The sequence below is a fragment of the Myiozetetes cayanensis genome, unplaced genomic scaffold (genome assembly GCF_022539395.1).
Source record: "Myiozetetes cayanensis isolate MyiCay16 unplaced genomic scaffold, myiCay2020 scf14, whole genome shotgun sequence".
Taxonomy (NCBI): Eukaryota; Metazoa; Chordata; class Aves; order Passeriformes; family Tyrannidae; genus Myiozetetes; species Myiozetetes cayanensis.
In genome coordinates, this window is record NW_026087048.1 from 2,248,075 (window position 1) to 2,317,695 (window position 69,621).

Genomic DNA, 69,621 nt, shown 5'->3' on the forward strand with positions numbered 1-69,621 from the left:
ATGACAGGACCCCCACGGAGTTTGAACCATCAAGCTGCATCTGATGCCTTCACGTGCTGGTCTGCTACAACCTTTAATGGCAGGAGATTAACGGAAAGAACCTGAGAAATTTCAAGCACCAAGTGTTCCAAGCATTTCCCTCCAACACAGACACTTCCTTGCAGATGAACTCTTCAGAAGGAGTCACTCTGGCAGCAAAAAGAACAGTTTGGATCCAGAGGGGCTGCCTGGACATTCATTCTGTTGTGACCTTCTAGGAGCCATTAAAGCCCTTTCTCCTGCAGGTGTAACAGTGATCAAGGGGGAAGGTTTATCCTCCACTAATGCTGCTGTTGGGTCTCTGGGGCTTGTTTTATTTACTTGAAAGCTACTCACAATTCTATTTGCTTACAGATAAAGCAGGAGGAATGTTTACCCACTACAGGTGCTGTGGAGCTCCAAAAATGCTGTGAATCCCTTAAATAAGGATGCTACAGGGCTACAAAACATTATCACTGCAATAAGCCACACCAACTGTCACAACTTGCCTCTTATTAAATAGCTATTGCAAGCTATAAATAAAAAATCATCTGGAAACACACAGTTATAAAATCCTAAAATAAGTGGAAAATTAGAGTTTGATGCTACTGCAGTGGATAACAAAGTTGCTTTTCCAACACATGATGGATGGGAGGATGCTCAGACCCCATAAATGTGTCTGCAAGTGCTATCCTGGAAGAGAAGAATAAACAGCGTGAGAAAGATGCAAAATTCACATTCCTCAAAGTGGTGAAAGTGCCAACTGTGTGATTAAACTGCATTTGCTCTGATGAGCAGGAACTCTCCAGGAGAGTTTTTAATGCCAAAGAAAACAAACAAAGGAAAAGTTTGTGTGAAAATTTGTTGGGTTTATGATCCCACCTATCTTAAAAAAATTCACTATGTTAGAAGAGGGAGGTTTCTGACTGCATTTCATTAGGCCTAATTTATCCATAATAAGTAGAAATGATTTTTTTTTTTTAAAGGTGCTTTTCACAAGAGAATGTCTTGCCTCAGGGACAAAATAATGAAAAAAAAAAATAGTGGTTTCCTAAGTAGACTAATAGAATTAATTTCCTCATGGGGAGTCTCAATATAGGGATCACTAGGAAAGACAGGACTGCTACCTCTACACAGGTGTAATTTTTCTATGTAAAATAACTCCTTATGGGTTTATTACTGTGTTGTTCAGCTCTTCTCAGGACAGATCCAAACCAGACACTCTCAATGGTTTATTACTGTAGCCTTACTGTGGTAACACCCAGGAGACACAGATCGAGAGGTGTCGAAAATACGTGTGAAAAATTGGCCCCCAGAGTGACAATTCTCAATTCAAAGCACCATCAAAACCAAGACAAAACATTGACAGAGGGAAAGCTGTGAGTACCTCTGGTGTCCTGTCGTGAAATTAAAAAAAAAAGAGCAAGTAATTCCCAGAAAATGGAGGCTACAAATTCTGTCTACTGTCAAATATCAGTTCTGAGAACTCCTACTCACAAGAGAGAACAGAACGTACAGTCTTAGTCCTTTGCTTTTAAGCATAGCCAGGACAGAGCTGAGTAAATGGAAAGGCTGGAATTAATCTGATAACTATTACCAAAAACTGGTACAAATTGAGACAACCCCCACATTTTAATGTTCCCGAAGTGAAAGAAAGGTAGGAAAAGCTTTTCAAAGCTGTTATTCCCAGAGGTCTGAGCTCAAACTGCCTTCTCGTTTGGTGCTTTACTCCCAGGAACACCCCAAGCTACCGAACCCCCTCAGCCAGGAACAAGCAGCGCTTGTGGCCCGGTCTGGGGGATTTGGGGCTGTGGAGGGGGCTCTGCTGCCCTGGGCTCCCACAGCCCCTCTGGGACTGACCTCGAAGAACCAGACAAGTACCTCAGAAATAAAGGCAAATGCCAACCTCAAATATTGCCCCGACTTCAACAACTTTGGGTTTTAATACTTTAAAGTGCCCGGGGTTTGTTTTTCTTTGGTGTTTTTGTTTGTTTGGTTGTTGTTGTTTTGGGTTGTTTTTTGTGTTTGGTTTTTTTTTCATCTGCTGCGACAAAACTCCGACACACATATTTCTTAACAACTAGCAGCTATTTTCCCAGTAAAACTACCCACTTCTAGAACCGGTTCTGTTCGGCGATGCCGCAGCGGTGCCTCCTCAGACACCGCCCCGGGGGCTCCCGCGGCCTCCGGCGGCCCCGGCACCTCCCGCCCCGCCGGCAGCGGGGGCTGAGCCAGGCGGAGGAGGCTCGGACCGCCTGGGGCAGCGGCGGCGGGAGCGGATCAGCCGGGGGCAGGAGCTGAGGATCGGGCGAGGGCTGAGGGCCCGGGGGCAGGAGCCGCAGGAGCCGCAGGAGCTGAGGGCCCGGGGCAGGAGCTGAGGGCCCCGGGCAGGAGCTGAGGGCCCCGGGCAGGAGCTGAGGGCCCGCGGGCAGGAGCTGAGGGCCCGCGGGCAGGAGCTGAGGGCCCGGGGCAGGAGCTGAGGGCCCGAGGGCAGGAGCTGAGGCCCGGGGCAGGAGCTGAGGCCCGCGGGCAGGAGCTGAGGGCCCGCGGGCAGGAGCTGAGGGCCCGGGGGCAGGAGCTGAGGGCCCGGGGGCAGGAGCTGAGGGCCCGGGGGCAGGAGCTGAGGGCCCGGGGGCAGGAGCGGATCAGCCGCGGGCGAGGACTGAGGAACCGCGGGCAGGAGCTGAGGGCTGCCGGACTAACGGCCCACCCGCGCGAGCGCTGCGTGCCCGCGGGCGCTGCGGCAGCGGCGGGCCCGGGGCGGGGCTCCCCCGGCGGGGCGGGGCGGGGCCGGCGCTCCCCGCGCGCCGGTTCCGGTCTGGCGGCGGGCGCGGAGCGGAGGGCCCTCGGCAGCCGCGGAGCCCGGGCGCGTCATGGCCGCGGCCGCGTGGATGCCCACGGTAGGCGGGGGACGGGCCGGGCCGGGCCCTGCCCGGGGCGCGCCCCTGACCTTGGCCGGTGCCCCAGGCGGAGCCGCAAGGTCGCGGTGCCGCCGGGCCCTGGCGGCGCTCCCGGGGCCGAAGGGCCGGTGCCGGCGGGCGGCCCCGCGGCGGGGGGTTCCGTGCGTGTGTCCGCGCTGCCCGGGCGGCGGGAGGCGCCGCGGGGCCGTTGCCGGGCGGGCCGGGGGCGCCGCGGCGGCTCCGCGGCCTGCGGGGAGGTCGCGCCGTAGAGGTCACGGGCGCGGGGCGCTCCCGCGGCGGGGCTCGGGCAGCGCGGGCTGCGAACCGCGGGGAGCCCCCGGCCCGCGCACTGCGGGCACAGCGGGGACAGCGGCGCGGGGAGCGGACCGGGGGCTCTGCGCCCCCACGGCTCCGCTCGGGGCTCGCCGGCTCCGGGCCGCTCTGAGCGCGGCCCCCGGCGCGGGGATGCTGCTTTGTGCCTCGAGCCAGTGGGGTTTCTGTTGAGCCTTTAAATGACGGCCTGAGAGGGGCAAAGTCATTGAGGCCGCCCCGCTTAACCTGCCTGCTCAAATGAGGAGGAACTGTCAGGAGCTGATCGCGACACGTGACACGATCGATTTCCTTCGGCCCGACCCTTTGTTACTCTTATCAATGTTGAACTTCAGTATAACGTACCAGGCCCGTGATTTCTGAAAGGACACGCTGTTCCCTCCCAGGGCTATTTTGGAATGTGAATCCCGGCTCTAGGTGCGGGAACTGTACCATGAGGACCCTTACGCTGTGGAGTGAACTTCACGTTTTCATTTAGTGGCTCCAGCTGCTTCCTCAGCCATGTGGCAGGCACTGCTTGCCCGTGGCAGTGACCTTGGGCATCTCATGTGGGGCTACAAGTAAAAATAGATCTAGCTTAAGTTACTTGTCCCACAGCATTCCTTACAATTTACTCGAGAATTGTGTTGTTTGTAGTTGTTTCTGTTGGTGCCAGTGTAGTTTGAGCCTTTCACTGTACGCTGTGTCAGTAAAGGTGAGAAATAACAAATACAAACGGGACAGGAGAGAATTGTCAGATTCCTTTGTAGCTGATAGCTGCAGACAGCCTGCACATGTGATGTGGCAGAGCTGAAGGAGCATCTGTTTACAAATAGAAGCCTTCTGGCTCTTAAGCCACAGAGCCATCAGTAGTCCTAGAAAGGATGGTGAGACCGGGAGGCCGTGATTTTTCTGCAGGTTGGGAATTTTGTCCATGATGTTCAGCTAGACAAGAGCTCGAGCTTAGATACCATCCCAGTCTTGAAGCTTAATGCCAGGTCAGAATATTCAGATGTTAGAAAGTGCCATTCTTTGACTACGCTTTCCAGACTTGTTGCTATGGTGAATTTTGTCTTTAACGTGCCTTTCAGTGATGCTTTTTAAAACCCATCAGGCCTGCAGAAGGCAACAGTACAAAACACGCAGCTGCAGGAGGTGGAAGAACAAAATTCACCGCGTTTTGAATGGAGGAAGTGACACTGGTGCAAAGTAGTTTTGGAAACGTCACTCAAACGCATGAAGATGCTTCCACCCAACTGCTGCCAACCGAGTGTTTCCCTTTTCCCTTTGCCCTCCACAAATCCCAGTCCTTAGCATATGGAGTCAAGAGTCACTGCAGGTTTGCTTGCAGACTCCAGCGATGGTGCAGGGCCTTCCCCTCACCCCAGGCACGCCGGGCTGTCCCGGGCTCACCTTGTGCTAAGAATACTCGGTGCACGCAGTGTTAGGCAGCAACTTGGCAAAGCACTGGCTACTCTTGTTTCACTTGGATTTTTATACTGGTTCGAGATAGGAAATTTAAAGCAATACGGTTTTTCAAGTGCAGATTCGCTGCAGTATTGTTAGCATTTCAATGTCCTGTTTGTGCAGTAAAATAGCATCTTTTTGCTTTCTATTTTCTGCAGGTTTCTCGGTTGCTAGGTGCTTTCAAAAACCAAAAAAAGGTGACCAGAAGTTTTGGTAATGCTGTGAGTATAATAGTCCCATTTTTTTTTCTTTCATGAAGTTTCTCAATAACAGGGGTTTGGAAATTTTGGTGTTATTTTTATATTCCTGAAAAAAATAAGGCCCAAACAAGTGAGCATAACGTGCTCTTAATACCATCCTGGATTTACACTGGTCAATCACTGTCATTGGCAATTGCATATTAAGTGTGACTGATAATACAAGAGGCTCTGGCAAAAGATACAAGTGGCATGAAGAGTTCTCACCAAATAAGCCAGTCTTCTGAAATTCCTCTGGGAGCGAGCAAATATTGGGCAAACCAGAAAGATTGTTGAGAAGCTTCTCATTTTCTTTCTTTTGCAGACTCCCCTCTAAGCACTAGATTTACTTTACTGCTGCTTTTAGAACGCCTTGCATCTAAAATTCTGCCTTTTCAAGGTCCTCTTTAAAGTATCTTAGACGTGGATTGTGTATTTCCCAACAGCTGTTTTCTCTTCTTTATGTGTCTGTGTTGGAAGTGCCCATGGGCCTTTTTTTTTTTCCCAGTGGAGGCAGGAGCAGGGCTCAGCACTGCTGCAAGTACCTTTAGGCAGGATTTAATTTTAAAGAGGAGCTGGGGCTTCTAATTACAAGCTTTGTACAAAAAGAATCAGAATTAGAAGAAACAGAACCTCTGGCTCTGTTCATACCACACTTAGCTCAGGTGGAGTCCTGTAGTAACAAAGCTCTGGGGTTTTTTTTGTCATGCACAGTGAATTTGTCTGGCTCAAATGAGTTGAAACAATCAGCCAGCATGTATTGAAATCCTGAATATTTTGTGTGGAGAAAGGTGGAAATGTATCTTGTGAGTTGATTCTATCTGTGGTTTTGCAAATAGTGCTGTGTCTGAGCTACCTTTTTTGTAGGTAATAATGAGCCCATGCAAAACTGTTGGGACTGTGTAAATAAAGCAAAAAGAGCTGGGGCTTGCACCTCAGAATAGTGATCATAACTTCTCTTTTTCATCAAAGCAGAATACTTTCTTCCCCTGTTACTCATTGAGCCTGAGCTGTGCAATGAAAGAACCAGGACTAAGAACATGGGAGGAAAATAAGCTGGTATTGTCAAAAACAGGTCTGAGGTTTTTAGGTCACTTGAGAAGTTTCCATTGGCATGACCCTTTTTTTTTTTCTTTTTTTTTTTTTTTTAAGATGAATGCAGCTTTTCCTATGCCTCAATCTTTTGTAGCATGTGTCAGTGTTACACAGGGTGTTGGTAATGCTGGAGGCACATTCCATCTCCAGGGAATACCCCCTCCTCTTCAGACTTCCACAGAAACCACGCTGAGATCATTTATTGCAAGGAGTCCTGAGCAGGAACCTGCCTTTCACATTCAGCCTCTGTTTTGAAATAGGAATAGATAGCAGGCAAACTTTCAAACAGTTCTCTCAAAACATTTTCACAGTCCCTCTGAAAGCAAGGGAGTCATTCTCACTTCATAGTGAATATTTGGCAACTGAACATTTCTCCTGTTTTCTCAGAGTCACTTGGTTCCTACAACACATGAAAACGTTTTCTGTGCAGAAAACAAACATTCATTTGTTGTACTACTGGTATTTCTTTCCCTAGGTACAAACAGTAACTTTAATCCCAGGAGATGGCATAGGACCTGAGATTTCTGCTGCTGTCATGAAGATCTTTGATGCTGCCAAAGTAAGTCCAATTTGTCTTGCTGTAAGCACTGTAGGTTTAACTACAACAACAGATACTAACTAGGCATGTTTAAAAAGTTTTCCCTTTAGCTTCCAAAGATAAAGGCATATTTAAGCTGTTAAAACTACTTGAGAATAGAGTTTGAAGCTGCAGGTAATAAAAGACAGGAATGTGATATCAAGGCAGGGCTTCAAACTGTTACCTGGCAGAAAAGCAGAGAGTTGAGAGCAAATGCTGTGCCTAATTTTGGGGAATATGAACTCAGTGTATCATCTGGTTGATGTAGTAATCCTGATAAGAGCAAGAGAAATGTTCTTTCATTGACTGTGACTTCCAGTGCAGGTGAAAGGGTGTGTGAAAGGACTGGCTTACTTTTAGGAATCAAACTGCTGCACTGCCAAACACATTAATTGAAGTGATAGGAAAACTCACTGTATCCAGGAACTCTGGTCCTGCCCACCTGAGGAACTTCACCAGAATTTGTCAAGTTTCCTTGAAAGGAAATAGAGCTCTTCAGGCAGCTTTTCAGTTAGATAGCAGATACATAGCTGTGTCATGTCCTGTTTTCCAGGCAGGAGAGATGATGAGTTCTCAATGAATTCAGTTTTCAGATGTTGTCTCTTGTATACAAAGAACTCACCAGCTCTAAAAACTTGAAAGAAATAGCACCTGTCTTGCAATTCTAACCATTCCTGTGTATATGACACCAAGGGGGCATTGTGGGAATCAAGTTTATGATGATGTGCTGCTCATACCATTTCATTTTCCCTTATTTACCTTTTTTTTAAAACTGCTTTAGTTTAAATATCTCATGCTTGCTTTCGCTCACCAGAGAAAAATTGTTTTATGAAGACCTGGACAAAATTCCTAATGCACCTTTATATGAAAGGAAAGTTAAAACTTGAAGCAAAAGTCATGCCATTTAGGTTAACAATGAGTATATGTGTTTAGGCTCCTATTCAGTGGGAAGAAAGGAATGTTACAGCTATCCAAGGACCAGGAGGGAAGTGGATGATACCTCCAGATGCCAAAGAATCCATGGATAAAAACAAAATGGGATTAAAAGGTATTTTAGGGGTTAATACACAGATATTAAATACTGTTGGTTTTATCATGAGCCTGATTTAAAGCCAAAGTTTTTCATCTGAAACAGCCCTTCATTTCCAAGCCATAATTTTGATATTCTCATAGCTGAAGGTGGGTATTACTGCATTCCAACCTTTGGACTCTGCAGAAGGTGTTTCTGAGATACACAAGAGTATGCAATAACTACATTCCTAATGAGCAGTATCTTTATATATAGTGTTTTCAGTGAAAACCTGTTGTAAAATCTCCTGTTCCATGTAAGGATTGCAGTGTGGCCTTTAAACAGCTGATTGATGTCCCTGTGCAGCACTTAAGAGCACAGAGAGTTCCCGTGGCATTTCACAGAAGGGTTAAACGGGAATTTGGAGATCCTCTCCAAGAGCTCACTTTACCCAGAGTTTCAACTTCCAAATCCAGGCATGTATTTTTTCATCCAGGGCCTTTGAAGACCCCCATTGCTGCAGGGCACCCCTCCATGAACCTGCTGCTGCGCAGAACCTTCGACCTCTACGCCAACGTGCGGCCCTGCGTGTCCATCGAGGGCTACAAAACCCCCTACACGGATGTCAACATCGTCACCATCCGCGAGAACACGGAGGGCGAGTACAGCGGCATCGAGCACGTGGTACGTGCTGCCAGGGCTGCCTTCCCGGGCCTGCCTGTGCCAGGGAGGGGAACTTGGTCCACCCCAGAGGCGCTCAGGGTGTTTTTTGTTTGGCACTTTCCCTGTGAAATGCAGTGTTGGGACTACCTCCCTCAGAACTCTACTCCTTCAGCACGCTGTCCCCTCAGCACTCTGCCCCCTCAGAACGCTGCCCCCTCAGAACGCTGCCCCCTCAGCGCTCTGCCCCCTCAGCACTCTGCCCCCTCAGCATTCTACTCCCTCAGCACTCTGCCCCCTCAGCGCTCTGTTCCCTCAGCGCTCTGCCCCCTCAGCGCTCTGCCCCCTCAGCCCTCTGTTCCCTCAGCCCTCTGTTCCCTCAGCCCTCTGTTCCCTCAGCCCTCTGTTCCCTCAGCCCTCTGTTCCCTCAGCCCTCTGTTCCCTCAGCCCTCTGTTCCCTCAGCCCTCTGTTCCCTCAGCCTCTGTCCCTCAGCCCTCTGTTCCTCAGCCCTCTGTTCCTCAGCCCTCTGTTCCCTCAGCCCTCTGTTCCCTCAGCCCTCTGTTCCCTCAGCCCTCTGTTCCCTCAGCCCTCTGTTCCCTCAGCGCTCTGTTCCCTCAGCCCTCTGCCCCCTCAGAACGCTGCCCCCTCAGAACGCTGCCCCCTCAGAACGCTGCCCCCTCAGCTCTCTGCCCCCTCAGCACTCTGCCCCCTCAGAACGCTGCCCCCTCAGCACGCTGCCCCGTTAAAACTCTACTCCCCCTCATACCATTGACTCGAAGAATGATCTTACACGTTCATACCCACGTAATCTGTCTCACAGATTGTCGATGGGGTCGTGCAGAGCATCAAGCTGATCACAGAGGGAGCCAGCAAGAGGATTGCGGAGTTTGCTTTCGAGTACGCCAGGAACAATCAGAGGAGCCACGTCACTGCCGTGCACAAGGCAAATATCATGTATGTCCTCAGTGCTCTTTGAGCAGAACTAAATAACAATGTGCATTAAGTCTTGCTCAAATGTGGGACTTCCATTGATGCCACTGGGAGGAAGTAAAATGGGAAGCAAGTGAAGTAAATGCCTCCTAAGTGAAATGGGCAGTACTGACCCAGTGTTGATAGGGTGCAGTAATGGTGTACTGATGTACTTATTAGCAAGTTTTTAGGAATCCTTTCATGCAAAGCTCTTTTTAAACATGGAGAATTAATTTAAAAACTGAGGATGAAAGTGGCTGCTAGTGTCTTTTACAGTTTCCAAGCCACTTCCCACTGAACTTAGTCATAATACCTGTGATATTAGACACCACCTTTACAAATCCACTGAGCCTTCAGTAAAGGAATAGAAGGCTTTCTGACAATGAATGTGTATGGCTGTTAAACTATTGGCACAAAAATGTTTTAGGAGGAAATTTAAAGGGCATAACTTCTCTGGAATATATTTACAATATTATGTATATTTATGCAGTTTTCTTTACCTTGAGTACTGCTTGCTTACAATAACTGCAATGTTCTCCTGCTTATCTAATTGCAGGAGAATGTCTGATGGGCTTTTCTTGAGAAAATGCAGGGAGGCAGCAGAAAACTGTAAAGATATTAAATTTAATGAAATGTATCTGGATACTGTGTGTCTGAATGTGAGTATTTACATATTTTAATTTTGGTCGGTGTTTTGGGGTTATTTTTGTTTGTTTGTTTAAATTCTTACCCTTAATGACAATATCCTTCCTTCTAGATGGTTCAAGATCCATCACAATTTGATGTGCTTGTTATGCCAAACTTGTACGGTGACATCCTCAGGTATGGAGATCCTAATTTGAACTAACCCAACACGTAAAATATTGATACTTTCCCAGCAGTCACTGAGGTTATGTGCAAGCCAGATGGGTGATCTGTGCATCCAGAGTCTAAAACTTCATAAACCAGACTTGAAATGGGAAGAAAGGATGGTATTATTACCCTTCAGTTATTAATATATTGTTGGGTGGGGCTATAGGATGAGAATGTGCTATTTATTTAAAAGAGAGTTGCTGCTTATGGAGTCTGTGAATATTGTTCAGATGGGGCAGTAGAGAAATTTCTCCAAAGGTGTGGAGAATTTAATGGCTTACATTGCAATCAAGAATGTTTGGTTAGAGATTAGGGAAAATAGATTTTGTAGGGTGACTGTGGGATCGTGATGTGTACAGAGAGCTACAGGTAAATGATTCTACAGAGTCACTGAAGAACCAAATGTGTGGTCTCTTAATATCCTACCAGCTCTTCTTTTATGTATTGTGGTTTTTCCTTACCTCCAAATTAAATTTCATATTTGAATAACGTGAATGCTGGAGGAGCTTGGTCTCTTGAAGGCAAAATCCACCAGCAGACATTTTCATTTTCCATTCTGTAAAATGTTCAGGTAGGAGTGTAAATTCCATCCAATACTGTGTGTCAAATGAAGTGTCTAATCTGAATTTGTAAGTGTGTAACAAAACACGGCATCTCCTTGCACCTCTAAGGAGACACTGAGAAAACAGCCTGAATCAGGATTTGTTTACAAGTTCAGTGACTATTTACATCTTGGAACCCATCTCCTGTTTGTGTATAGATAATAAATGTAGGGGTAACTTACAGAGAAGAAGAAATGCTTCTGGAGCTCTTTTAAAATTGCCCTCTCTCTGATAAGGTTGTCTGTCCACTCTAGGAAAAAATCAGCTTCCAGCTAATGCTTCTTGCTTTGAGAATTGGTAAGGAGTGCCCAGGGCCCTCACAACTGCTCTTGGCTGTTGACTAAAAGAGATCAAATCACATGAGTCTCATCATCAGTACTATTGCAACTCCCTGCACACAGTTCAGTAGCACCTGTTTTAAAATTCTCATAGAAATTCCATAAAAAATTACAGTCCTAAAGATTTGCAGTAAATGTGAGTCTGCCCTGGCAGAGGGCACATTGATCACTGATCCTTTAAATCATGAGCATAATGCCAGGCAGGTTTCCTGGACTGAACAAGTACAGAGGGAAATCTCCTTCCTTGAAGCATTTAGTGCTTCCAGTGACAAATTCGACTGTATCCATTTTTTTCCCCAGACTCTATAAAGCTAACTGGTTTATTTTTCAGATTAAACTTAATATTGTTCTGTAAGGTCAAACCTTTGTGCTTGTCAGTCCTTGCTGAGCTGAGCTGAGGCAATATGTGTATCTGTGAAAATACCTGAGTTTTAGGAGCATTGTTTGTCAGTCTGGTCAGCTCTGAGGGTACAGTCTGATGGCTACAGGCACAGCTGGTTTGTCCTTCCCCAGGTTAATTTTGGAGGGACCCAAATGCAGGTGGCTGATGACGTGCTAATGTCAGACTTGTGGCTTACAAGCTGTCACTTGGAAAATGCCCCTTAAGCTACACACAGTACCCTACAAAACTACTGGTAATTCAGCTACCCCAGGAAAATTCTTCCAACTTTCTTTAGAAGGACTTCACATATGAAAAGTAGTTGTGTGGCCCCTTCAGAGGAAATAAGATTTCTGGATAGTTACAGTTTTTTGCTAGTTTTTCAGACTTCTCCACATATTCTGTGCTTTTTAGTCCTTCTTGTTGTGCCTGTGTCTTACCAGCTTCATCCTAGAATTTGGGATTTCCTTTTGATTGTCCTTTGTTACATTGCCTTCTGCTGGAAGTCCTAAAAATTTTCAGATGTTCATTAGGAGCACAAGGGGCTCACCAGAGTAATATTCTCAGTATTACTCTCAGACTGTGTAGGTGCATAAAATAAGTTCCAGTTGCAGTAGATAAATATTTTAATACCTTGCAGAGAGGTATATGGAGAAAGTTGTGTTCTTTTCATTTGATGGGTGGGGTTTCTTTCAGTGACTTGTGTGCTGGCCTGATCGGGGGCCTGGGAGTAACACCCAGCGGGAACATCGGAGCCAACGGAGTGGCCATTTTTGAGTCGGTGAGTTTTGTTCTCCAAGGGGGAGCAGCAGTAACTGCTTGGTCTCTCCTTGGGAATCTAAAACCTTTCCATGCTGTACAACATGACTGGCACTTAACAAAGTTCTGCATAAAGCTGGTTTTTACTGTGGAGCTGGTGAGGCTTTGCCCAGAGAGCCTGGGTGAAGTGTGTATCACTTGTAAGTTTTTTGCATGTCCTTTTTCTTGACCAACACTTTATTTTCCCTCTTTTTCATAAGATAAATACCCTCTATCAAACAGAACTTAAAGGGACACAATTCAGAGGTATTTGTGACCCAGTTCTGCCTTTCTGATGCTTTTGAACTAAATTGTTTTGGCCTTTGTTATCTCCTTTCCACTGACTGCATCGCTGCAAAGTAACTCCTGTTTTAATACCACGAGGATTTCTGGGTCAGCTTTCTTGCACACACTTGGACTGCCTAGGACATTTTAATCAGCCCTATTGACATCATAACTGATGGGTTTGCTTTTATGTCTAGGTTCATGGAACAGCACCAGACATTGCAGGCAAAGACATGGCAAATCCAACTGCCCTCCTGCTGAGCGCTGTGATGATGCTGCGTCACATGGGACTGCACAAACACGCCACAAAAATAGAGTCAGCTTGCTTTGACACCATTAAGGATGGAAAGGTAATAGGAGGGGGTGCAGATAAATGCAGTGAATTAAAATCAGATTCTGCCACAGCACAAATGAACTCAGAACGTGCACACCTGAAGGGTGGCTGACCTGCTGTGCTGGAGAGTTGCACGAGTAGTGCCACTGTCCTTCTCTGACAGTGATTATATTGTCTTTGGTGGTATTTTCTTATGCCACTGTCCTTCTCTGACAGTGATTATATTATCTCTGGTGGTATTAAGCCTGCCCTTCTCAGTAATGAGGGACAGGCTGTAGCATTCCTGGTGTCTCAGTAATGCTCATCTCACATTTCTGCAGCTTTGTGAACTCGAAAAGCTTGAACTGGAGATGTGTTTTGCAGGAAAGGGATTAGAGGTTTAAGTAACCAGTAGCATTTCACTTAGGACATTTATAAAACAGGCAATGTTTATGTATTTAAATCTGGACACTCACTTGCCTTTCACAGGCCTTAATCATCCACTTAGTTTATAGCATTCCAGTCCTGACTGTGATACTTTTGTTCCTATTTTTTTCAGCTCAGTTATTTTCTTTTTTTTTCTTCCTTACTGCTTTCACTCCTTTTTGAACTACAAAAGAACAGTTTTTATCCAATATTTACCTTTTCCCTCAAGATTTTATAGGACTTCCCTTTGGCAGGAAGTGGCTCCAGATTTAAGACTCAGGGTATTTGGGGGGTGAGGAAGGACTTATACTCTGAAATTTGAGTTGAATTTGTGTTCTTACCATTATTGGTTCACTCCTCTGCTTTGATGGCATCTTTTCAAAACATAGTTGGAAAGATCTGGAGATGGCAGTTAAGGAGGATGAGCAGTTAGCCCTGCTGGTTCAGTTACCTTAGCAGGACCACAAGAAGCTGCTTGGTAATTACAATAACAAGGAAGCTGAAACCAAAAGTTGTCATCCCTTTGCAAGTGGTCTGTTTGCAGCTACCTTCCTGTGTTAAAAAACCCACCTAAACTTACAAGTGAATAAAGAGGTGCTCCTGTAATCATTTCAATCATTTAATTAAGAGATGTGTGTGTCATGTAAGGGGGGAATTAATGATTGTAAATTATCTCCCAGCCTGCTTTAATCTAGCTAGGTTAGACCAGCAGTGTTGCCCACATTTATTTCACTCTCTTAATGCTCCCACACAGGAGTTGTACTTGATGACAAAGATGTTTAAATTCTACATTTTCCATGTCTAAACTAAACCAAGCAAACTTGAAGAATCATTAACATAGCAATAAGTTATGTGTGCTTTTTCTGGGTGGGTTTCCTTCAAACAAACAAACAAAACAAAGCAAACAAACAAAAAAGACCCTTATGAATTACTCTTAATTAGTGCTGTGCCTTCATATAGGAATTTTACTTCTAAACTTCTTACTGAAAGCTTAAATATTTAACAATGAATTACACTATTAGGGAGGCAAGGGACGTTATAGAGCTTTGACCAAACACACTTTCTTCCTGCAGTTAAGATAAAATCATGTTCAAATTGGATAAAATAAAGTGCTTTATGCTGATCCCCAGTTTCTGTTCCCGTGCCATCCTTAGGGATGAACTCTGCGTGGGCTGCACAACTCCTGCCCCCTGCTCACTGTCCAGAACACATTCAGGGACAGGACTATCCCCCTGAAACATTCCAGTGATGCCGTTTTTCCTTCCTTTCAGATCCTGACCAAGGACCTGGGGGGCAATGCCAAGTGCTCGGAGTTCACGGACGAGATCTGCCGCCGGGTGCGGGACAAGGACTGAGCTCCCCTCGGAGGGCACGAACCCGACATCCACATGCAGAGAGTTTGCTGATCTCCTGAGAGCAAACTTTTTAGTTAAGGCCTCTCCATTAATAAATTTAGTCCAAATGGCTACAAATGATGCTTGTGCCTGCTTTCAGTGGACTTTTCCAAGTGCTTTGTCTTATTTATTTTTTTTTTTTTTTTCTATCTGGTGAACATTTTTATGTAAGTGAATTCTTTTCTTGGCACTGTAACTGTCTACCATTTTCCATTTCAGTTAGAGGGTTTTACTTTCCACAAAGAAAAATTATGCAAATATAAAGCAGTAATGGAATTAGTGAAATGTAAAAGCACCTTAATGGTTAAAACCTGCTTTATTGGTCTTGCTGAAGTTGAAAAGGTTTTCAGCCTAACAGTAGCACAAGGTGACCTTCATCAACAGAAACGGGTATAAAATAACTTAAAAATAGCAATTTCATGTCAAAAGCAAGGAGAAAACCACATTAGATAGTCTGGTGATGAAATACCCACCAAAGGCATGAATAAAGAAGTACTAAATTCTAGAGATTTAATCTACTTGTGTACTTTACAAAAGCCCACAACCATTTCCTAGCAAAGGGTGAGAATTAATGCTGGAGCAAAGTTATTTTTCAAATCGAGAGAGCACAATAATTCTTACGAGTTTTCCCTCTCTGAAATACCCTTTCCAACAGAGTTATAATGAGGGTAAATTGTATAAAATTACCTCTGCCATATATTGTGAAGGGAAAGTATTAACATGGCAGATTACTCCTAGATATCTCATGACTTGTGCTAGAATGCTCGTTGTGTTGTAGCTTAGTCTGTTCAGTGTGTCCTACTGTATTGACTGGGAATTTTATTCACACCTGAATGTAAGGGACTAATCCTAAAGGGATTAAGGCAGATCAGCTGTTTGGCTCTGGTGCCTATGTTCCAGAAATACATTTCATCCCTATTCAAGGGGATCCAAGACTTATTTTTTTCCCTTGCTTACCAAGCTCAATGGGTGCAAAAGCAACTCTTTTCCCTCCCTCCTCCATCACCTGTATGACCATGCAGATGGTCATACGAGTCATGCTGACCTGTGTGTCCAAAGGTATCTTCCATCGGTGCCCCCAGCGAGGAAATGTGTATTTTAAAACTCGTTAGTACAGCACAGGATTATCCCTACTGCCAGAACCAGGCTTCTTACAGCTTAATTCTATTCATGGAAAGTCACCAAGTGGAGTAACATCTATTTAGACTGTTTTAGGCTGGTTGCTTCAGAGGTGACATCGTTTCTGATTCAACGACTTCTGGTGTGGCTCTACAGAGTGAGCAGCCCAGCTTTTTTTAGACAGTCTAACAGCCTGTTGGAGGAGCTTTTGGTGAATAAATAGGGCAACGTTTCTTTCCGTGTTTTCCAAGCTGCTGCTTCCTTGTTTTCCTTCGGATTAATATTGTTAAAGAACCTCTGAATGACCGTTGCGCACAAAACGGGGAAGAATAAACTTTTCAAAGTCCTCTTGCTTGTTCTGGTTTTTATAATCCTAGGCTGCTACCTTGTCTTGTGTGTTGAGCTGATTAGTGACACTTGCAGCAAATCCTAAGCCTGCAAGATGAGACTAGGAATGGAAATTCCATGGATATGGTTTCCTGTTCCACATGACGTTTTCCTCTCGGGAGCAGGGGCTGGAGCTTCCTGCCAGGGATCACTCCCAGCACCCCCTGACACAGCATGCCCTGCACGTGGTTTATTTTTCATATTTTTATTTTCCTTTATCCTTACATGGTTTATTTTTCATAGGGCTAAGGAGAAATGCAGCTCCAGAATTGGCACAATGTGAGTATTGGCACGTGCAGATCCACGCCAACAATAAAGGAAAGCACTGTAAACAATCTTAAAGGAGCTTCTGTTCTAAACAGCACTCCTGTGGGAGAGCTCCTGTATTTACTGCTTGGGGAGCTATTCCCCCAGCTTTTTTGATTACCTGTTTTTAGGAGAAATAGTCCTGCTTATTCCAACGTGGACTTAGAAATGAGCTGCTGTTTTCACAGAAATGGAAGAGAAGCCTTTAGGTTCTGAAATGTCTTTGTTAGTGAACAACAACAAACTCCTGTGTAGGAGGAGAAAAAAAATTCAGCCCTTTTGATTGTTGTTATTTTTTTGTTTAAATAATTCTCACTGGAGTGGTCTGGCAGTTTTATTAAGCAGTACTGCCAGCTACCAAAATGTATCCTGAGCTACGGGCAATGGCCTCGGGGACAACAGGGAAAAAGGAAAATGGAAGATCACTAATATAAAAAAAATGGTTGTTTTTCAGTCTAGAGGAATTAATTATCCTCAGCTTATACAACACAGAAGGATGTTTTAATCATTTAGGTCATAAAGTAAAAACAGTATTAGAAAATGGACACACTGCAGATGCTTCTGTGAAAAGAGGACAAATGATCAGGTGAGTATCAGGAACAACTACACTGACACAGCAGCTTTCTAGTGGTTTGGTTCAATAGACTACAGACCCCCAAAAGGCATAACTCTTCATTAATGCTTTTGATTAGAAAATAACTTTCTTTTGCTCACAGATCTCTCTTAATGCTTGGATGAAAGACTTCCTACTCTTCATAGAAGGAGTCGACTTCATTCCTGTATTTCTCGAGCACTGAGAGCCGTTTCAGCTTCATTGTTGGACCTTAAAAGAGGGAGAGAGTCACAGTCCTGGAAATGGGAACAGAAATTCCCACCCTCTTGGAGCTTTGGGGCCCAAGGTTTTTATTGGAGAGCCTGTTGGGAAGCACATGCCCCAGTTTGAGTGTAGGTAAATGCTGAAAGGGAGAAGCCAGCGTGGTATGTAAAGCTGCCTCCACACAAGCATGGGAACCTCAAAGGGAGCTGCAGATAACTGACCACTACTTTTTTTCAGTAAAAATAGTGATGTTTTTGAAAGCTTTTAAGCAATTCCCAGTTCATTCAAAGAGCCTGGTGATGTGCTTCAGGCTCTATTATGAGGTTTTCACTGTCTTGCTTCTCCTTTTTTTTTTAAATGAGAAACTTTCAGTATTATTACTGGAACTTATTAATACTGCCCAAGGAATTGACCAAAATTGATTCCTTAATTACCCAAAGCAATCTGAAATGTAACTACAAGAGCTGTACTTGCAAATGTGCACACAGCTAAAACTCCCAGTTTTGTACTCTTTACCACAGACTGCAGAAGGTTTTTTCCCTGCACCCAGAGCCTGGCAGGCAAAACTGTCCCTCAGTATAAAGCAAGTAAATCTTACCTAGCTCTCCCCCAGAAATGGAGAAGTCCCTGGGCAGCACTGTCCATTTCTGAATGCAGTGGACCCTGTTGGTGGCGTTCCTGTTGACTCTGTCGATTCCCTCCTGGATGGCCCCGTAGATGGCCCGGTCTCTGGTGGCTACAATCTCAGACACCTTGGTGGCTTTACTGCCACTCCTCTGGCAGAAGTCTCTGGCTTGCTCAGTGAGGATGTCAGTGGGCTCAGATGTGTCCGGGTCCAGCTCACTCTGAAAGACCAAATGAAGTGAATCACCAAATGCTGCCTCTTAAAGGTGCCCTGATCGGGTCCTCCCCGGCTGAGAGGGCTCAGCACAAACACAAACACTCTGCAAGCCTTAAAAAGCAGGAACACCTACAGATGGCAGCGCTTTTCTTTCCACTTGGCCACCAAATGCAAATGTTTTTGGCTTCTATGGACATGAACAGACTTGAAATGTGTGAATGAATCAGGCCAGAGTCCATCTGCAGAGCGGGAATTTCTGCCATATTTTCCAAATGACTCCGTTGGTGCAGGGAAACGTTTAGCTCATCGCCAAATGGAATGACTGTGGTGTAATGTAAACAGCTTGAGATGGAAGCATTCTTTTGAGTTAGACTTCTCAAATTAGCATTTCTATTGTGCCTGGAGATAGGGAGTGTCAGTCACAGAGGTAAAAAACAGCTTGAAAAAAACTCAGTAAGTGCACTCAGTATGTACACAGAACACCAAGGGCAAATGTTTTAGGAAAACAGTGATTTCCCAACTGAAGAGAATTGTGTACCACAGCAAGGCCATTAATTATTTTGTTCTACAGTCACCCTTCTCGTGTTATAAAAATAATAAGTTGTAGAGAAACGCTTCTGTTGGGAAATTTCTGGGTTTGCCTGCAACAGAAACGTTGGTTGGCTTTGCTTATCTGTCAGAATAAAACCTATTATTGTACAGAGACTTCTTAATCTTTCAGCATTTCCTAATTAAAAAGCTTGCATTTAAATAGAAAATAGCTCTTATTATACACACAGGAGAAACAGCAGTGAATATGCAGATGTTCAGCAGATCATGAGAAGTTTGGACTCAGCAGGATTTAGTTTGTACCTGCTGTACATTTTCCTCCCTGCCAACCTCTCCTATGTAATTTTAGGTCTCTTTACAAAGGGTTCAAAATTATTCTTCCTTTAGGTGCAGGGGTGTAATGTCACCACAAGCAATATTAAAATATTAAAGCTGGTTTACCTTTAGGGTCAGGAACATCGACAAAAACTTCTTTTTATCCCCAATCACCATAGCATTGCTAACAATGGGGAGCTCTTTTTTAACAGCATCTTCAATTGGGATGGGAGGCACATTTTCACCTCCAGCTGTAATAATCAAATCTAGGCAAAAAAAAAATAAAAAAGAAAGGCTATTAGTTGAACCCAAATAAATTCCAGGCTAGTGTCTGGATTGACCTGCTTTCCATATTCTGACATAAAAAAATAACTGAGATTTTTTTCCCCAGATGTTTTTCAAAGACAACAAATCCTACTAATTACTTTCAAACCAAAAATGCTACTATTTTCCAAACATGCTCAAGTTCTCAGATCTCCCTCAGGATAACATATTTGGTCCAGATAATGGTTCACATATTCCAGATAATGTTTCACAGGTTATTCCCAAGGCATTATAACATAACCTGGAATTTTCCTGTGAGACGTCATCTCTCCCAGATTAGCACAGGATTCCCCTTCTGTTTTATTGTTGCCACCTCAACATTCATTGTTAACATCATGATTGCAAATTCATTGTTAACATCATGATTAAAACCAATTCTTAAACTCACCAAGAGGGGTCAGACAAAAATAAGTTACTACTGCAGGAAGGCACCAGTAAAAGCAGAAGGAGAGAGGAGTGTGGGGGAGAAGCCAGGAGAGGAGATTTGGAGAGGAAGGAGTGATTCCTGACCTCCTTTTGACACGAGGGGAATGCAGTGACAGACTGGAATCTGGTTTGTAAACAATGGTAGTGATACCTCGTTCTGTTGATAATGTGTATTTTTATTTGAATACCTTTGTTCTGAAGCAGGATGTGTATATTCAGTGAAATTATTACAAATGTGACTATTCTCTGAGTAAATCCCAACTCTTTGCTTTCATTACATTTTTCTATTAGATTTTACCTCATTTGGACTTGAATTTAAAACTTTAATGAAACTGGGCATATGGTTATGTTATCCCAGATGGTTTACCCATCCTGTCATTTAGAGTAATTGCTTTTAGTTCAGCAAGCAAGGCAGATGTAAGAGAAACACAAATGTTCAGATGGATTGAGACGAGGGGTTGTCAACTGCTACACTAAAGGAAAATGAATCAGACAAGAAAGCAAGTTAAAACCAAGATATCTGTATTTGGTGCAGGCTACTAATAGCACCAACCTAAGTCCTGATTCCTAGCAGGACATGATGCCACCTGTGACACATTCACCCATCCACATTATCTCCCTCGTGACTCACTGTGTGTTCTGGGATGATACTCAGTTCTAAAATCTTCTTCAGTCTCATCTTGCCCGTGACCAATCCCACTCCTTGAGTGTGTTTTGGGGAAAAAAGCTCCCAAGCAAACCAAGTGACCAGTCTGACTCCATTGACACTTCTATCATTGTACTGCAATGACACCTCAGTTCACTGCTTTAGTTTGAACTTTCCCTTCAGCTCTCTGCAAATACATCACCTGGGGCATCAGAGGAACCTACCCCTGACCTACAGCTACAGCTTCCAGACAACACAGGTGTCCTCTCCTTGCTGGCTAAACATTCTAATGTGCAATTAGGACAATTTAGCAACATTCAAAGGGAGCCTGGGCAGCTTCATGAATCATTCAAATCAAAGAGGACACCACGCTGGTAGTTTATATTGGTAATTGTAATTTATACTGAGTAAAGGTCTGGGAGATAAAAAGCCTCACTGTAGGAACTGCATCATCTCCACCTATTACAGATGGGAGGGAAACTTCCCCTGAACACACAGCACACTCAGGGGGAAGTTTATTTTACCTTCCTGTGAGGGCAATGCTGCTGACAGGAGAGGAAAACACTTCATTAGTGACCTCACCTGCCATCAGACTGAGCAGTGCTGAGCAGGCACCACAACAGCGAGCAGGACTTGGCCCATTACCTTTAATTCTTCCCGTGACATAAAGAAAGCCATCCTTGTCCAGCTTTCCTAAATCTCCAGAATGCAGCCAACCCTCCTCATCAAAGGCTTCTTTTGTTCTGTCTTCCATATTTAAATAACCCATGAACACAGTCCTTCCCCAGAAGCAGATTTCTCCGTTTCCTTCTGGATCCTTGTCCACCAGTCTCACTCTGCATCCAGGTGCTGGTTTGCCACAGCTATCAGAGAGGAGCAGAGAAACCCCAGACACATCAAACACAACACTGACAGGATGGCTAACATGCCAAAGCCCTGAAAGTACCAAAACACTGCAAACAACACCTGCTGACACTGTTTGACAGCCGTGGAATATTCATTCACTGGGAGTATCTAAGCACTTTTTGACAGTCTGCCTTGCTTGGGCTTGCTGGTTTTTCCCTTCTGTATCTTCAGGCATAAAACCACTTTTGTATTTGAGATCTTGCATCTGAAAGTTATCCTGCCCTGGTCCAGGGCTACAATGTAAGCCAGGTTTAGGAACTGTTCTGCATGTTATGCTGTAGCTCACTGTCAGTGCTCCTGGCCTGGCAACGTGCTCAGCTTCTGACCTGCACGTTATTGTAACTCCCAAAGGCACAGCAGGGTGACAGTGCACTCAGAAAGAAAGAAAATAAGCCATAAGACCTTTGCTGGCCTTAGGAAATGCTCTTTTCACAGATACAGTGAAACAGGCCATATTAAAATAATAATAATAATAACAATAATAAAAAAGGTAAAATTACCTGTGCTGCCTGTAAATGTGAGGCCCAGACAGGCAGTGTGGGCCTGTGGTCTCACTCATGCCATAGGCCTCGTACAGGGTGATGTTGAGGCCCAGGAAGAAGTGCAGTGTCTCTGTGGTGAGAGGAGCAGCACCACAGAAGTGCTTCTGGCAGCAGGAGAAACCCAGGGCACTGCGGATTTTTGCCAGCACCAGGTAGTCTGCCAGCCTCGCCCAGAGCTGCTTGAGGTCACTGCTGAGCACAAAACACACAAGTCAGAGCAACCCAGGAAGTTTTCAGAACAAAATCAGGCACAAGTTTCATTTAGAGGTGTATCTATCATTTGGTTTTGGGTGCTGACACAAGTTACGTGACATTTTCATCCTTTTTTTCATTTGTTCGGTGTCTTTCATTGCTCCAACTTTCACACCCCCAACTCTTGAGGTATCTGAACACAGCAAATACATAAAGAATCTCTAAGAACACATTGTACACAACACAGCTCTTGTATTCATGGTTCTTCATCACTTAAGTGTGTCTCTGAGAACCTACACCACTAAAATCTGACACTTGCAGGACCTCTCTGAGAACTGGAATGATCAGACAAGGAAAGCACAAGCATGGAATGATCTTTTGGAATACCATTTTCCATAAGCAGTTTCACCCTTCATTGCACTGTCATGCTTTAAAGAACTTTGGGAAAGGAAAGAAGAGTGAATTAAATTAGTATTTGAATTTATACAACATTATTTATGTGGGCAATCTCATGGGGAAAAACACCAATGCTCTTCAGAACACCAGGAACTGTCCCAGCTGACACCAACCTGCTCAGTCCCAGCACAGCCAGGGGCTGTGTCAGGGAGGGGGAGTTGTCAGACAGGAGGGAGAGACACTTGTGACACTCACCTGTGTTCAAGATCAGCTACAGTAAGTGATAAATACCCCCTCCCTCTTGCATCATGTTTGCTGCGTTGCCAGGCCAAATTTTACCTGTTTAGAGTCTCACTGAGGCTTGACAGTTCATCCCAAGCAGATTGCAGATTTCAGGTTGCTGGAAGTCTCACCCTCTGCAATACCCACCTGCTTGAGCCATTCAGGTTCCTCTCTAAGCTAAGGGACATAGCCCAGGACAGCATTTTCTTCTTCACAAATCCTGACTGAGCAGCAGCATCCTTTAATCTCTCCATGATTTTCTCCCAGACTCGGGGCACTCCCATGTGAGACGTTGGCTGCACTTCTCTCAGGGTGTTGATCAAGCTGCCCTGTCACAATCATGAAATAGCTTCAAAACTTTGCAAAAAGCAGAGCTAAAGAGGTTTGGTGATGCAGAACCTGCATCTTTAGGGATTGTAGAATATCAGAAATATGCAGGATATAAAGAAGGACTGCTGAACCTCCTTCAGTCAGGCACATGCACTGACACGAGTCAGGGGAGGTTCCTACACAGGAAGGAAAACACACAGGTGGGTGAAGTTCCTCCTGCCTCCAAAATTCCTCAGACTTCTTTTGCTTTAGATGCCTACTCCTTTGCCTTGAAAGAGCCTTATGGATCTGGCTTACATATTTGAATTGGAACCTAGAGACTGGATCAAACCTATGGACTTCATCATCCTCACAATAACAGACGCTCAATCTTCACCCTTTACCACTCCTCAAGGATCATATTCTCTCCCCAGGATGCTTTCCAACAGAAAGAAGGGCAATCTTAATTAGGTGCAATGCAAGGCAGGATACCTTCAGAGCATCTGGCTCAGCAAAGTAGACCTGCTCTCCCCACTTGATGCCAGTCCACAGGTCATAGATCTGGGCAGCGATGTGGCTGAGCGGGAGATAACTGACGATGGACTCCTGCTGCACCTCTGCAGGTTGCATATCTCCTGCTCTGCTGCAGTGTGCTGATGTCCAAGTGATCTGTTGGAATGAATAATAAGACACATTAGGTGCTGGGGGGTTGGATTGGGGGTTTTATTTGTTTTCTCCTTTGAACACCAACTAAGGGCCCCTCACGCCACACTAATGGAGCTGTGAATAATCTGTGCTCACAGAAACTGCTGCAGGCATTGCAATAGTGGCTGTCAGTCCCTGGGGACACTCAGCTGACCTTCCCAGCGACACAGAAGTGCAGATTGCACAAGTGCACAGAGTTCCTGCTGCCTGCCTGGGCTATGAACACCAACCCCCCATGCCCCAGTGACACACTGAGCAGGCAGCACGGGCTGGATGGACAAGGATAAAGGGATCGGCCCCTTCCTTTGCAACTCTCCTGCTGTGCAGACTTTCTGTTAAACTGGCACTTTGCACCAGTGCTGTATCTACAGTTTACCTGAAAAACAACAATAAATACTCAGTGATCAGTGAGCTCAAAGGACAATTCATCATCAGCAACGAGCTCGTTGTCCTGTATTGACCCTCCTGGCCAAGCACTGAGGAGGGTGACAGCAGCTGGCTCTGCTCCTCTGGAAGCTCCCTGGGATATTCTCCACAGGGGTTCCCAAGTGGCACATCCATTCACACCCCACCTCTTCTGAGAGGCAGCACATACATTGATATTTTTGAGGATGTGCTGCTTGATCTCTTAGTGGAGCTGGATGATGTTTCCCCCCACTTCTTCTCACTTCCCACTTTATGTCAGAAGATGCAGCTCAAGGATGCTAAATATGCAATCTTCATCATCAGAACACAGCATATGGAAGACCCACAAATATAAGTGATGGTATGAGAGGCCAGGGAAAAGATGAACATGCACAAAAACCCAACCAAATAAAAATCCAAACCAAACACCTCTCAAAAAAACCCAAACAAAAACCCAGAAAACCCCACCCAAGAAAAAAACCCAGCTCTTTCCCTGAGGAGTCTGCAATCTAAAGTGGGTAGTGCAGGGCAGAGGAATGAGGTTATTCAAGGTGGCAGAGCAGAGACACAAATCCCAGGTGACACCTGTTATCAGAGTGTGTCCCTGCCACCTCCTCTGCAATAAATTAGAAGGTACAAGTGTACACTTGGCCTGAGGAAACAGAGGATTCTCAGGAGAGGGGTTTAATGCCAGGCCAGGCCACTCCAGGTGTAGAGGCAGCACTGGAGAAGCTGCCAGTGAGGGACACTCACACAGCAGGAAGAATGGGATGTCTTTCAGATGTGTCCATTCGCTGCTTGCCCTCCAAACCTCCCCGGGGGTTTTGCCACAGGGACAGTGGCAAACATCTTTGCCTAAAGAAGGCAGCAGCCCAGCTCCAGGCAGGGCATGCCTTCCAGTGTTTGTCAACATAAAAATAGCCTGTTTGTGATCAGCAGCCAAGAATAGTTTGGCAGCTGGCGTGGAAATGACACCAGACTGCTTTGAGATAGAAGAGCACGGATTTGACACGTCACAGCAGTCTTTTTTGTCTACCAAGTCCACAGTGTTCTGCTTCCAGATACTACTGTAGTAATTCCCTGCATTTGGGTGAATTGCTGTTCACAGTGTGCATGTCTGCAAGAATTTCTGCTTTATTTTAAGGGGAGAGGCCACAACTTAGACCAGCCCTTTCACAGATTCTGCTTCCACCTTCCATTCCCACTCACCCACCTTATGAAAAATTAAATATATAAACTCACAAAACAACTGCACTTCAAACCTTTGCTAGCATCCATTTTGCAAACAACTTGCTTTTCTCTGTAAGTGGACATTTCCTGTCTGCAAGAATGCAGGTAGGGCTGTTGTAGAACCAGCACCGTGCACCAGAGCTGTGTTATCCCCCAGTGACAGGTGCAGGAATCTGCCCACAAATCCAGGAACACAAAATGCCAAAGCACAGACAACACACATCCACCCCCAGTTTCAATGAAATCTGCAAAAGCAGATTCCATCAGGCTGTTTTGAGAGCAGCTGGCTGACGCCTGTGATTTGTTTTACATCCCCTGAGAGACTTTGTGTGTCGATCTGTGAATTTTATTTATGAATATATGCATTAGATCTCACCAGAAATCCAGTGCATAAAAATGTCATCTTCATAAAGAACTGTTTGTGCTTGTGAAGTGCTGGTTTGAATGGAGTTCCATTCTTCACCTTGTTCATACCTTACCAGAAACACTTCAAGAATTGCTTTACCATGTTGTAAAAGCAAAAGGGTTTTCAGGGCTCTGGTAAATCCAGTCATTTCAAACCCACAGGGATAAATTTCCTCCTGCTTTGCTATTTCTCTGCCAAAGAGAGAGCCTGAAGTACCTACATTGTCGTGGCTCAGCATGGCTCCTTTGGGCTTCCCAGTTGTCCCAGAGGTGTATATGAGTACACAGCACTGATTAGGCTGTTGGGAGTTAATGATGTCATCCAGAGTAGCATCAGATATGTCATGGCCCAGCTCCAGAAACTCCTCCATCTAGACAGAAAATACAGGATATCAAGTGGCTTGTTAGAAATTGATACAGTTTTCCCTCCCCTCCAAAAATGGCAGAACACTTCAGTGCCTTGTTTGAACACATCTCTAAGGCAAGTTTGCCCTGATCTTGCCTGTGTAACAAATCTGGCCAGTCTAGCTCAGCACCTGATGTGTGAATTGCAAACAGACTGTGCTGTCACGAGTCTTTTCAGTGTCTGAGAAGGGAACAGTAATACTATTCCTCCTCCAGTGTGGATCCAGGGATCAGGCATGGAGGTTAAAATTCTGCTGCTCTCTCACACTGTAGGAATGATTTTGAGTCTTATCTGAAGGAATCTGGATGCAGCATTTTTAGGTGAGTGCACCCCTGTGCCACCTCATAGATAATTCATTGTACTCTATATAAATATGACTATAAAGCAATTGCATGAAAGATCCTTTGCCAAAGCATCATTATCTAGGTGTGTATGTCAGCCCAAGTTATTCTTATTGCTCAAGGATTACTGAGGTACAATTACATTTTCAAAATATATCAGAATAACACGTTTCCAAAAGCCCTCACACTCTTTAAAGGCTGAACTTCTACCACTCAGAAATTTCTCATCCTGGTTTTGTCTTTTTTTTTTTTTCTTTTATTTTTAACCTGTAACGTGAATATTCTACGTGTACTAAGCAAATGTGCTGCTCTGTGCAGTCCACAGTCCTTTCTCTTCACTTGCTGCCCATCACCAGGAATATTTGGTGCAAACAAAATGCAGCCATCATCTGTAAAAGGTGCATTCCCACGTTCTTGGATCCAGGGTGATCACCACGAGTCAGTTTTCACCAGGGCCCAACTTTTATTTTGAACCATTGGAGAGCACACATTCCCACCTGAAGAGGTGGGAATAACAGGTGTTTTAATAATCCAGTGAATTTAAACACCAAGAAGACACAAGATAAAGTTAAGCAAGGTATGTCTAATTTTAGATGTAAAGTATTAGACGTGAAATTACAGGTAAATGAAACAGAAACAGCTGATGAAGCTTCTGAATGTGCTTGCTGGAACACAGCAGTGCATTCCAAATGACACTCTGCTGACAAAGCAGAGTGGAAATTTCTCAACTAAATAATGCCCCATGGATTTTAAGTCTGTTCTAGCACTCACATACCGTATATAAATTTGGATGTCTCTCTGGAATGGAGTCCTTATATAGCACAACAGCTTTCAAGTGTGGCAAACGATCCCAGATCTGTTGGGTTTTTTAAAAACAAATTTATTATTTATTATTCATCTCTTGTGTGGGCTTTTTTTTTTTTTTTTTTTTAACTTTCCCACTAAAATACTGCCAAAATTGTAATGGCTTGACAGGCACAGAACCCCTCCTGTTTCCCTCCACCCCCAAATATTCTGCCCTGAAGTCACCCCCAGATAGCTCAACGAGAGGCGGGGGAAGGAGGAGGGGACTCCACAATCTGCACAGTCTGCTCTGGAAAATCTGCTGTCAGTTAAAAGGTATAAAAAAATCCCCCAAAATACACCCCAAATGGCTCCTCAGCATCCTTGCTCACAGTGCCCAGCAGGGCACCTCGAGGAGCAGCACAGATCAAGCTGGGAGCTTGCTGTGGTTGGCAATAAAGTCCCTCAGCAAAAACTGGGGTTCAGGGGCTAAAAAAATTCAACTTCCTCGAGGTAAAAAGGCAAGGGAGCCACGTGGATAAATCAGAGCATAAAGCTGCAGGCTCACAGGAAAACAGCCAGGGCTGCTGCTTTCAGGAGCTCTGGGTGTGCTTTGTGTGGCCTGCAGAAAACATTCACTGCACTCCACTCCCCGGGCCCCTCACTGATCACGTTTGGAACTGAAGCTGTGCCAGGATAAAAGCAGTGGCTCGATGGCAGCCACTGTGGATATGTTGTTAGGACAGCGACTGAAATGGGGTGTTGTCATTTCTGTCTTGGGTTCTTGCAGGAAAAAAAATGTTTGGACAAACCCTCTGTTGTAGAACACTTCTAAAAACCTGTCTTCCTACAAGTCACACATAAAAAAAAAGCCACTAAACACAAAGTTGTTAATGCAAAACTTTTATCAAATACATTTGAAAAAAAAAAAACACCCCACTGGATGTTTTCTGTGTGGCAGGTACATGTTTGTGGCAGAAAACTCCACCATGGAAGGCCCCCTCGCTTCAGCAAACTGCAATTTGGTGCAGGTTTGATGGGTCATCTCCAGCCAGGGCCTCCCTCAACATGTGCCAGACAGACAGACAGACAAACCCTTCCCAGGTTGCTGCCTGTTCTCCTGGGCTCCTCCCCAAGTCCTGCATCCAGGATCCTCCTGTTAAATTGGTCTTTCCCTCTGGCACTGCTGCTGAAACCCAGTCAGGGCTGCTCACCTAAAAAAGCTCCTCCTCCTTTCTCACTAAGCTCTGTCTCGTTGCTATTTAATGCTATTTAACCATATATATTTAACCATGTAACTCATTTACCCACCATGCTATTTAACCACATGTATTTAACCTCATAACTCATTTACCCTCCATGCAGTAACTCAAGAGGCTTGATGGCTGACACAAGAGATGACAAGCAGGATAAGATGCTTCCCTGGGCAAGAGGAATTCCTGAACACTGGCACACTTCATGTTTGGAGTGCAGGCCTTTTACAAACCTGCACCAGGGCAATCCCTTCAGTCAAGTGGGCTGTGCTTTGCCCAACAGAAGCAGGTGGTGACAGCGAAAACATGGGATCCAAAGGTGAGTTTTTTCAGGGAATCATCCAGTGAGCTCTGCTGGAGCCACAGAGCCTGGAGAGGGCAGGGCAGCAAGGGACCCACGAGCTCAAGCACCAGACACTGGATTTCTGAGTAAGAACACTCCCAAGAAAGGTTCCATGATGCAGATAGTGCACATGGTGGCTGGGATCAACACAGCACTGAGAAATGGAAAAACTGTGGCTTTCCAGCAATCACCTCATACCTGCATTATCTTGTCCAGCTGTTTCTGATTTTCCACCACCATGATGTTGGTTTTGCTGTCATGAGCAATGTAGTGACAGGCCTCTGGAGAATTGGTGGTGTATATTCCTGTGACAATTCCTCTGAATCAAAAAATTTATATATATATATATATATAAGAACACATATTTATACACATACACACACATATACATGCACTTAGTAGCAAAAAAGAGTAATAATCAAGGATCAGGTGAAAGCTGAAAGAGTATGAAGATGTAGAAGCAAACACAGCACATTTATTTCATGTATTCAGATACAGATATTTATCTAAATCTCTGATTTATGCACATTGCAAATACTGATCTCTGAACTCCACTCAGCAGAAGGTGCTGTAGGCTGGGATTCAGTGTCTGAACCCACTTGAGGCTGCACAAGAGTCAGCTCAGCAAGTGGTAAAAAATGCCCAGTCATGTCCTCTTTCTGTTCCAGCTGCACACAGGCACCAATTTGGATTTCACTGGCACAGAACAGCTTAAGAAGTAAAACCCAAACTGTGTAAACAGGTGTCAGGACAGAAGGAATCAGTCTGGCCAATCTTCATTTGTTACTTCACCTACTTGAACATATCTTGCAGCAGACAAATATCATTAATATAGAACTGTGAGCCTCATCTGTGTCCCACATCTTCCAGTGGTAAAACACTGTACAACAGCTTCTGTCCCAGTTAAACCCACAGCAAACAGGATCAACTTAGGAGTGTCTGGACTATTTCAGATAAGAGACTCCAGTAGGTTGCTGAACATGCCAATCAGTAGCAACCCAACTTCCAAAATATGACAGCAAATGCTTATTTGCTACATTTCCACCTCTAGCAAAACAGAAATCTCCAAAGCCCTTCAAAATCAACACCCCCATCCCACCCTAAAAAAATCTTACCCAGCAAAAACAGCTCCCACAGCTGAGATGAACCATTCTGGAGAATTAAATCCAAGGATTGCTACGCTGTGGAATCGTTCCAGACCGAGCTGAAAAACAACAAGCATGAGGTTATAAAATGTAGGCACACTGGAGAGGAACAAAGACACAAACTCCTGCTAGAAGCTCCTGATGGATTGCTGCAGTATTGACAGGGCATGTCCACACACACCTCTGCTCTGGCATCCACAGCAAACCCAGCATTTACCAGCAGTAACATGATGTGACTTTTCCACTCCCTTGTCCTGGCTGGTTGAGCTCTGCTGCCCAGAGAGGCCTGAAACCCACAACAGTTCCAGATGAACAAGACATAATGAGGACCAGTATTTAGAGGGTTTTAGAAACTGTCTTTATCTCACCAAATTCATGACAGCACTGCTTTGCCCTGGTGTTCTGGTTTTAATCTCAAGAGCCTCATGCTGAGCTCTGTGCCCTCGTCCCACAGTGAGTGCAACACAGCAGCTCTCCACCTGCAGCCAGGCTCCCCTGACCCATTTTCATCATTATTTCAATTAAAAATACGACTACTGATCTTCAAATAATGAATAAAGCCTCTTAGAGTTTTGGGTTTTTTTGCTTTTTTTTTTTTGTTTGGTTGGTTTGTTTTTTTTTAAAGGAGACAAAGGGAGAAAATGAAATGGCTTTGTTTGCTGTACCCACCTTCAGGAAGCTCTTGGCTGCTTTCCTGGAGAGGCAATAATACTCTGAAAAAGTTATTTTCTCCCACTTTCCGTTCTTTTTGCTGGCCAAAGCATAAAGGGACCCGTATTTTTCCAGGCTCTCCTTGAACATCTGATGGACTGTTATGGGAGTCTGTGGACACGAATTATCCACTCTCAGTCTGACTCTGCCATCAGCAAGGGAGGTCCACAGGCCCTCTGGAAGGTAAAGCACAGTTGTCAAGGTGTTCTGGCACTGGAAAATACCATGTGAGGGTGTATCAGAGCACAGGAGGGCTGAATGAGCACCACGAGGCTGGGCACAGCTCTGGCACTTCCCACCTTGGGAGAGAGGGGCTTCCCAATTTTCCTGCTGCCAAACACACCCTGTAGAAGGAGAAATCATTATCTGTTACACTTTGTTCTGCACCTTGAACACCAGTGCCACTGTCCAGAGTTCTGTTGATCTTCTGTGTGTTCCAGACACCCCCAACTGCAGAGCAGAGCCTGCCCATGCTCAGCCTGCAGGTCTCCCTGTGCTGGTGCAGTAGTCGGTGGATCAGGAGGCTGCAGAGATCCAAAAGAGCTGAAACCTCTAATCCTACTCAGTATCCAAGCTCCTTTTGCTTGTTATAACTCTTGTCCCTCATCCTGTCCCTGTTCTCCACTGCTTCCCACAGTTTTTTCCTTGGTCATCTGCCCCCTGTTCTAATTTGTACATCCACTCCACCCACTCCTATCTTGCCCTGTTTCCATGTCATTTCCCATCTATTTCTGCTCTTGTTTTCCTCACCCTGCCTTTCCCCCATCCCCTTTTTTCTCCCTGTGTTTTCCCTCCCCTCCCTTGACAGAGAGCACCAACAAGTGCCATTTGGCTCTCACCACCGGTGCCAAGGACATCACAAGAAACGTCTGTCTCAAAGATTTGGCTCTTGCAAAGCCAGCAAAGGGCTGAGTATAAAAGCACTCCTGACCAAAACAGCACAAGGACATCGTAAGAACAAGGTTTTTCTTGCTTAGGTTCACGTTCATAAATCAAGAAATATTTTTAGCATAAACATAAATATACAGGAGCTCTTCAGGACACACTTGCAGCCTCCCTCAGTCAGGCCCTGCAATCTGCACCGACAACCAGAGGCTGTTGCAAGCTGTCCCAAACATTTATGTTCCATTCCTGCCCCTGGCTGGCAGATTTGCATTGGTTCTCTTGACAAACAGAAGGTGCTAATGACAGCAATAAATACAAATAAAGCTGCTTCATCTCCCCGTGCAAATTGCACGTAATGATTTTCAAAACATAGGTGTGGAGCTCTGCTTAGCTCAGCGAAGAGAGGGCATCGTGAACCCTGAGAGTCTGGAAAACAAGCAGCTATGAAGGATTTCAGGTTGCAGACCAGACTTTATTCCAGTGTAAACAGCAGCACCCAATAAATATTTGATGAGTTGAGGAGGCAAAGCAGGTGTTTCTGCTCTTAACCCCAATCCTGGTGTGAGGCTGTTGTTAATCTAAATGCTTATTTTCTGCAGGGACACACCAAAGCCCAGATGAAAAACTCTCTATAAAGATGTTCTGGCTTCTAAAGCAGCCAAGGAGGGCAGGGATTGCAGGTGTTTTTGGGGACAGAGGGGTGACTGCCCTGTTGGAAATAAAATTGTACTACACAGAGCTAAAATACAACATCCTGGTTCATGGGTTATCAAAGAGTGCTCTGCAAGGAAAGTGAAAATATCAGCAGCATTCCCAAACTCACAGGACAAAAGGCTGCATGATTACTGCCTTTTCACTGCAGAGGGACAGGAGAGAACAGAACAAGAGTGCAAATCATCCATCCCATCACTGAAATATCTACACACAGAAACCAAAATTGGACTTGGAAACGACGTTTCCTTTTGCTTTTCTTTATGAAGGTTTTTCCAGGGTCGAAAAGGCATCTTTGATTCCCACCAAAGACTAAGAACAGAACCAGTTTCAGAGACTCTGGGCATCACCTTAAGAACACACAAGACACAGAGCAAATGAGTCTAAACCTAAATGCTCATTCAGTGTCTGCTTTTGCATGTACTGGCAGGTAAAACTTCTCTCAAAGCAGTTCTGAAATCCAGATATAAGCCAAAAAATTCTACAAATCTGATTGCAGAGGGATTTTGAGCAGAGGGCTCTTTCTTCTCAGAAATAGCCCGGGAAGGAATGCCTGGCAAAATCCTGAATGTGTCAATTATAAACTCTGGGAAAAGCAAAATAGGTGCTCTGCCTTGCTGACATCTGAAAGGTAAACTGCAATATCCAGGCTGGAAATGAACTCAGAACTTCCTGAAACCAAAGAGGAAATCAGAATAATAAATCAGAATAAACCCCCTCTAAATACACTCTCAGCTTTGGTACATTATCCAGCTGGAGGTTTGCAGAGGAAAAAACAAACCACAGTCCAGCTTGAAGTACTCGATGCCACTGGAAGTTCCCTGGATGCAACCATGTTGTGTTTTTATCAGCCAGTTTATTCCTTCCACCAGGTATGATATCAGAGTTCTGACACAGTACAGGCTGTGTTTCCCAGCCCAGATACCAAAAACGACTTTAAACACACAAACAAACAGTCCATATTTTAAAAAGTCCATATTTAATTTTTTTTTTTTCTTCATGAATAATCAGTCTGGCTGAAAATGCTGGGCCTTCTGGGATGTATAAAGGAAACTGTGTACTAGTTTAAAAAAAAAAGAAAATTAGAAGAGAAATACACTAATCCTACAGTTTGGAGCTAACATAATCAATGAAACCTTGAGAATGTAAATGGATTCTGATGCTTCTGGAAGAGCAGCTCTGAGAGCCACCCAAAATGCAGAAGATCCAAGGTCACCTTTCAGGCAGGTAAACAAACAGCCCTGCTGCATCACCCCGGGAGCTCCAAGCCATATTCCACGGATGTGCCCTGAGAAGCAGGAACTGAACTAATAATTTAACTTCTGCTTGAGAGTGAATCAGGTTTAACTCCCAAACCAGTGTTTTGATTATATGCCAGTTGCTGCAAAACATCCCTCTGCCCTAACGAGGAGAGCAGGAACCCAGCTCGTTGCTGGAGGCATTCCTGACACTCATCATCCCAGATTCCACAGCCATGATGCCATCACATCCTGCTGACAACACAAACTCAGCATTCCTCCCCTCTTTATTTATTTATTTTTTTTTTACTTTTCTTCAAGCTATCTGTGACCCCTGAGAGATTCATTTCTTTTTAGGAAAAGCTGAGTACACACAGGCTGGAATTTAAGAGCTTGGGGTATCTGTGTCAAACTTCCCCTTGTGCCAACAAACAGACTAAACAAAAGTCCAGAATTGAAAGTGAACCTGAAAGTATCAGCCAGATTAGACACACAATGATTCTCCCAATAAAATCCAGTAAACAGCTTCCTGTTGCTTGCCTTGCCACAGCTGGGGGAGGAAAAGGGCTTTCTGTATTCCCAGTTTTCCACAACAAACATCTAACCTTACACTGTCAACCAGGAAAGACTGAATAAACACAGGAAATCGTTTTCAATCAGCAAAAATCACACACGAATCTTTCGGTTCGTGGAATAATAAAATAATAAAATACACTGCTCTTCACAGCAGGGAACTCCTGCAGGTGTGGGTCAGGGACATGAGATATGCTGCAAAGAATCCTCTGTGAGCTGAGGTGGAGGGAGTGGTGCAAGCCCAAAACGAGCCTCGTAACAGCCCCGACGCTGCGAGAACCATTTACAATGAGACGCGTGCAGGGTGTAATCAGGAGCAAACATCAGCACAGAAACACTGCCCAGGCAATGCAGGCATGGAAAGCCAAAACTCAGAGCTCTGGGAAGAGCCACAAGAAGGGATTTTACAGGAACACAGGGACATCCTGGGCAATTTACTGACACAGGGCTGATGCTCCCAGGGCCTTTTCACCCCAGCATTTACCAGCAGGATCAGGCTCCCTGGGGTTCCATGCCCAGTGACAGGTGAGGTGTTTTACCTAGAGCAGAAAAAAAATCAAAGTAGGGACCACCTGCACACACTGGACACACAGAAGTGTTGATGGGACCACGTGAGATGCTCCAGAGTGGGCACTGAGAAAGCAGGGCAAAGCCACTGCAAGGCTGCTCCCTGCCAATGAAGGCTGTAGGACAAACTCTCCTAGAGATCATTCTGAGCTCTAAAATGGTCACTGAGGCCAGGCAGAATGGATTTGGCCTTGGGAAATTTAACCCAACCACCTCCCAGGATGAGTTGGCTGGCTCTGACACGGGGAGAGCAGTGGCAGGTTGGTTTACTGTTTACCTTTCACAAGGTCTTTAACAAGTTCTCCACAGCCCAGCATGGATGGTTTGAACCAGGTGGAGTTGGAGGAACAGGTGGATAAAAAACTGGCAGGATGACTCGTCTCTGAGAGCAGTGGTCAACAATTCCAAGTGCAGCCAGGGCAGTCACGACAAGTGACATTCTCCAGGGGTTACTCCTGAGATCGACACCGCTCAGGGATGGCACTCCCAGCTTACAGATGACACCAAACCCGAGGAATGACCAACACAACAATCCCTCCTGCTGGACCTCAGCACCCCACAGAAGGAGCTGCAGCAAGGAAAATTCCTGCTGGATCAGGAAAAGTGATTTCACAATGGGGGTGACTCAGCTTAAGGAGAGGGACAGAGAGGCTGTGGAATTTCCATCCCTGGAGGTTTCCAAAACTCAGCTGAACAAAGCCACAAGCCCTCCTCTGAGCAGAGAGTTGCCCTCCAGTGGTCTTTTGCAACAGAAATCACTTTGTGATTCCATCAGTATAAAGCCAGCATGAGTGAGTTCTCTTCTCCCTTCACGCTGGTTTTAAGTCAATGTAAAGCTTGCTGCCAGCAGGAAGGGTACTCTGGATTTACAGATGCATCAGAAAGCCCCAAATCCGGCCTGCTTCCACAGGAATGAGCTTCTACACGTTGGTGGAAAGGAATGGGGAAAAAATTCCAGAACAATCTGCGGTCCTCATTGAGTAAATTTAGTCCTGAGGTCACAGAACGCGTCAATTATAAAGCAAGAGAAGGGCAGTTCTGCACAAGTAGAAAACATCAGAATCTCCTTCTTTTCTCTTTAGAGAAAATGTAGAGCCACTGAAATTGTGAGGGAAGAGCTGGAAGGGCCTCTCCCCTCGCTGCTCAGCTCCCTGCGTGGCACAGCTGTGATCACCAGTGCAGGAGTGGCTGCACTGCACGTGCATTCCTTCCTCAGCAGCTTTCTGTAAACTGCAGCCAGCATTTTGGGAGGCAGGCAGGGTGGGTGGCTGACAGCAGTAACCAGAGTCCCAGATAAATTCTTAGAAAAAATAGGTCAGAGCCTTCCTGAGAGCACAAGTTGTGTGCAGAAGCACAGGCTGGGTGATGATGTAAATATAGAACGTGTGCCTCAAATAGTTCACTGCAAGACCCTGAAAATTGCACACCAGGAGTCAGTTATCACCTTTATCCATCCAAACTTTTCTCCTGCTTGCTGGAAGAACAAAAAAAGCGTAGAGCTGGCAGTTCAATTCTGGGAAAGAACCTACTGTGCCTTTTAAAATAAATAAAGATATATCCATATATATCCATATATTTATACAGGTGTATAAAGTCTGCCTGGGAGATTCCTACACAGATCTGGTATCTGTGCAGTCATTGCTCCACCTGTCTCTGAGAACAAATATTCTGTTTAAATGGGCACATTTAGGTACCAGCAGCAGCCTCACCAAGGCAACAGGGACAGCAAAGCTTCCAAGGAACCTCCCAAAGTTCTGCTAAAAATCCTCCTTTCATCCTCCCCAGGTGACAGCTGGGGATGCCAAAGGTAACTCAGTTTGGGTGATTTAAAATGGGATCAGTCTGTTTTTCACTCTTATCTGATCACTGCCTCAAATACAGACAAAAACTGGGAGAAACTCTTGAATTTCATTCAGATTTACAGCTCCTGACTCACTTCGGGTTTTATTTTTAGTTTTCCTCTCCTTACCCCAGCCCTGAAAAATTCCCAGTCACAACCTGCTAGAATGGCCATACAAATTCCATCATAATTCAAAAAAAACAATTCCAAAAAGAGCTCAAATTTCCACGGATCACCTTTGACAGGCTCACCTGCTGGCTCTGTGCCTTCATCCTGGGCCTCCTCCAGGTGGGGCAGTGAATCCCTGCAGTCAGTCTGTGCCTCTGTAAAGCTTCTAAAAGAAAATATAACTATCAACAAGTTATCCAGGAGCGCCAGTGGGATCCAATACAATCAACAATCAAAAACAACCATGTTTTGAGGTGGAAAGAAAAACTAATAGTAACAATAATAATAACAAAGTTTCTCAAACACTTCCCCAACACAACCAATTATCATTAACACATGGATGACATTAACTTGTTGTGGCTTAAACAGACCCAAATTTAAAGCACAAATACAAACTCCAACCCAAAAAGCCTGCAAAGACTGCAAAGTTACATGAGCAAAGCATCCAAACAGTAAGTAAGCATTTGGAAATGACCTACTGCAGACAGCAATGAGCTGCAGATGATTCATGAACAGCAGTTCACAATAACTCCAGATTATTCGTAAATAGCAGCATAAAGATTTTTTTTAATTTAGCTCATTTCATTTCAAGAACATGTCAGGATTCCCTTCATTCCTCTCAACAGAAGAGTCCTGAGTGAAGCTCAGAAAGTCCTCCCCCTGCACACTGTAAAATAAATTAACTCAAAATGTAGGAGAAGAAAGTTGAAATGATGCCCTTCCCGCCTTTCAAAGAAATAACAACTTCAAAACCTATTTTTTTAAACCAACAGTGTCAGGTGCAAACAGCAGGACCAAACCCCTCCTCAGACACTGTTTCCTATCTCCCATTGACACCCACACTTGTAAAATACTTCTATGTGGAACACTCCTGGAATTTATTCTTGTTATTCACAGTGAAATAACGATTTAAAAAGGCCTCAACCACGCTTTGAAAACTTCTATTATTTCACAAACCAAACCAAACAAAGCCTTAGTCTCAAGAGAGCTGACCATTACTTTTGAGGAAAACAAATAGCAAAAAAAAAGGCCTTCAGAAGAAAACAGTTCTCTAGTCATGAATCAGAAGAGCCTCCTCTGAGGCTACTCCAAATTTAATAAACATCAGCAGTGACTTTCCCTAAGTTAATATCTCTTTTGTTTGCTTTAGTCTCAGCTGTTATAGATTTCTGGTTCAGTTTATATTATGTCCACTTTATAGAGAAATAAGTGACCAGCTCGGGGCTGAGGTGCCTCAGCAAAGCTGGAATGTTTTGTAAATCTGGGCTTGGGCTCCTGAATATTTTATTAAGATTGAGGTTCTGCATGAATTATTCACTGTTATCAGTGCAGGTTTTCTAAAACCCAGCTACTGATTTCGAGGTGGATTCTCCAAGTCGGATTTCTCTGCTGGAAGTTGACAATTCCAAAGGTAACCCAGAAAAACCTGCACAGGTCACACACACAGAGAGGATTTCACAGCTGAGGTCGCTTGGACAAGTCAATCAAAACAAACTGATGGCACGTTACAAAACCTTGACCAGCTAGAACCAAACAAAGCTTATTTCTGGAGAGCTCCATTAGCAGGGGTGGTTTTTCAATGACAGCATTTCCTGATGTCGTTTGGGATTTCATTTCCAGGTGCCATTCCAGCAAACGTGACCTCATCCAACAGGTTCCCTTCAGCTGAGACAGAGGCACAGGATCCTCAGGCTGATTGGTCTGTCCAGGGGGTTTGGGGCCAAGCACAACCCACCTGCTGGATGCTGCTTCCCACTGAAGCTGTTCCCAAACAACCAGGCCAACCTGGAAAGCAAGAACCTGAAAATTCCATATATTGGAATAATCGAGCGAAAGGTTCCTTTCCTCCAGAGTTCCCCTGATTGTAACAGCTCGTTACAAAATGCTCTGGTGCAAATCACCCTCTGGAAAAGCTGTTTGTTCTGTCACCACAACGATGCTGAGTGATTAATGGCACTACTCACTCTGATACTAATTGCCATAGTGGGGTTTTTTTTTGTGTTTTGTTTAAAGGGAATTTGGAATTAGCCTTTTCCTTCCACGGGCTCTGTGGTTCCTTCTCTGGTAATTAGAATTTCTGCTTATGACTCATTCTCTAGGTCAAAAACAGATATTTGCTGTCATCTAAATTCTTTCCTCGTAGTAAAATTTTGTGAAAATAATAACAATAAAAATGGAGAGAATCTATGAACTCGGTCTTTAATGTGATCATAAGCCAGTGATTTCCATGGAGAAAATGTTTTACAGAAATCCTCACTTGAACGAGCCTTACAGGACACACTGCTTGTCCTGCATAATTGGGTTAGAATATTTTCTCCCAAATTTCAAAATTTAGGTTCTAGGGTATGATATATTTTGGCCTTAATTCTGCAGGGTGATTTCTAACATCATGAACTGCACCAAGAGAATATGAACCCTGGTTTGCAGCAGTCATTAAACAGATCATGTATGGTGACAAAAAACATCTCATCTTCTGCTTGTATTCCTATACATTGTTAATAAATTGTTAATATATTGTAAATTGTTAATATATTAGCCAGGTAAAGGTACCCCTTTAGACTTCAGCATATTTCCTTACACACATAAAGCAAGTCAAAGTGCTTTTAAGCCTGGAAATCGCATTCACAGCCGCTCACAAAGGCTTGAACCAACATTTTTTTGGCAATTGAACCACTCAGTAGTTCTAAGCATTCACCCAGGAGCCACATTCCCAGCTCCCAGGCCTTGCTGCTGGATTCAGGATGAAGATCCCATCTCCTCCTCCATCCCTTGCAGAGGTTTCTCCCATCATTCAGCTTCTCCTCTCCCGCCTCGCTCCTGGATCCCGTCGTACCACGTGTGTGAGCTCACCATTTACTGAAAAGATTTCTGTTAATTAGCTATTTTTAATGGTTTAATGTATGAGAAATGCTGAAGATTCTGCATTCACAGCATGCATTCTCAGGTAAGCTGAGGTTTATGTGAGGCCTAGACCAGTGTGTCCAAGGTGCCTCTGGTCAACCACGTCCCTGCAGTCCAGGCCCATTTCACTTCCAAAGCTTTCATCATAAACCTGTTCCACGATTTCTGTGCTTTTACCCCTTCAAAATAAATCACCCTGCAGGTTGTCTGCAACAAGGAACACAGCCATCAACGGGGCAGTGCTCAGCAGCAGCATCTGCTGAGTGCAGACAATCTCCCTTGAGTGCACACCATTTCCCTGTCGCTCCCGTGTTTTTCCAGAAAGCAAAGCCTCTCAGCTGCTCCTGGGAATGCTGTCCCAGCCCTGCTTCCAGCCTCAGTGGCTCTCAGGAAGGCTCAGGTGTGTTTTACCCTCCCTGTGATGATCCAGAGCTCTGCAGCTCCTTCCTCTGCTCTGCTGTCCCTCAGAGCACATCATGTCCAGGCTCAGCCACGGGGCAGTTGCATCATTTCATATTTCTTACAACACAACCTCAGAATTAAACCCTTTCCTCTGCTTGCCTTGCCCCATTTACACAAGGACTTTCTTTCTCAAACACTTTCCTTGAACTGGCTTTCCTAACTATGAGTCTGATTTAAGAAACATAAAAATAGGCTGAATGGGAATATACTCATTTTCCCAGGACAGAACTTGTCTGTAAATTTTGTTTAAGTCTGTCACTGCTTGCTTCTCCTGAGGATGACTTGGGGAGTTCCTCCTCAAAAATCCTCCTCAGAAAGCTTGGTGGTTTGTGATTATTCAAGTAATCCCCAATAAAGTGGAGGATAAAACATCCTTCCCCCACTCAGTGCCTATCTTTGAGTGACAAGTGTCCTAAATATTTATTTCTGTTCCAACACTGAGAAGTTCCCACCCCCTCAGCTTTTGTTCCACGTTCCCCAGGACAACCCAGCTCCACACACTCCCCCAGCCTTGCTCTGCACCAGAGCTGCTCTGGGGAGTGTTTTGGGGCTACAGCTGCACATTCTTAAGAACTTTTCATTGGGTGTTAGACATTTTCAACAGCTCATCGTGGCGTTGGAGTTGGAGATGGAATCATTAAGTATTCACCTGACAACTCTTCTGGCAGCAAAAAGCAAGGGCTTAAATCACCTGTGGGTACCCCTGAAAGCTGTAATGATTCTGGCACTTTGCCTTGAGACTTCAGAACCCAAATATCTTCATCTGCATCCCATTCCTGAGAAACCCTTTCCCCGTTCCCCCTGCACCCTGCAAGAGCCAAATCCAATATTTTAAAACAGAGCTCTGGGGACAGATTGGAGGAGTGAGCCCAAGATAATAAATTTAGACCCACAGATCTGTCCTAGAGCTCCAGACAAAGGCAGTAAAGTCACTGTGACTGGGATCAACTGCAGCTCTGACAGCTCAGCTGCAATCTGGGACCAGCCCAGAAATGGCCAAGCGGTAAATACTGCAGCTCCAGACTCTGAGGAGCTGTCAGCTGTTACTCAGGACATTTCTCATTTTTTACAGCATTACCCCACAGTAATGACACACAACAGCAGTTCTCCAAACCCTCCATTTCTATGACATTTAAATTCTTCCTATCAGAAGGAATAAAGAAGAGAGTCCCAGGAGATGGACAGAAGGACATGGCTGGTTACCTTATTTACTAATCACTCCTCTATTCAAATCAGGGCAATATTACAACACACTCCTTAGGAATTCTATTTCAAATTTCCCTTTGCCCTCGAAGAACAGGGCACATTTCGCTGCTAATTGGTTCTCATGCCCTTGTGAGACTTCAAAAGGGGGCCAGGGATGAGCCCAGACCCAGATCCGTTCCTGCTCCTGCACAAGGGCTCAGCTGATCCCACCCCCACTTTGCTTTGCCCAGTGCACAAGAATTCAACCTTCCTCAATCACTCAAGTTCTTCTCTCCCAAAGGTACATTTACAAGCCAAACAAATGCTTAATAAAGAACAAAGTAGTAAGAGAGAAAGTTAGCAGCTGAGAGCTGTTTTACTGTCTAACACACTCGGCACACACCTTCTAGGGAACATCCTTACTTGCAAAAAATAGCACTAAAATTTTTTATTTTTTTGTTTCTTTTTCCCCTTGTTAAGAAGAAATATCCTCCCAAACCAGGTCAGTTATTTTGGTGACAGCCCAGTTTTACGGAGAGCTGGGAACTCTGTGGCTGAATAGGAAGAAAAGAACAATAAAGCCAGGCTTTTTTCTTCTCCCCCCAAAAAAAGGCTCCATTCAGCAGTTGGGAGCGAAGCACAACCCTCCCCTGACCTTGGGCCGGATTTTCTGGCTCTGTTCCTCCCCCTGCACAGCAAAAAGCCAGACCTGGAGCACAGATCTTCCAGGAGCTGCCTCTGCCTGGCTGTTTGCAGGGAGTGCAGCACGGTGAGGTCACAGAGCTCCTTATTTCGCCTCTTCCTCCTCTTTTAGGTCCCACCGATTCCATTTCAGCCTCGTAAAAGGTCTTTTTTTAACTCTTTCCAGTTTGCTGGGATTTTATTCTCTCTGTCTAGTCCTTTCTACCTGCAATCTTCCTTCCAGCACACAAGAAAAGGTATCTGAGTTTGCTCCCTCACTTCAAACCACAGCAGGTGAACAACACTATTGACCAGGACAACCTGCCCTGGCTTCTTCCAAAAAATGAGACAGAAGTTTGATGCCAAGGGCTTGGAATACACCACAAGTATCTGGAGTTGTAGTGTCTGTGATATTCCTTCACTAGAAATTCAACAACAAACCAAATGCTAAACATCTTTCTAATACAGGAAGCTTAAATTTCCTGTTTGCAGTGAATGCAAACCGACTGTATATTTTTAAATTCTCCTCTAGCATGGGTGGACTAAAATAAAGGCATTATTACTGATTTAGCAAAATCCTAACTTCCATGAGGAAGAGGGTACATATGTCTACACTGATCACCAGTCAAATAGTGCTTTATGATCGTTGGACAGATTAAACAGAAAATGACAATTCCAGTATTAACTGCACTAAGATTCCAGAGGCAACATCAACACATGCAAAAATTTTCAAAGATTTCTTAACTTCTTCCTGTTCTGAAAACCTTCAATCTTTGGATTGCTCCTTACAGGATTACAAAGCCCAGAAGAGAAGAAACCATTATCACAGAAATTATCCCAACAATCCTTTCCCTGAAAGGGCCAAGCAAATCTTCCAACAAGAGGCATAACATGCAAGTTGTTGCCTAAATAAATGTGAAGTTACATTTAATTTAAGAGAAGACTAAGACCTGGCACTCCTGATGAACTTCCAACAGTCAGAAGATAAAATATTTCCCGTGAGATGTCCTGTTCTATTTTCAAAAGTAAGAATTTCCAGAAACTCTGGAGATGGGCAGTTTTCTCTAACAGGAGACACCATCCCAGAGCAACAGGAACAGGAATGTTTAAAGTCCATTTATGTAGATTATGTGCATTGTAAGACATGCAGAGCAACCAGCACTGACCTTGCAGAGTGCTCAGTGCCACTCTTACCCCCAGAGACAATGCAGGGATGGCACAGGAGATGGATTGTCAGCTTTTTATTCCCCACTCCCTGGACTGGCTGCTCTCTGGTGTTTGAGAGTGCCTGTAATCTCAGCTCATGGTAGAAAAGCCACTGGATACTCTGAATCTCAAGAGTCTACAGCTGACCAGCATTTTCAGCTACTCTTCCCCCCAGCTGAGCCCCAGGAGCTGAACACACCTGTCAGAAGTGCTGGTTAAAGAGCCTCTGTGCTGCAAAATAAACACCATCCACCACATCCATGCCCAAAGGACACGAGCAACACGGCCCAGACTGAAAGATGCAGTTGGGTTGAACGTCACAGCACAAGTTGGTAGAGGAGAATAAACCCATTTAGGCCCTTCACTACATTTTCCTCTAAAGATGCACCTTCTTCTCTGCACTAGAGACACCATTCTGGCTGTAGGACAAGGCAAACTTGTGAAAAACCGGTAGGTGAGTTGTTAAAATCAGTGCTGGAGGTACTTTACCCATTTTCACGGCTCCCCGAAAGGTTCCCTGCGTTTTCCTCCCATGGCTGCTCGGGGAGAGTCTCCCCCCTGTTCGGCATCCTGACAAACCCTCCCAGGCCAGGCACAAATGTGCCAGAGGACTGTGTGGCTCAGGCAGAAATAAACTACTGGGACAACTGAAGAAACCACCAGCAAGTGGCTGTTTGTTAAAAAACCCAACACGTAATCCAAGAGGAGGAGACTGCTGCCACAAAAGCTGGTTCTTTCTGATTTTAACATGCTTGAAATGTCCCAGTGCCTGTGAGCTGCTTACTGTTAAACTTTCCTTTTTAATTCAGTTTTCTTTAATTACCCATGAGAAGAATTTTAATGAGTCTACAGTGCTTTAAGATGCAAATCCTTCCTTTTGCCAAGATTCCCAACAACTTCGTTCTTCGCAGAAGTCGAAGCCATTTTAAATTTATTAACTCCAGTTTCGAGGAAGCACGTCCAGGGAAGCTATTTTCTTAAAGAAAATGCAGATTAATGACATCAGGAAATGCCTTCAAGTCGATTATACCTACGAAGAGCCCAGCACTGCAACAGCCAAGCCCCTCCTCCAGCATCACAACCACCCCAGCACTTCCCTGGCATCACCAGGCCAGGCCTGTCCTGCAGCGTGGAATTTTCTACACATGACTGAACAAATTACTGCCCAGGATGTCAGAAAGTCTAGTTCAGCTACTTATCTGTCCCAGTCAACAGAACAAGATGCAGGGAACGGCTCAGCCACCCACCAGGATTCCCTGGGCTGGTCTGGGGTGGGTGAAGTGGAATTTCCCTGAGCCAGGGGCTGTCACTGGAGATGGGGACGGGTTACCCTGTGTGGATGTGAGCCACGCTGTGCCACAGCCCTCAGAGCCAGAGGACATCTCCTGGGATGTTCAATTTACAGCACAGACACAGCCACAGTGATCAGGGGTGGCCAAGACTTTGTACAACTTTATCCAGAGATGTGGATTTTTATTCCCTGATCCAAATGTGCGATTGGAGACATCGCAGTTCGCAGTGAAACGAAAGAGAATGAAGCTTGCTTTGAAAATATCCAGACACAGAGCAGGGGATATTGCAATGGTAAAAAAATGGGTCATCTTATGCAGCAAACATTCATTTTTTTGTCAAGATTGATTTAATTCCTTCAACTTGGGGTAGTTCTCCAAGCTCTGATTTTGTTCCAGTGATTCTTTGCAGGAAGCTTCCAGGTATCTTCCTTGGGCTTGCAATCAACTTTGCAGTAACCTAATCAAGAAAACTGTTATAAGAAAACCAATTTTTTCATTCCTCTGATAATCTAAAATGTTTTCCATGCTGTATGAAGGAATCCAATTAGACAACTGCTCATTACCATGCTTGGGTTGCATGTTGGGTGTTGAGTGGGCAGGTAATAAGCTGCTCTCATGGATAGAGCTTGTACTTTCATCAGAAAACCTCAAATATATGTGTTTTCTACAACACACTGGGTTTAGAAAGGATTTTTTTTTGGTTTTATCTTGATTTTCCTGTAATATTCTTTGAACTCACTGTTGGCATTTTGACACAGTCAAGGATTGCTCAATGACAAATCACCTCCCCCATCAGAAGGGCGCTTGCAGGGCTGGCAGGTGGTGAAGCAAGGGGGAGAAAATTGCTTTTGGACTCTGCATCACGGGGCTGTAACAGAACACTCAGGACTGTGACAGGCTGGGGGGTTCCTGCAGTTGGCAGCTCCAAACAGCCCTGTCACTCCAACAACGGGCTCAAGCTGCAAGAAACAGTTCTACACAAAATCTGCCTGTTCTGCTACGTTTCAAGAAATCACTCCTAACAAAATGAGGCTGCCAACCTGGGGAGAATTCAGCAGGAAAGGGTGAAGAAACCGTCTTCAGTGACTTTTCCACGCTGCAGCTCACACCATGCCATGATCCTCTTCCTTTTTGCCCACACCTACCTGCACGAGACTGAATTTTGGGGCTGGGCTGGGCTGTTTTTTGCAGCCACAGGTTGAGATTTCAGGGCATTGACAGGCACAGGAAGCTGGGAAGGATCAGAAGTGTTCCCGCACTGTTCACATCCTCTGCTCTGTAATTATTGTCGGTCTCTCTCACAGATTTGCAGCTGATACCTCCGAGTTGAAGACGCTGTCACCACAAAGTGCCCCAGGATCCCGAGCAGAAACACCGGAGAGCCCAAACAAAGCCGCGTTGTTGGCGAGCTCAGCCCCTGCGTGGGCGGAGCGTGGCCGGGACAGGATGTCTCAGGTTTAATTCACAAAACACCACCCGAGCTCTGCGCTCCCCCAGCCATTCACGGGATGTCGATGTCTCACCATAAAACCTGAGTGGGGAAATTCCCGAATTCTGGATGCTCCTTGCTGTTCATCCCAATCAGTTTAAGCAACCGGGTGATTGACAGCACCACCCCCTCCTCCTTTTTTTTTAAGTCATGTAGCTGGTAACAAATATCTTAGTATCAAACAATACTTTTTGGCACAAACAAGATATCATGAGATTAAACTGGTTTATTCCTGCTGTTATTCCAGTCTTCCAGCACTGAGTCTAAAGAACCAAACCCCTCACCCCACAACAGCCACCAGCCAAACATCTCCATAACCTTTACCTTTCCTATTTCAAAGGCTTTCTCACATTTCTTTACAAAATGGCCCCACTTCTAATAATTTTTTTTTTCATTATTTTCAATCAGTTCCCTCGGTGCCTGGCAGCTTTTCAACTTGCTACTAATTGCAGCCTGCTATGTTCCTCAAAGGCTCTTAACTGCATTTACTGTGATTATTTACAGCTTTCACACACAATGCACTCATAGAGCTTTCTTTTTCCCATTTTCTCGTCAAATTAGGGATTTAACTTTCCCCCCTAAAACATTTTAGCTAAAATAAAACCAAAATTAACCCCACAGTTACTGTTACATTGAGAGCAGGTCTCAGGGTTTATGTAAACCTCTACATCTAAACAATCTTCAAACATTTCTGGGGCAAAGCCTCCATTCAAGTCTTACTAAACAAGTGAGTCTCAACACCAACCTTAAAGATCAAGCAATTTACACTACCTTGGGCCCAGGACACGATGCTGAGGGAGAATTCATGATGAAAAGCTCCAGGCAAGTAACATCTCTTTAAACTCACATATGTTTTTTATACTAATTTAATTCTAATTCAGATTAGAGAAAGGAGGATTTTTACCCCTACCTGTGTCTGCCTGCATTTGTAAACTCCAGAGAATTTATCCACACTCAAATCAGCATCCTCAGACCAGGCTGCCTTGTGCACCTTCATCAGGTGGAGCAGTTTATCCCACAAAACCCTTGGCTATCCACAAGCACAGCCAGCTGAATGTATTCATATTCCCCCAAATTTCCACGCTCTGAAAATGTTTTCTTCCACTGACCACACCCCAGCAACGGGATTTTCCTTTTGCTTCCCTGAACAAGGTATTTATTCTGCTTCCTGGGGAATTGTTCCACAAAAATGCAGAGGAAAAGAACATCCTACCAGGTCAAAACAGCTGGTCTGAGGGCAGGCACATCCAGAAAACATTTTACTCCATTTTTTTCTGGGGAAAAGATTGCTTTAGACTCAAAGTGAGCATTTTCACAGTTACCTAGAGGTGTTCCTTTACCCTGCCCTATTTGCAGTCAGATTTTCTACAGGCCCAAACCACTTAGAGATGCCCAGCCCCTGACAATAAAAACTGTATTATGAAAACAGATCTTTCTGCCTCATAAAAATCCTTTACAGATGGTACTCACTCACTAAACACTGCCCTGAAGTAGCTCAAAACAAAGGCCATCATTTAAATTTTATTGCAGATACAGATCTTTTTCTCTCTGTATACAGCAAAATGACCTTCCTAAGAAATTTCCATGTAAAACATCCCTTTCAGATTTTAATTGTGGGTCCAGTACTGCTAAAGGGCCATGACATGGAACTGTTACACTTGACTTTTTGAAGCTTATTTTTAATAAGACTAAACACAATAGGTTAAAAATATTATTCAAAGAGTGTTTTCCTGATAGCTTTGTAGAAATTGTGATGCCTGCTCAGGTTGGGAGGCTTGAAAGAATCCAGCTCAACGCTAAGGAAAGTCTGCTGTGGTTCTAATTTCACCTTCCTGAGGAAATACTGAAGCTCTTTATGCAAATTCAGTGTGACTGAAAACAGACCCAAGTTTCCAGCCCTCAGATTTCTTTCAGGTGTTTGTAATAAAAGTTATTCTTGGCACTTCTTTACCAAAATCGAGGGGTGCTGCAAGGACCTGCAGTTCAGCAGATTGTCCCTCTTAGCTGTGTCTCCAGGATGCAGATAAATGCATAATAAGGATAAATGCATAATTCTTGTAGCACATAAAGGTGCTGCCTGCTCCCAAGGCTGGGGGGGGAGGCAGTGGTTTAACTCTTGTTTTGTGCAAACAGAACCTATTTCAGAATGAATTAAACCAAGTAGATCTAATTATTCCCCTTTCCCAGCCCACTCCTGCCTCCTTGCAGGGAGCAGGAATTCTCTGCTTCTTCTCCTGCTTACACCTGCACACAAACCTGACACTGGGCAAGTAAAAAGTGACAAGGGGATTCATGGCAGGAGGAAAAGAAAGGGAAAGAGCAGGGAAAGAAATCAGCTGCTCATCTGAAAAGTGGGTAAGCAACCCACAAAAGTGGGTTAGCAACCACACACTTAAGGAGGCAAAGTGTGCAGCAAGAGAAGCAGATTTGGGTGCAGACGCCCTTGATCACCAGGCTGGTTGAGGAAAGGAACCAGCACTGCAATTGGTGAGAAAAAATGTCTGCATTGCAAAGGCACGTGAGGATGCAAAGAACACCCATGGACTGCTATTTTTCTAATCCAAAACACCAAGCCTTGCTGCTTTTCCCACTAATTCTTTGAATAAATAAGAGTTGCCTCAACTGGAACCAAAGATGGAGAAAACAAATACCGGATTTTAAAGTCAGTGTAACCTGATAGCTGTCTCCAATAAAATGAAAGTAAACCAAGCAGGAGGCTCTCAATGCCCTTAAGCAAAGATCCACACCAGCCAAGTTTTTGGCTGTTACTATGAGTAACAAGTGTTAACAGCAAGAAACCACCCACCAGTCTGAGTTCTTATTCTATTTACCAATATCTACACACGCCCACGCAAGGATTTCTACTCACAGAAATCATATACTGCCTTTTTATAACATGTTATAAATTGAGCTCTAAAATTCAGTATGTGCTTTGAAAGCTTCTCATCTGCTGAAGCATTCAGCTACCTCAAAGCTATTAACAGATCTATCATTTCTTCTTAATCAGAAATATTATGTTCAGGACTACACGATTATGGTGAATTTAAGGTGAAGACCATTACTAGAATAAACCTTCTTTTTCCCTGAAAAAAGGGATGTATAGTTCTCACCCAACAAGATTACAGAGTAACCTGCCACAGTTATTTTAGAAAATAATTTCTCTGTATTGACTCGTCACTGTAATTTCACAATTGCAAAACACAGATTTACATGTTCAGCTGCTGATATTTATGCTTGGAAGAAATAATAGTTACCAAAACTGATTTCTTTCTCGTGGTTTTGAACTGTTCCTTTCACTGGTATTTTGGGTGGTTTTCCTGTAATTAGTTCCCCCTTCTTCAGTAAGTTCACGTGTTTAATACAAGCAGGTTGCATTAATTCAATCTTCTAACAGCACTTACCTGAAATACAGTGGGAAGCTCATTGTCACGGTACCAGAGTTTTAAATGATGGCAAATTTTCATCCAGACCCCACGTTGCTTTTTTTCCCCCCTGTTTTCTTTTTCTCCATTTCCCACTGTTGGACAACAGAGGAGGGCTCTGCTTCCCAGTCCCCCCTGACTCCTAACCTATGCTGGGAGGGCACCGCAAACTTTGGGTTATCAGAACCAGGGGAGATGCTCTGGCTTTAAAAAACTGTTCCCAGGAATGAAGAGCCATTTCCTGGAATAATACCAATAATAAAAACCCGCAACTTGTAAGCATTTCTACTCATCTCGAGTTTAAACAAAATCTGTTCTCAGTCCGTACAGCTCTTCTTTTTCACTTGAGATTTGTGGGCATTATGTTGCCATCTTCTACAAAAACGTGCTTTTGCTCAGGTCTCACACCAGCACCAGTTACCTCCTTTTCCCTGAGCAGTAAATAATTAACTAGGGACCTGTGGTTGCCTGGAGAAAGACGAAAACTACCCCAGCTTCCCAGCCGGCTTGAAGAAAAGGGTGAGTAACAAGCAGACACGGAGCAGGGGCACGGTCCAATTAACTAAAAAGGCCCCAAAATCCTGAGGAAGGAGGCACCAGGAACACAACCTGTTAATGAACCAGGCCTGGTGCCCAGCCAGCACCCGCTGCCCTGCACGGGGCAGTTCTTACTGCCTGATGGGAATCAATGGATCCCTCAGGGGAGGGAGGGAAACACCCCCAGCTGAGGCGGCTGCCCCGAAATGGCCCCTCAGGGGTTTGGGAGCTGCCCCAGCCCGTCCCTCCCTCAGGAGGAGCCCCCTCAGCCCCAGCCAGGCCCTCCTGGTTTTACCGCTGTCTAAAGCTGGCACAGACAGAAAATTCCCGGCCTAGGCAGAAATGGTTGTTTCTACAATTCAAACATACAAAATATACGGGGGTTTAAAATATATTTCGAGTTCCATAGTCGCATTTTAACCCGAGCGAAAAGCCTATCCAAAGCCTCTGTTTAACACATTGATGGTGTTGAAACTTTCACTATGCATACGTAGCGAAACATAAATTTTCACTATATATATATATATGTATTACGTATAAAGAAGCGGTAAGAACAGGCCTGCACTACTACATTAGCCCGGACATCAGTTTACAGCTCACTCTGAGGGGCCAGCTGCATTGCCCGTGCACAGGTCTGCGTGTGACCCGTGCCGTGAGAAAGCCAGCCCGTCCCCTTTCAGCTCAAGCCGTGCAGGCTGCGGGATGGAGAATATTCCGGACCCTTACTCTAAAAACCCAATTTAAACGCCGAGCCCCCGCCTCACGCTCAGACCGCCACCGAGGCTCCGCCCCGCCGCGCGCGCCGCCGGTGACGTCACGCGCGGCCGTTCCAGACCGTTCCAGCCGTGACGTCACGCGCGGCGTCATTCCAGAAGATTCGGCCGGGGCCCGTATAAAGGGCGCGGAGGGGGCGGGGCCGCGCCGGGAGCGCAGAGCGGGCACCGGGAGCGGTAGCGGGAACTGTGCTGGGAACAATACCGGGATCAGCACCGGGAACTGTGCTGGGAACAATACCGGGATCAGCACCGGGAACTGTGCTGGGAACAATACCGGGATCATCACCGGGAACTGTGCTGGGAACAATACCGGGATCAGCACCGGGAACTGTGCTGGGAACAATACCGGGATCAGCACCGGGAACTGTGCTGGGAACAATACCGGGAGCAGCGCGGCCGCGGCGGTGAGCGCGGCCCGAGCGGCCTCCGCGGGGCGCCGGGCCGGGCGGGGCGAGCGCGGGGCTGAGCCGAGCATAACTCGGGGATAACGCGGCGCGTCCTCCCGCAGGCACCCCCAGCCACCATGGTGAAGGAGACCGAGTACTACGACATCCTGCAGGTGAAGCCCAACGCCTCCTCCGAGGAGATCAAGCGCGCCTACCGCAAGCTGGCACTGAAGTACCACCCCGACAAGAACCCCAGCGAGGGCGAGCGGGTACGCGGGGCCGGGGCCGGGGCCGGGGCTGGGGCTGGGCCGGGGCCCCTGGGCCGCTCGACACCCGGAGGCGGCCGCTGCCGGCAGGGCCAGGGCCGGGGCCGGGCCGGGCCTCTTAGGCCGCAGAGGGGGTTGCGCCCCCGCAGAGCGGGTGTTGTTCCATGCATCGGGCCCGCAGTTGTCGTTTAAATCCTACCTCGCCCTCCCTGCACCATTACACGGAGGCCGCCCCGCTCCCAGGTCTCTTAACAGGCCCGCGAGGCCCACGCGGGGCGGGAGGGGGGGGTGCGAGAATTCCTCTTTTTGGCCGTGGTTCCTCCCGGTGCCCCCGTGGTGGCAGCGGGCCAGCCTCAGGGGTGCGGGTTAAAAGAGGCAAAGCCGGAAGGGTTCTTAGCGCCCCAGCGGCCGCCGCGCTGTTCCACAGGCCGGTGGTGGGTCCAGCTGCCAGCACTGCTGCGCTGGGGGGTTGTGTCCTTGGACAGGAGGGGTTTTCCTCAGGGAAAGATGCTAATGCTGATGTACAAGGTAATAATCGTCCCCGGGGGATCGCTGGGCCGCACGCGGGTGGACTGTGCACAACAAAAACGCGCTCTCAGCACAGACCCTCCCAGCTCCACGTGTTGGCCGGGAGGGGAAATGGGCACCCCCATCTGAGAACTGTGGAAAACCGGATGGGATTGTCTGTCTAAAAGCTGGTCTGATAATACCTTAACATAGGAATAGAAACTCCAGATTTATGTCTCTAGTGTACTAATTTACAGAACTCAAGTTAAACAGTAGTCAAAGGTAACCTTTTCTGCTTTTATTCTCGGCATGCCTTTTTTTTTTTTTTTTTTTTTTGCTTACACCACTTTACCCAATCATAAGCCAATCAAGTTTTAAACGGAAGCAGCAGTTCAGTAATAGCAAACTATGGTTAAAAATTCAGTCGGTAATCTTAGCAGTAGGAAATTCTTTATAGCTATTTTAAAAAAAAGTAAAAAAAAAATTGATTGTGTGGCTACAGTGGGTGTTTTGATTTGTATCTAAGCCCTCGTGTTTGTGATGAGTAAGCAGCCCCAGCGTGTGGTCCCATCAGTCCCTGTTGAGCTGTAGCTGGATGTACCAGCTCAGCAGGCCTGGAGGATCCCTGGGGAGCTCAGGGCTGAGTGGCACCAGGCTGGGCACCTGCAGGACTTGGGGGACAGCACCGTGTCCCTCTGGGTGCATTTGTTGGAGCTTTATATTTGTATTTGTGGTGGTTACAGCTACCACAGCCATCCAAGCTTAGTCTGCATATGCCTGTGAGCTGGATGTGACTCTGAATTAAGCCCACTTTGAAAACGGGAGGAGGGGGGAGAGGGAGAAAAAGGGGGGGATTTCCTGCCCAAAAGTGGACCCTTGGAGGAGTTTCCTGCTGGAAACGCAGCAGTGCTGCAGGAGGGGGCTGTAGGGGCTGGGTCTGAAGGTGGAGTTGCACATGAGAAAAGGGTTACTTTTCCTCTTGGTCATAGCTGTTCAGAGCTTCTTTTTTCTTTTTAGTTTAAACTTATATCCCAGGCATATGAAGTTCTGTCGGACCCAAAGAAAAGGGACCTCTATGACCAGGGTGGGGAGCAGGCTATTAAAGAAGGAGGCCTGAGTGGCGGCAGCTTCTCTTCACCCATGGACATCTTTGACATGTTCTTTGGTGGTGGAGGCCGAATGAATAGAGAGAGAAGAGGTACTCAGTTCTAAACAAGTTCTAGAAACTCTAACCATGCACTTCAGCACCAAACACCGTGCTATGGTACTGCTGTTCTGCTAAGTGCACATAGTGGGGGTGTGACTTGTTGCAACAATAGAATAAGTAAACTATGATTTTTTTTTCTTCCTAGTTACTCTAGCATTAAGTTTCTAATACAGTAGATAACATAACTTAGCCGTAGCAATCTTTCTGCTAAGTTCTGTTGGGTTGTTGTTAAAGGGGTGTGGGTAGTCTGTAGGGGAGGGGGAGTTATGAGTAGGTCAGCAGTTGAATTAAACCTGTTTTAAGTTACCTTTCTCCAGATCTGTGCCTCACTTGCTCATATGCTTTGGGCAACTTGCTTCAAAGGACACCATCAACTTAAACAGCAGTAATGTTAAATCTCGTGAAAATATTTGGGAGAAATTCTGTGAAACTTTGAGCACAGAGTGCTACCAAAAGCACAGCCCGATTTTTTGTCTTTTCCATGCCCAGTGCCTGTTGAAGGAGCAAGTAATGACTTGCTGTGAAATCATTAAAATTATGCTATGAAGTGGCATGGAAATCCATAGGTAGGCATAACAGCAACTTCTGAATTCACAGATCTGAAGCTGGTAGTGTCCTTGCCTCTTGCTGTTTCAGTTCAGCTTATGAAATTAGCAGTAGGGGCAGGGACAGGGTGGCTTTAATGATGCTTTGCCTAATTACAGCTCATCTTTTATGTTTGGACATAAATGGGTGCAGCTTAGTGGAAGCTGATGGAACTGCACATGCTTTTAAGGGGGCTGAGCTGTGTTCAGAGTTTGGAATGAAGTTTGCATTTCTTCAGTGAGACTGTGCATGAACATTGGTCCTCACAGCAGCCGAGCAAGTATTAACCTTTCCCTTTTGCTTTTTTTAAAGGCAAAAATGTTGTGCACCAGTTAGGTGTCTCCCTGGAAGACTTATATAATGGTATTACAAGGAAACTGGCACTGCAAAAGAATGTTATTTGTGCAAAGTGTGAAGGTAAAAACCCAAACAAGTAGTGGTTTCAAACCCATCTTACTTTAAGGGATAATTTTTTTTTGGTGTGTGGGAATTGTCTGGGGCTGAGAATAAAGTGTGGAGGTTTTCTTACTTTCCCCTCTCCTTTTCCTTCTCCCCTCTCCTCCCTAAGAGTCTACCAGGTTGTTTAGTTCTTACTGATGCTTCTCCAAGAACAAGCCCTTCAAACACAGCGGCATGCAGTGATTGTTCTGATGGCAGACTAAAAACTTGCTGAGTTATAGTTAGGGGGGCCTGAATGAAAAGGATCTTCATCCAGAGCTTGAATGTAAATGCCTGCTGTGTGAAACCTTCTCTAATTGCTGTGGGTAGGCTCTGGCTTGTGTTATGCAACTCACTGTACAGTTACTAAGTATCCAGAATGACTCTGCCTCTCCTTTGAGGTAAATCTTAATGAGGTCTTGTATCTTAGCACTCTGTTAAATATTTAGCAGATTCTTTTCCAGTTATTAATGGAATGTCTGGGTCTGGAATTTGGTATGCTGGTAGTTCCTTGGAAACCAGGATTTCCTGGGAGGTGGGGCAGAGGTTTATACAATAAGCTGGACGAGCATTTTGCTTGGGGAAGCTTCCAGCTCGTGGGGCAGGTTTGGTGATGGCAACTAAATTTCATTACTGAACTATTCTTAAGTTACCCTAAAGATGCTCCTGCAGTCAGGGAGTGCTGCAGAGTAACTGTCCCTGCCACTGAGATCCAACCCAACTCTTTTGTCCAAGGTTATGGTGGGAAGAGAGGGGCGGTAGAAAAGTGTCCTGTGTGCAAAGGAAGAGGAATGCAAGTCATAGTGCAGCAGATCGGCCCTGGCATGGTACAGCAGATCCAAACCGTGTGTCCAGAGTGCAAAGGCCAGGGGGAAAGGATCAACCCCAAGGACAGGTGTGACAACTGCAACGGCTGCAAGGTGGTGAGAGAGAAGAAGATCATAGAAGTGCATGTGGATAAAGGTGAGGAACTGTGGGTTTGTGTCCCTGATCTCAGCCTGCAGTCAGTTCTGCTGAGAGTAAACGGGTTTCTCTTGCCCCAGGTATGAAAGATGGTCAGAAGATTGTGTTCCATGGAGAAGGGGACCAGGAGCCTGATTTGGAGCCTGGGGATGTTATAATTGTGCTTGATCAGAAGGATCACAGTGTCTTTCAGAGACGAGGGCACGACTTGATCACAAAAATGAGAATTCAACTCTCCGAGGCTTTGTGTGGCTTCAAAAAGACCATTGAAACTCTGGATAACAGAGTTCTTGTCATAACATCTAGGCCAGGTAGGTCTTAAAGAGTTCTAATTCTGGATGTAAGCTGTGTCAACTGCTTTGTTGTGTCTGGACTGGAGTTTTTTGGGGCGATTCTTTTGTTTGTTTTGGGTTGTTTTCTAATCGGATGATGCGACAAATTCAAACTACAGTAATTTCGTTGTAGTTGGTTGTTTGTCATTCTTGTCACTCCTTCTAAAACATGCAGAGTTACAGCTCAGGCTGCCAAATGCTGCTTAATAAAGCTCAGCCTCAGCTGGTGAATAGCCAGGACAATACTAGAGGCGAGAATCCTAAATTCTGCTGAGTCATCAGGAAAGCTGATTGCTCCTCCAGGAGAGAAAACTGCCCAAATGGCTTGGCTTTAGTGTTTCCAGTCCTCTGAACTGCTTGGGCTGTCCCTGAGGGGCTGTGACATCGCTGCCTGTGCACAGCCCTGCTCTGGGGGCTCATAAAGGGCCTGTCACCCCACACGAGCTCATTCCCAACTCCTGCCTCCCTGCAGGTGAGGTGATCAAACACGGTGACCTAAAGTGCATCTACAACGAAGGGATGCCCGTCTACAAATCCCCCATGGACAAAGGCAGCCTAATCATACAATTCCTGGTAAGTTAAATCCTCACCTGTCACCACGGCGCTCGTCTTCGCACCGGGGTGGTCACCGCTCATTAAAAACACCTCCACTTGTAGGTCCAGTTCCCAGAGCACCACTGGCTCCCCAGGGAGAAGCTGCCTCTGCTGGAAGCTCTGCTGCCTTCCCGGGAAGATGTGATGGTCACGGATGACATGGATCAGGTGGACCTGGAGGATTTCGATCCCAACGAGCAAACCTACCGGAACAGCGCGGGAGAGGCGTACGAGGAAGACGAGGAGGGGCCAAGGACGGGAGTACAATGCCAGACATCTTAGAGCAAGGTGGAGAGAGGGGACGTCACCTACCATGTAAATTTTCACAATGAAAACTGCATGGCTGTAATAGCCACTGCTTGTGGTTTTTTTGTGTTCAGCAAATTGAGTTGCTGCGCTGTCGGTATCACCTTTTTTTGTAACTAATTTATATTGTGTTTCTCGTAGTCTTTCTATTTGAAGCCGATGTCACACAGCTGAGAGCCAGCTGAGTTGGTCAACATTTTCCTTGCTGTGAAGGTTCTCGATTTCTTTCACCTCTGCTATTTCTAAGACTTGGGCAATATGGATAGAGGCTAAGTGGAGTGTCTTATGTAAATACTTTCATACTGGAAAATTAATTTCATAGAATAAAACATAGCAGAATAACTTCTAATAAATAGTACTTCACATTTTCTCATGCTTCTCTTGTGCTTTCTGAGCTGCTCTCAAGCCCCCTTTACTTAAGGAAGTTTTTCTGAGTTGTGACTCCTCTGCCCTAGTGGAGCTCGGTACCTGTCCCTCTGTATTTCAGGATCTCCCACTCTGCCCTGTGTTCCTTGTGCTTTCCAGTAGCCTTCCTGCAGCTGCTTCTCCATCTGCAAGTGTGACTCCAGGTTACAAGCTTAGCGTGTTCCATCCAGGCAAATACTTCCAAATAAAAGTGGGACCTCTCAGAAGCTCCAGCTTTGTATTTCAGCCTTCCCTGGAAAGGCTTTTACTTCCTGCAGGGCATTGTAGACCTTAACGAGGATGAATAAACCAAACCCCCAGGCTCTGAGTCCAGAGCTGCTGTTTTGTAACATGAGCAGGTGCAATGATCACAATGAAGCTTTTTAGACCTTTTTTTTCCAGCAGTGTTGGTATTAAGGGAGGGTTGGGAACAACTGGCAGGTTTTAGGGCAGTTAAAGCACAATTGCTGAGACAGGAGGCTGTCAATGCCCACTGCTCCCCGCCAGCCTCAGCCCCTTCCCTTCTGCTAAAATAAGACTTGGCCCCTGCTCTCCAGCTCCAGTCTATTTATGTAGGAAGGCAGGGGAGATTAACTGAGCACTGACTTCACCCATGACCACAAACTTCCAAAAATACATTTTTCCAAGGATTAGACACAAGCACTTGCAGCTGTAGCTTTTATTTTAAAAAAGTAAGGCTTTTTTTTCTCATGCCAAACAAAACCCAACATGGGTATAAGCACATCTGGGTTTGCAGGGCAGTATGAAATGGTTTTATCACACTAAAAAAATCACAGGGGGCAGGAGCAGTGCTTGAAACTGCCCCAGAGGCTCTGAGTGGAGACACCTAAACTGGACAGTCATAAATATGGATTTCTTGGTCATCTCCAACAGACACAATTTTGGACCCACTTCCATTGTATTTCACTCCCCAAACCTGCAAATGAGATACACAAGGTTATCAGCAGAGGACAAAGCAAAGGAATATCTTGGTGGCACTTTGATTTACTACAACAAGCAGAGGAGGGAGGATCAGTTAAAATTCCATCACAGCTGGTGCAATCCTGGTTTCTGCTTTGCCAGCAGGTGCTGCTGATGGCCCACAGATGGACACTGCCATCTAGGAGCAGGACAAGCTCCTCCAGCCCGTGACAACGGATTACACAACCTCAAAAGGCTGGAAAGTTGGCCTAAAATCAACCCCAGCGTTTTCACTCTCGCCCATGCTGTGACCCCTTCCTGAAAATTGTATTTTACAGAGCAGGAAAGCAAGAGAGGAGATGTTTTTCATGCAGAGTGACCCATCATGAGGGGCTGAAGAGGGATCTGGTTTATCCTTGGGCTGTTTGAGAGAGACATTTCCTTACCAGTGCAAAACTTGGCAGAATTCAGGTCAGTCCTCTGATTTCAGTTACACAAACTGAAAGGACCTAACTTCTCCCCTCTCAGCTTTATTAATAATAGTATTAATAAATATGAATAATTATATTATTAGTAAATAAACATGTATTAATTCAGCAATAAATTTTAAAAATCCCCTGGTATTACAGACATTTGGAGGAGGAAAAAATCCCAAGTTTCAAGGCTGCTTTCAGGCATCTGCTCAGATAATTCCATCCTTTTAAATCAGCATTTCCCCCCTTCCACATGCACATGGTGGGCAAGTGACGGCAACAAGTAACAAAAACAGCCTGGGAGGGCTCTTGGCCGCTCAGGACTGGCCTTTTTGGGGCCTGAAAAATGTTAATTCCTTGGAAGAGCTCAACCTACACACTTTGGAGGTGATTAATTCAAGTGCAATAATCACAGTTTTAAGCTCCTGCATTGCTGCAGCCCCCAGGGGGGAGCACAAATGTGCACAACTCTTGTTGTGTAACTCAAGTTGTCCTGGGAAGAGCTGAGCCAGGGAGTCCCAGTCCTACCTGGTCCTGGTGGTCAAAGAAGGTGTGGACACAGGTCCTGGTCCCAGCATCCCAAACTTTCACACTTTTATCGGATGAACTGAAAGGCAAATCAGCTGATCAATATTTAAAGTAATAAATGAAGTTTAATGCAAACACCAGAAGGGAACTCCTCAAGGAACACTCTTTTCCCCCCTCTAACACTGGGGTGAAGTGGCCAAGGAGGTCCCAATTACCTTTAAAATACATTTACTGTCCCAGTATCTGCAATGGGAAAATGAAGACTCCCACTTTGGCCAAAAACTTCTTTCAGGCAAGTTCTCTGGATGAGGAAACTTCTGTTCCATCCACTTGGCCCCCCAGCTGCCTGAGCTGCTTTAAGAATTAACACCACAGTTCAGGTAGATTAATGTACTACTACCTTAGGCTGTACTTTTTCATTCCACAGCAATTTCTCAGCTATTTCGAATCAAACTGCCCTTCTCAGGTGTCCTTCCCTTGTAGTGGGGTGTCTTACACTATAAAATACTGTTCACTGCAGCTGGTGTTGGCTCTTGAGTCTCATTGCATTTTATTCCATTAGAGATCCCACTGCACTCTGTACACATTAACTTTTTATGATCCACCTCCCTTCAGAAATATAAAATTGTATTTCTTTTTTTTCCCCAGCGAGCATAAACAAAAGTCCTCAATACCTGGAAACAAAATGGGTGTCATCAGGACAAAATGCCACATTTAAAACCCAGGATCCGTGGCCACTTAAGGTGCCAGCCAAGTTTGCATGCTGCCTGTGGAAAGAACACACTTGGGTTGTGGATGCCAGGCTCAGAAATACAATTTCTTGGGTACAGGTGTTTAAGGAGGGTGAACACAAACTCCCAGGGCAGATACACAAAACAACCAGCCTGTTCCCTGCAGGGCAAATGTGAGAAAAGTCATTTGTTTCCAGGTTAGGGCTGTCACCCACCCTTGCACTTTTTAATTAGCACGTTATGATTTAAGGTTATTTGTTGCATACAGAAGTCACCAAAAGCTGAAGGGAATTCCAGAGAGCAGAGGGGCTGAGTGGTTTTGGCAGTCTCAGCCTCCCTCAAAGCTGCTCTCCCATGAGCAGCCCTCGCAGGGCCCAACTTACACGTCGTAGATTTTGATGTAGCCATCGTCTGAGGCCGTGACCAGCAGCTGAGAGTCGGGGGAGAACGTCAGGGAGCGGATGGGCATGGCATGACCTGCAGGTCAGAGAGACACAGGGCTCACAGTGCAGCCACTCCCCTCCCTCAGCACAGCTGCAGCCCCACAGCAGCCCCTGCTCAACCCCTGCAGCCCCCTCAGGCCTCTCCCCACAACAGACAGTGGAAAGGGACAGTCATTCTCAACATCTGCAGCACCAGAGTATCTCATTCTTATCAGCTGTGGATCTCTGTTAGAAACTCTGTCAGATTTTACAGGATGATCTCATGTTGAAGTGGGCTGTGGGGTTTTGATGAACTAAACTGGGCAGACACCACATGAGCATTAAAAGTCCATTTATCTGTTAGGAAAACGCTCGTCTTCCACCACAGGAAACGTTCAGTTGTTTTTTAGAACGGCAATAAACTGCTCCAGAACTGACAGCAGGAGAAAAGCCATCTGCCTGGCAGCACACATTTGGCTTGTTTCCCTCTGCAATTTAGGAATTTACTGAGGCATCGCTGACTGTGTCTCTGACAGGGTTTGATGATGCAAGCCTGAGTCTGCAGCTCGCCTCTTAACGTTTTCAGTGGCTGAAGTGAGAGCACATTAAATAACTAAACACTGTCTAGTGGACAACAACATCCCCTCATTTATGCCATGGCTGTTGCAGCTCGTTCTGACTTGCACTGTATCCTTTAGTTGTGTTGGGGAACGAGGAAAGCACTTTGGGTGCTGCCAACACCAAACCTTCCAGCGTGTGCAGGAGTTTTCCAGTTGCAATGTCAAAAATGTTGATGATTCCATCTATCGCTCCACTGGCCAGGTATTTCCCATCTGGGCTCTGGAATAAAAACACAACAAGTGGGATTCAGTGGGAACTACCCAAAGTAGGGCTGTCCTTTAGTGTTAGGTGGAGATAAACCGGCAGATGGCAACAAAAATATCTATTTTACAAAGGTATCTTATTTACAACAGAACACTGCGAGTTCCCACCAGAAGTTACCCGCTCGTGCTCCTTACGTAGGCAATGCTGAGGATGAACTTCCCTCTGGTGTCCAGGGAATATTCCTTCTTCCCAGTTTCAACCCCAAAAATATTGACTTTGCCCACGTGGCTTCCCGTTGCCAGGTACTGGGAGTCAGGTGAAAAGGCCAGGGACCAGGCATCAACTGTGTCAAAGAGAAACAAGGAGTCAGATGGACCCCTGGCCCCTTTTATAATAAGACCCTGACCTTATTAGACCCTCCTGGAACAATAAATTGTTCCAGGAGGGTCTAATAAGGTCAGGGTCTTACTATAAAAGAACTTAAGACTGCCTCACTTAAGTCTAAATTCTTACTTTTCCCCTGGTACAAAAGATATTAAAACCAATGAAAGAAAGCAACGTTGGTCATGCAGCAAAGCACAGAAGGTGCAGGAAAATTGCAGATACACCAACATTCCTGCAACAGAAGGTAAAAAAAAACCAGCATTTTTTATAGCAGTGCAGCGGGTTCATCTGGCACGATGCAATTCACGGGGGTTTCTCTATATAAGCTTAATATTAATTAGCTAAAACACTGCAAGGTTGCTGTTGAATTGCTCATTACCTAACACACTTAATTCAAGAACAATCAGGGATTGCCAGTGGACCAAGGAAATACTTGGAAGAAGATGTTAGGCCAAAATTGCAGCCTGGAGGACGTCGCAAACGCTTTGAGCTGCTCACTCAGGGCTGGACGTGCTGCCTAAACAAGCCCCACACGCACACAGAGCTCAGATTCAGTGCAGAGCTTCTCTGTCAATTATTCTGAGTCGGCATTTGAACCGTTTCTTTGATCAAGGCTATTTATATACATATATATAAAATATATCTATTTTATATATATTTTATATATTAGATAATTATATGTTATATAATTATATATAATATATAATATATAAAATATATATAATATATAATATATAAATATTATATAATTATATATTATATAATTATATATTTAATATAAATATATACTTCATATATAGTATATATTACATATAAATATATTTTATATATTTATATTATATATAAATATATAATATATATTATATAAATATATAAAAATATATAAATATTTATAAATATATAACATATAAAAATATATAATATGGTTTGGTTTTTTTTGTTGTTGTTGTGGGTTTTTTTGTTGTTTTTTGTTTGTTTGTTTTTGGTGAGAAGGTACGAAAATAAACATACAATTGCCTGGCACTGCTTTGTGCCCAGCTCACAGCACCACTGCAGGTTTTGCAGGTGAAGATTCAAGCAGCCCAGGGCGCACCCAGCCCCGCGAGCCCCGTGGGCAGGAGCAGCCGAGCCCCGGCACTCACCGGGCCCGGCGTCGATGGATTTGACCTGCTTGCCGGTGTCCAGGTCCCAGAGGCGGATGTGGGCGTCCAGGGAGCTGGAGGCGGCGATGGAGCCCGTGTGGCTGATGTCCACCGACACCACCCCCAGCTGGTGCCCCTCCAGGGTCCACTGCAGGTCCAGCTTCTCGTCGTTCCTGGCGGGCAGAGGGAAGGGTGTGAACGGCTGGGGGTGCTGAGGGATCCCCCAAACAAACACCACCCCCCCCAGTTCATCCAGCTGAACTCCAGGGGGATCCAACCCCACCCGTGGAACGGGAAGAGAGCGATGCACGAACTCTCTGCACTCAAAAGAACCGACCAGTCAGTCCCTGACCACATCCCTGCAGAGCAGGAATTCACCCTCAGTGCGTGAACCCCCCAAAAGTGGGGGTGCCCACAGGGCCAGAGCTCCTCTGCCAGCACAGCAGGGCGTGGTTATCATCACCCCCAAGGTCCCCACGTCACACTGCTTGGCCCAAGAGGCAGAACAACCTCTGTGCAAAAGCCCCTCCACGGGGGTTATCGGGATTTGTTTCCTTTTTTTAATAAAAAAGCAAGCTGGCATTTCCGCTTTCCCTCACTTCCCATCACTCCTCTCTCGCAGGACACGTCTCCAAACTGTCCCATTTCTCACTCCTGGAGTTAGGAACAAATCAGGGGCTGTCTGGCAGACAACGTGCCAGGTCTGATGTGCATTTCCCAAGGGGTTCTCGTTCCGTGGCAATCAGAGCCCCCTGCCCAGTGAAGTTCTCCTGCCCAAGGGAACAGCTCTGTGTGCCAGCCCAGCCCTTCCCTGGTGTGACATCTCCACCCCCATGCACCGTGGAACTCCAAACCTGCTGCATCTCCACGCCGACCGTTCCCAAGGCCTAACACTGCTTAAAACACGGAGCACTCACCACTTCCACACCTTCACCAGGTCGTCCAGAGAACCGGAGATCACCGTTTCGGAGCCGTCGTTTTTATTCTTCCCCCAGGCCACCGACCAGATGGCATCATCGTGGGCTGGGAGGGGGACACAAGCACAGGAATGGAAGGTTGGGTGGTTTGTGCCGACGGGACACAACAAGCGGCGCTGGTGAGCGCTGCAGGGGCTGAGGGCAGTGCCGGCCGTGCCCTCCCCTCCCAGAGCCCCTCTGCGATGATTCTCAACACGCGAGTGCTGTGTGGGCCGAGGCACCGCTGAACACGCAGCACGGCACCCTCTGGGGTACTCAGCTCTATCCTTCACCGACCCCCACAGCTCCGATCGCCTCAGAGCACCAGCGCGGCCCGGCCCGCCAGCGCTCCTCACCTTGCTCTTGCTTGAAGAGAATGCCGTACTGGAAAGAAAAAATAGTTAATATTAGACACGGGCAGCCCGCAGACAGCCGTGCGGGCGGCGGGCGGAGCTGAGGGTGGTTTATTTACCTGAGTTGTCATCGCTGCGGGAGCGGTCCCGGCGGGAGCGGACCGGGAACAGCCCCGCACGGCGCCTGGCGCGCCGCGGTGACGTCACTGCCGCCCAGAGCGCCCCTCCGCGGCGCCGCGCCGCTCTCTAGCGCCGCCCTGTGGGCGGGAGGATCCCGCGCCCCACGCGGGGACGGCCTCGCGTCCCTCAGAGCCCTCAGGGGGATGAGCGTCTCCATCCCGATCCCGATCCCTCAGAGCCCTCAGGGGGATGAGCATCCCGAGCCCTCAGAGCCCTCAGGAGGCTGAGCGCCCCCATCCCGATGCTTCAGGGACAGCGGGGCTGAGCGCCCCCAACTCGATCCTGATCCCTCAGGGGGATGAGCGCCCCGATCCCGATCGCTCAGGGACAGCGGGGCTGAGCGCCCCGATCCCAAGTCCCCCAGTTCACAGCTGCAGTGCCATGGCAGCCCCCCCGTCTCCTCCCGCTCTCCCAGTGCTGTCCAGGAGCCCTGAGCGTCCCTGGGCTGTGGAAGCACCGCCGGCGATGCCCCGCGGTGCCGGGGACACACGGAGCATGAGGGCTGCCCCCCGTGTGGGGAGCTCATGGAACATGAGGGCTGCCCCCCGTGTGGGGGGCTCATGGAACATGAGGGCTGCCCCCCGTGTGGGGGGCACATGGAGCATGAGGGCTGCCCCCCGTGTGGGGGGCACACGGATCATGAGGGCTGCCCCCCGTGTGGGGGGCACACGGAGCGCGTTGTTGAACTAAACTGGGCAGGCACCACATAAGATTTAAGAGCCCGAGCCCTGAGCGCGGTGCCCGAGGCTGGAGCGGGGCCGGGGCAGGCAGAGCTCGGCGTCCCGGGCACTCCGTGACCCTGAGGGGCAGCACTGCCCGCGGCTCCGATCACCGCACAGAGGGCTTAACTTCACGGAGTCACCGCGCCACGGAGGCTGGAAAAGCCCTCCATCAAGTCCAGCCTTTGACTGATCGCCACCTTGCCAGCTGAACCAGAGCGCTGAGTGCCGAGTGCTGTCGTTCCTCGGACACCTCCAGGGCTGGGCACTCCAAACCTCCCTGGGCAGGCCCTGCCAAGGCCTGACCACCCTTTCCAGGAAGAAATTCCTCCTGATGTCCAACCTGACTGTCCCCTGGCACAGCTGGAGGCCGTTCCCTCTCCTCCTGTCCCTGTTCCCTGGGAGCAGAGCCCGACCCCCCCGGCTCCCCCCTCCTGTCAGGGGTTGGCAGAGCCAGAAGGTCCCCCCTGAGCCTCCTTTTCTCCAGGCTGAGTCCCCCCAGCTCCTTCAGCTGCTCCTGCTGCTCCAGAGAGGAAGTTTCCCAACTAATCATCTGTTTCAGACTACCAAAAAAAAAAAGGTACGACTTTTTTTGAAGCTTTTTCAAGTTGCTGCCTCTCCTTGAGTTAGAAGTGCAAAAAAAAAAAAAAAAAAAAAAATGTCTGAATTAAAGTTCAGGAGAATAAATCAGATTCCCCGAGGCTTACAATTAAAGACAAAAAGCTGGTCTTTCACAGCTTTTAATCTGTTTTTATGTGTACACAAAGCTCTTTGGGATCAATAGAACTTGTCTGAGTAAGCAGAGCAGGAATTCTGAATGTATCTTAACACAGCTCTGCAGTCAAGAATGAAAATCTGGGTAAAACTCTTACACATAATTACACACTTTTACATATAATTACAGAATCCTTAGTTCTCTGATTAGGCTGAGCTTTCAGAAGACTTTAAGGCATACTATGAAGTGTTGAACTTCAGAAAGCCTCATTTTCTCGTTAGTAATGACACAATGGTCAACATTTTCCCAAAGCAAAAGGAATTATTCTATTTCTGTTTCTTATTGGGACTCTTCTAAGAATTCCTCTATGAAAATGTGCACTTATAAAATGTAATTCTTTCACCTTATGTTCAAACAATCAGGATTTGGTTCTGCAGTTCTGTATAGAGTACTGCAGGACTGTAACGTAATCTTTGGCTGACGAAGTGTTTCTAATCCCCCCCAGAGTTTTCACATCATGCAAAGTTCTCCTCTCTCCACGCTGGTATTTGCTTTGTGCCCAGAACACCTCAGGCCCTCGTGGGAGAAGGTTGTTCTTGTCCTCCTGCGAGTGCAGAGTGAGACCGTGTGTTATTTCTGACACAAATCTGTATTTGTTAGAGTGAAAGCTGATTACATGCTGCTTTGGTGCATCAGGAGGATAATCTGCAGCCAAGTGTGCCACATGTTTGATTTACAGATAAACTGTCTCCTTGGAATAGTGACGGAGAGCGTGTTTCTGGGTGTCTGTCCTTGCTCTGGAGCTGTGTCTGGGTGGGTATTCCAGCCCTAACCACAGCAGTGCTTTAGCAGTGCCTCTGTGCTGAAATGACAGCTTTTAAACCACATTCAAGGGGAAAACGTGACATATTAAAAAGCATTCTGATCACCCTCGTGTTGTGCTCACACAGAGGGGTGAATGAGGCTGGGACTTGGGGTGCCACATAAAGGCACTTCCCAGCCCAAAGCTCAGAGAACACAATGAGAGCAAAACACTGAGCTTCAAACCCAGCAGGCTGAGAGCCACCGTGTCCTGCTGCTGCAGCCCCACTGCAGCTCAGCATTCACAGCCCAGCCTCACACACCACCCCAGTGCCAAGCAAGCCTTGATTTATGAAGGTCCTGAAGACACATGATCCTCCCCACAGCAGCAGGGCTGGATGATTAACTGGGAGCTGCAGCTCTGCAGGTACAGGAACGCTGCGGCATTCGAATGTCAGACACGTCACCTTCTCTCCCTGCTCCACACTAAATAATTCACTTGCAGGTGGGTTTGAGGGAAATGGGACTGGGATGTAATTTATGTGTGGTGTCTGCCAAAGTGGGAATACACAGACATGTATTTTTGTGGCTATCACAGTGAGGCCATGGCAGTTTAGCAAAGGGACTGTGTAACACTGAACCTGCTGAGGGCTGCATTCAACCCCAGGCCCCTTTCGGGAACAATCCATCAATTTTGGGGTTGATTTTCCATCTTAGGGTTCAGTGTAGGATCAGTCACAGAAACCTGCAGGCACTGCAGAAGCAAAGAGTGACTTCTCTCAGAGCACAGAGTCTGCATGCAAATATAGATATATATATAGATAATATAGTTATATATGTATTTCATCTGCCCATTGTGGGGCAGCAGCAGCAAGAGCATCTCCATCCCCTTTCCAGGTTGGCATTCACAATGAAACATTAATCACTCCACATCCTTCTGTGTCTGGGGACTCTGAACAGTTGTGGCAGGAGCTGAGAATCCTCTGCTTCTGTTACCTCATTGCCTCTAGGAGATCGTTAAGGGGGCTGTGTTGCTGGCAGGGAATTGGAATGGCATTTGCACTGTTTGCTCTTTCAGTTCAGCTCTCTGTGCCCTCCATCAAGGCACTCCCAGCTCAGCCCCATGTTTTGTACAGCCTGTGTAGGGAATTGGCACTGGGGCAAAATCAGATCCTAATACAGTCTTCAGTTCCACTTTTGAAACAAGTCCAGTTCCTTGCATGCAGATCTGATGAACTTTCAGCTTTTGCTGGTTTTCCTCTGCTCACTTATTTAGTTATATTTTTTTTTCCAGTTGCTTTCGCCTTTCTTCCCTTTTCTTGCAGCTTCAGATGCTTTTTCACTCATAGGTTTGTCTTTGATAATCCCAAGCAGCTGAACTGGGAGCTGCAGTTGAACATAAACCATCCTAAAGTTCACAGAGGTTCAAGTTGAGGTTTTGCTTTAAAAAAAAGTCTTATTTCCACCAGCATCCACTGCAAAGGCACCACATGTTTCAGGGGGTGGCACCACACCCACCAGACTTGGCGCTGCTGGAGTTGGATCTCCAGGCACATCTTTGGCCCCAGGGCTGGCCAAAACAGGGCAGTGACATCATGGAAAAGCTCCTCTTCAAGACTCTGAAACCAAGGGCAGATATTAATGACATCCTTGCCCTGTGAGTTAAGGAAGGATCATGATCCCATTTCACAGGAGGGTGAAATCTGAAGCAAGGGGATGAATTTAGGCAGTGGTAGATCGAGGAATGGAACCCTCTTGGTGTGTGCTCCATACAGGGGGTGCTTACACACTGACACTGCTTCAAGCTTACACTTTAATGCTAAATTGTATCATTAGCAAGAAAGCAAGCATTTCAATGTACTCATTCAGCAAGCAGGGAGAAGTACTTGGGACAGACAGAAATGGAAAGGGAGATCAAAACTGCCAGAGAAGCAACCTAACAGGACTGAAAATAAAGCTTAGCACTTGCAGGAATGAACCTTGCCTTGAGCAGAGGGGGTTCTGAGGGGGTTCTGGTCAGGGGAAAGCTTGGCCTGGAGAGCACTTTCCTTGAGGGATTGGAGTGAATTAACAGCTGCTTCTAGGAAGAAAAGAGGAAAATAAACCAGTTAATTAAATAAATAAATAAATCCTAACAGCCAGACTCCCTCCTCCATGGAAGCAACCTCATCCCCACTGTCACCTGCAGAGAAGCCAGAATGGTGAGGTGTGATTACAGGCCTTTTAATCTCCTGCTCATGGCATGTAGAGTTCAAAGGGAACCTTCCAGAGCGCAGTTGTTTTGAAAGGAATAACAAAATAACAAACAAAAAGCAAAAGCCATTGTTCTTCATGATTTTCTACCAACCGGTCTGTGCCTGATGGTAACTGAACCCAAACGTTATTTTTCAGCCTCTCTTCTCTTTATCCCTGTGAGAAGACTGCAGTTCTTCCTTCATTTATTTATTTCATCAGAATTATCACATTTTATTCTTTATTTTGTTCTCTCTCACGGCTTTGCATTTTTTTGGGGGACATTCCCTGCCTGACCAAGCTGCTTCCACTTCACTAACGATGGAGTGAAGGCATCGTGGCTCCAGTCTCTGCATGTGTGATTTGCTCCACTGAAAGGTGTTATTAACTTTATGCTTCTTAGGGAATCTCTTTATAAATTGACAATCCACTTAGCTGCTAAAATTGGCTTTTAGCCAGTTTGTTTGTTGTTTTTTTTTTTTGCTGGAGCAAGGAGCCAGAAAGTGGCCTGGCAATGTGACACCTTTGTAACGTCATGGGTCTGATTTAGGTGGAAAACTTTTACAGGATCAAATGGAGAGGGCACAACTCTGAGTTGTGAGAATAATTAGTAAGAAAACTCAGGGAGACAACCCTTCCTTCACTGGCAGTAGATGCAAAGGAGGTTAGTAATAATTAGCTCAGATACCCTCAGAAACCTCTAGCTGTGTTTAGTAAGTGTTTGCTGCTATGTATTTTTGTGTCACCACCTAGAATACATTTACATAAACAGGCACTTAGCTCTGCCATGCCTGGTGTCCATTTGCATGGCTTGCTGGCAGGCAGAATATATGGATACACTTGGCTCAACCAGCCAATTACTCTGCCACTTATCTTCATGTCACTGCCCCTCTTTGTCACTGCAGCCCTCAATGCCACCTCTGTCTTCATCAACACTGTCTCATTCATGCTGTTTGCTTTGATGACTTTGCTGGGCAACCTTTTTCGTGTGCTCGTCTCCCTCTGAGAGAGGCTTATTCTTCTTCAGCTTGCCTGTCTGGCTCCCAAACCCCTGTGAATTGAAGGTGTTAACCTTACCCAGAGGAGCTGTTCCGAGGAGTAAATGGCAGTGCCCTGCATGCTCTGGCTCCCCTGGAAGCCAGGGGGAGGAGAGCTGAGCGTGGCACACCAGGAAGCGTCACATTCAGCCACCTCTGGACGAGATGCTGTCAGTTTGTTCAGTCACTGTGTCAGGTGCTGGCTGTGAAAGCCCATTTTACAGCGGTGATTCAACGTGCTATTTCTGCACTGCAAGAGCACGTGTTCATGTCCCAGAGATTTTACGAGTCCTGCACACATGTTCGAGTCTCTCCTGAATCAGTTCCAGAAATACCTCGTATAAAGTGCTGGACACTGTTGTGAGTTCCCACCAGAAGTGCTTCATTCACATTTGACATTGTACCAGTGATGGGTGTTTCATATAATGGGAAAAAAAAAAAATTCCAGGCTTGTAATGAGGTGCTGGTTTGAGTGCTTTGGTCCCCCTATGTTTAGTGATGTGTTGCTGACATGAGCAGGAGCATGGCATGAGGAAATAACAGATTTTGTACGTCAGGTAATTGTCAT

The 69,621-nt window shown here is 45.9% G+C and overlaps 4 protein-coding genes across 7 annotated transcripts; 2 read left to right on the forward strand and 2 right to left on the reverse strand.

The window, feature by feature from the left end:
- The first annotated feature begins 2,802 nt into the window (after window positions 1–2,802).
- IDH3A (isocitrate dehydrogenase (NAD(+)) 3 catalytic subunit alpha) lies at window positions 2,803–16,094 on the forward strand. Its single transcript, XM_050309390.1, has 11 exons — window positions 2,803–2,918; window positions 4,853–4,915; window positions 6,501–6,584; window positions 7,536–7,650; window positions 8,108–8,295; window positions 9,093–9,226; window positions 9,798–9,900; window positions 9,999–10,063; window positions 12,109–12,193; window positions 12,693–12,845; window positions 14,506–16,094. The coding sequence occupies exons 1-11, from the start codon at window positions 2,892–2,894 to the stop codon at window positions 14,587–14,589; spliced, it is 1,101 nt and encodes a 366-aa protein (XP_050165347.1). The 5' UTR covers window positions 2,803–2,891; the 3' UTR covers window positions 14,590–16,094.
- On the reverse strand, window positions 14,926–43,780 carry ACSBG1 (acyl-CoA synthetase bubblegum family member 1). 4 transcript variants are annotated; one of them, XM_050309388.1, is made up of 14 exons: window positions 43,619–43,780; window positions 36,778–36,857; window positions 30,671–30,888; window positions 29,972–30,060; window positions 29,055–29,175; window positions 27,253–27,333; window positions 25,952–26,101; window positions 23,478–23,654; window positions 22,824–23,005; window positions 21,765–21,998; window positions 21,004–21,221; window positions 19,089–19,228; window positions 17,856–18,102; window positions 14,926–17,263 (listed from the first exon to the last, which is right to left on the reverse strand). In XM_050309388.1, exons 1-14 carry the CDS (start codon window positions 43,696–43,698, stop codon window positions 17,187–17,189), a joined length of 2,094 nt encoding a protein of 697 aa, XP_050165345.1. In that variant the 5' UTR covers window positions 43,699–43,780; the 3' UTR covers window positions 14,926–17,186. The 4 variants fall into 4 exon arrangements, with proteins under 4 accessions (XP_050165345.1, XP_050165344.1, XP_050165343.1 ...); XM_050309387.1 differs by having other exon boundaries at window positions 21,765–21,995; window positions 36,778–36,860; XM_050309386.1 differs by having other exon boundaries at window positions 36,778–36,860.
- A 7,016-nt stretch (window positions 43,781–50,796) lies between these two features.
- On the forward strand, window positions 50,797–56,597 carry DNAJA4 (DnaJ heat shock protein family (Hsp40) member A4). Its single transcript, XM_050309498.1, has 8 exons — window positions 50,797–51,049; window positions 51,154–51,300; window positions 52,822–53,002; window positions 53,909–54,013; window positions 54,770–54,997; window positions 55,078–55,308; window positions 55,802–55,902; window positions 55,987–56,597. Exons 2-8 carry the CDS (start codon window positions 51,169–51,171, stop codon window positions 56,203–56,205), a joined length of 1,197 nt encoding a protein of 398 aa, XP_050165455.1. The 5' UTR covers window positions 50,797–51,049; window positions 51,154–51,168; the 3' UTR covers window positions 56,206–56,597.
- Window positions 56,598–57,298: 701 nt separating this feature from the next.
- On the reverse strand, window positions 57,299–63,565 carry SKIC8 (SKI8 subunit of superkiller complex). The gene is made up of 10 exons (XM_050309500.1): window positions 63,489–63,565; window positions 63,373–63,400; window positions 62,978–63,083; window positions 62,061–62,233; window positions 60,729–60,877; window positions 60,456–60,549; window positions 59,671–59,764; window positions 59,231–59,323; window positions 58,557–58,635; window positions 57,299–57,571 (listed from the first exon to the last, which is right to left on the reverse strand). The coding sequence occupies exons 1-10, from the start codon at window positions 63,498–63,500 to the stop codon at window positions 57,482–57,484; spliced, it is 918 nt and encodes a 305-aa protein (XP_050165457.1). The 5' UTR covers window positions 63,501–63,565; the 3' UTR covers window positions 57,299–57,481.
- Window positions 63,566–69,621: the final 6,056 nt, after the last annotated feature.

Coding starts and splice junctions, on each gene's coding strand:
- IDH3A (XM_050309390.1), top strand. CDS start 2,892: ATGGCCGCGGCCGCGTGGATGCCCACG. Junction 8,296..9,092: donor ACAGCGGCATCGAGCACGTG/GTACGTGCTGCC, acceptor TCTGTCTCACAG/ATTGTCGATGGGGTCGTGCA. Junction 12,194..12,692: donor GAGTGGCCATTTTTGAGTCG/GTGAGTTTTGTT, acceptor TTTTATGTCTAG/GTTCATGGAACAGCACCAGA.
- ACSBG1 (XM_050309386.1), bottom strand. CDS start 43,698: ATGCCGAACAGGGGGGAGACTCTCCCCGAGCAGCCATGGGAGGAAAAC. Junction 30,061..30,670: donor CAGCCAAGAGCTTCCTGAAG/GTGGGTACAGCA, acceptor GTTGTTTTTCAG/CTCGGTCTGGAACGATTCCA. Junction 18,103..19,088: donor CGATGTTCCTGACCCTAAAG/GTAAACCAGCTT, acceptor TTGGTCTTTCAG/AGTGAGCTGGACCCGGACAC.
- DNAJA4 (XM_050309498.1), top strand. CDS start 51,169: ATGGTGAAGGAGACCGAGTACTACGACATCCTGCAGGTGAAGCCCAAC. Junction 54,014..54,769: donor TATTTGTGCAAAGTGTGAAG/GTAAAAACCCAA, acceptor CTTTTGTCCAAG/GTTATGGTGGGAAGAGAGGG. Junction 54,998..55,077: donor AGAAGTGCATGTGGATAAAG/GTGAGGAACTGT, acceptor CTCTTGCCCCAG/GTATGAAAGATGGTCAGAAG.
- SKIC8 (XM_050309500.1), bottom strand. Junction 59,765..60,455: donor ACTCCTGCACACGCTGGAAG/GTTTGGTGTTGG, acceptor TCTGACCTGCAG/GTCATGCCATGCCCATCCGC. Junction 57,572..58,556: donor TCTTTGACCACCAGGACCAG/GTAGGACTGGGA, acceptor TCTCATTTGCAG/GTTTGGGGAGTGAAATACAA.